Raw genomic sequence first — 71850 nt, forward strand, 5'->3', positions numbered from 1 at the left:
AGGGTGGGATGGACTCCTCCTCTTATACTGTTTGGTGAAACCAGGAAATTCTGCAGTTTAAACCCAGGCTTCAAATTTGCTTTAGGGAGAGGAAAGAAATAACTAAGTGGGGCATGTAAGTTGAAGCTTTCTCTCCCCTGTATTCCAGGACTTGATCTTATTTCAAAGACTTCAGAAGGAATGAAATCAGCATGTAGAAGTTGAAGTAATCTAACTGGAGTACTTCAGTAGGTAGGAGAAAACTATGTGATCACATTTATTTGCACTGGTAGAGATGGGAGTTTAAGTTAAAAGAAGAAAGATTGTGTTCCTTCTGTTAGTATATACCAACACAAAAGGGAAAATGTTCCCAGTCAGGTGTGCAGAGAGAATCCTGCATGCAAGATGCTTATAAATCCTATGTGAAAAGAGATGTTGCTTCAAGATATCCATGCTTTTGACAGGGTGCTTAAGAAACATATTTTCATTTGAGAGTGCATTTGGCTCTGGCAGCAAAAATCTACAGAAATCCTTTTTTACCTGCCTAAAACATTGAATCAGCTGAAGATAAGACTGGGACATTAGTTGGTTAAAAAAGAAAAACAAAATATATGGGCAAGCAATCTTTGTGAAGCATTTAAAGGATTCAGGAGTACTGTTGATATTTTTCTTCCTTTGAGATTTATATACATATATGTGTATATCTGGGAACAAATATGTAAAAATGCTGGCAGTTTTTTGTTTGTTTTTTTAAATTGTATTTTATTTATATAATACAATAAAATGTGTATTTTAAAATGTGTAAATTTTAAAATACACATTTTAAAGCTCAAACACAGATTTGAGCTGTTTTCTAAGGACTTTCAATAATTTTCAACTTTTATCTCCTAATACAGAATTAAAGTGGAAAGATGTCTTAGATTTTGGAGAACTGCTGCCTTAGCACCTTGCATAATTATGCTTATATATATATTTATATAAGCAACTACAGATATACAAATATAAGTACCTTATGCTAAGGCCTTGTATATACTATTTTACATTCAAATAAATTTTAGAATGAAGATATTGCCAGTGTAATGCGCTGTAGCACTGCATGTTTCTGAGAGAGTTTATTTAGGGTTTGATCCATAGTATCTATGAGCTGTATGATTTGAATTTTCCATTAAATTACTTCTCATTTTACATTAGTAAGTAATAAAGAATACACATAGAAGGCCTAAAACACCTCTGTCTGTGCAGCTTGCACTGCATGATTGGAATTTTGTACGTGAAGATAAAGCAAAATAAATAGTACAAGTAGGAAAATCAGTCTGCACATGTTTCTAAATTGCAGTGCTTCTGTGTATTTAAAGAAGCTGCCTGATGTCAGTAGGGACTAATTAAGGGAAAACCAAAGCAAGTGGTAAATAGGTTCCCATTTGCATGCACTGTTAGGAAGTGTGGGAGAGATTTTTCAGTTCTTGGGTATCTGACCTGAAGAACTGGGAACATTCTAAAGGAACATTCTTGAGTCATGGGGCTGGAAGAAGCTAAAGGAGGCAGAGACCACTTATCTGCCCTTAAATATGTACATGTCTAGTTGGGTCTGTAGATCTGTGTGCAATTTATTCAAACAAGACAGTTTAAGGTGTTAACGCTGCTCTGGCATAATAACTGTGCTATCAAAGCAGGAACTGTGTAACACCGTAATGCAAATTAGAAATCCTAATTATTTTTTGGGGCTACCATTAAAATATTTAGTTGTCTCTCAGCATAAACTTTTAGCTTATTAACATCTAAAAAATAGGCTCATATAATTAGGTGTAGTAGTGAAAATAGATAACAGGATTAAATCTCTGTCAAAGTGATCAAGGGGAACTCTTAAGAGATTCATTAACTCTCAGGAATATATGCAGAAAAATTAATTAAATCCAAGATCAAATTTAATTATGGACACAGAATGCAAAATGGTTACCAAACAGTTTCCTTTATGTTAGTAATGCTTATGGAAGAAAATCGTGGTGTGCAGAGGCATGAAGGAGGTTTTCTCAATGCACCAACCCCAGCATTGCTGTCTGTTCTTGTTGAGGATTACATAATACCTAGAACCTCTTTGGTTGCATAGGGACCTCAGTTGCAGCAGGAATTTCTGTGTTACTGCAGTTGTAATAAAAGTGAAAAGTGCCAGTATCTGATAAATGTCTTGAGATAGAGGAAATGTGGTGCTTTTTCCCCTAAGGGTTGCAAAGAACTCTTCAAGAACTTCAGCGCAGCTTGGTGTGGCAATACTTGGAAATGAAGTTTTGCTCTTGCCTGAGGTTAGAATATAGATTGAATCAGATAATTTCTATTCATTGCCTTTTGTTATTTTCAAGACCCAGGGTAATATTACATGCTGTTACCCTAAGAACCTGGTCTGAGCCCTGCGCTGTAATGTTAGACCAGCTGAAATCTTTCTACTAAGTTGTCTTTGCAGATCTAAGACACAGAATAAACAGTGCAATGAGTTGTTAAAGGCAGAATCAAGTGTGCTTGTGTCCTAGAATAGAAAGTTATACAAAACTGTTTTGTTCTCATTTGTTTAGTGTGCTTAAGCTCAACATGCTTTAATTTTGTATTTTCTGAGAGATTTTCATTCCCATTATCCACAGCATTGAGTTTTGGCTTTTGGGAGATTTTTATACTGTATTTCCATTTTTCTATGACAACTGTCTTTATTAGTGGCCCACTGATGTATTTAAATTGTAAATGAGTACTTGTTCTTATCTATGTGTATCATATATAGATAACACCACCAAGCTTTCCTTTAAATTGATGTGGGGGTGGGAAATTTCAAGGCTAGAAGGTAATTTTAAAGGCATAACTCCCATTACTCTTACACTGTGAATAGCTTGCTTTTAGTTGAATTTTAGATCATTGTAACTATAGCTGTGTGAATCAGAACAAAACGATTGTGAGAGCAAAGCATTGAAGAGTTCCTTTTGGTTATATGCTGTACATCAGTGTCAAACTCCTACAGCTCTCTGTTCAAAGCCTATATGTTAAAAACTAAGGGGAAAAATTACGAATTTAAAGTGCTGCTTTAAATTGCATACAGCTAGAAAGCCTGCAAGGTGTTAATAAAATGCACTTATTCCATTCCTCCACAATTCCAAGTCTCTGTTTTAGGGAATTATGCTCTGTATTTCTTATATCTTTTGCTTTGATTTTTTTTTCCTTAGGAAGATTTTCAAAATGGATGCCTGGAAACCACTTCTTCTTCTCTACATTTTCACCTTCTCTACAGAGGCAGAGGAGTCTGGTAATACACTAAAGAAATGACTCTTCAAGTTGATAGCAATATTGCTTTTTTACATTTGCACCCAATGTCAGAGGGAGATGAAGAATTGAAGAACATTCTAGCTATTAATTATAATTAGGGATAATGTGGTCAGTTTTTATGAAACTTATAACTACAATAGGATAGTTTTCCTAAAAAATGCAAAAATTAATGGAACAGCTTATTACATTTTGTTTGTTCATGCATGCTTAAGTTTCATATTTGCAAAAGTAACATAAAGCTCTTACCATTGTAAGACTGCCAAAAGCAAGGTAAGTCACAGTATTTAGCAGTTCCATTTTGGTAGTCAGGTGTTCTGGAAGACCTGTTTGAGAAGAGTTCTGCCCAGCTGCAGGATATTTTCTGCATGACTGTCGATTTGAGGAAATAATTACTGTTCCATTCATGCTCTGCTAGTGTTATATGCTTCTGGAATTTGTGGAAACGCATGAGTTTCACATCTACTACAAAGAAATGTGCTTAGTACTCCTTAAGTTAGTGTGAACTTATTTTTTTTTCCCTCAGAAAATAAATATTGATTAGTAATGTATGCATGCAGAGTGGAGCTCAAAGTGCATGACTAACTTTTCCTTTGCACTCTTGAGAGCAGGCCAACATTCCAATGGTTGTGTTTGACATACAGAAGTGTTTAATATGCATTAACTGCAGATAAGTTCTGAGCAGACTGTGAATGAAAATCATGTTGTGGATTTGAGCATCTCTCCTTTTCCCATGAATGGTGTTGCAGAAGGATGTAGCTTCTGACCCTCTGTATGATAATCAGGGGAAAAGAAGGAACAAATGGGTGACAGCAATTTAACAGAATAGATGGAAGTCTGCAAAAGGCCAATAGGTCTTGGATTCTGAAAAGCAATTAGGATTCAAAATTACTTTTCTATTAGATTACACAACCTTTAAGGAAAGAGGAAATTTACAATATATTTCTTCAGTCAGCAGAAAAGCTTCCATGACAGACATAATTTTCTCGGTAGATGGATTCTGCAGTATAGGGACAAAGAACTTCATGATTATGCACACTTATCAATGGGAGGACAAAATCTGTGTTCGTGTGATTCAGCACAATGATGTGACATCCACTGAATGCTTGTTGGACACTTCTTAAAACAAAAATGATTCCTTATGAAGATACAAAAATTACATTACAAAGAAGGAGGCACCAAAACAGGGCAGAGCCTCCAGTGCTAGAGAATCACTTCATAGCAAGTGCTGGTAGCCAAAAAGAGGCTTGTCCCAAGCCTTTTTCAGTGAGTACTCTGCTGATAGGGTAGAGGATGCAGCAAGGCTTTAAGGAGCAATGGGATCTATGTCTTTGAAGCTAACATAAGGATGATAAAATCCCCCTTGAGAACTGTTTTTAATAGCTGATGATGCAGGGATAATTCACAGTGGAAAATCTTGATGCACTGAAAACCATCATAAATAATGTCAATCAGGTCTGTTAATGCAAACATCTCCCTGGTCAGGGTAAGGAACAAACCTTTTGTTGGGTGTATAATGACAAATATCCACACAGCTTTCTGCAGTCCCTGATAAAAGTACCTGAGCTAACTGCACAGCAGTGCAACTGTTTTACCAAAGAGTACTGCCCATATTTAAAATTCACAGTTAGTACTTTGCTTCAGTCAAGAGCCACTGCACTCCTTGCTATGGTAAATAACTTCTGAAGTAAGACAGTGCTTCACATTAAGCCCTCATAGTTCTTCAGTGTCTGAAAGGAGCCAGAGCAGATACCTCCAGCAGGTATCTTAATAAACAAGAGGGAAATAGGCAATTCAGTGATACTTTAAAAAGAACTTCCTAGAAACTTTGTTTTGCCATCTCCAGCTGACCATACTGCTTCAGTGGGACTGTCAGCAGCCACTGTCTGTCAACAAAACTGAAGTCTCACAGAGCCACTGTGCAGCGAGTGTGTCAGAAAATCCATCCATGGATTTGTAGGAGGTATTGGCAAGATGTGAATAACAAATCCATGGTAATAGTAAGGTGCTACCCAAAAGTTTTTCCTAGATGAGAAACAGAAAGTGGTATCTCTTATTACATCTTTTAGATGGCAAGAGTGGATTGGATGCCACACAGCCTGAGAGGCTGCCAACCCCAGAGAAAATAAAGGTTCAGTGATGCCTTAGTTAACATAGCAACTTTTATCAAATATCACATGCTGGTTTTGGGTCTGAGTTTATTCTAACTTGGTGCTGCATTGCCAGTTGCCTTATCATGTGGGAAGACTGAAGTACAGAACAAACACAGTTGCTCTTTAACATTACATATTCATGCCAGCTATGTAGTTTGATAATACTGTAGATGTGTTTGTTAAGTTGCAAAAAAGAAAAATGGAGTGCATGACAAATCAAAAAGCTGATCTCTTCTGACTGGAATAAGTGCATGACATTGGTTGGGTATGGCAAGAAGAGACAGTTCTGGAGCATTTCTTCTCTCTTTGCTCATCCTTATAAGGACTGTGACTGTCCTTTAAAGCTCCTTGTTGTGTTGTGTTCGCATAGATGTGATATTTTACACGTGTTGGATGCATGCTCTTTGTTCTCCTTGTTATGCCATAAAATTGATCCAACGCAGTTCTCCAGGTTTTGTTCCCTTTGTGATCAGAAACTTACTAAGAAAGGAACACTGGGATTACCACACTGCTTGTCCAAGGTGTTTTGTAACAACAGCTGAACATCCTAGGCTAGTGAGATCTTGAACACCCCAAAACTCACTAGTGTTTGCCAGGGTGTTGGGGGCCAAAATGAAGAGCTGAGCTTTTCTTCCTAAAGGCAGAAGAAACTTCGTGTGAATTATATCTGCTCAGGTGGTTTGCAGAGAGAACAGCTGGGTCCGATTGAGTATGAGCTCTGTACTTCCACCCACTCTTTATCCCATCAAGAGCTGAGCAGACTCCCAGATGAAAAAGCATTCCATGGCTCCTGCAAGCCGAGAGAGAGGGCTGCTGTGGAAGGGGAAAGTGCTTCCATGGAGCAGTATGACCATAGCTGAGGCAGTAGCACCTCCTGGTGTTTCATGGCAGGGAACAGGGAGATTTAATGGGAGATACAGCAGTAAACTTTGTATATATATATATACACACACAGTTACACACTTGTTTAGAGAGAGAGAAGTTAAGGAAAGAATATTGGGTTCCATCTCAGTGATGCACATATTTATTGCTAAGATCTGCATACATTTGTCTCATAAAATGAAGATCAGCTTTCTGTGAAGCCTGTTTTATCTTGTCCTGTTATCTGCTTTAATATATTCACTGACCTTCTTTCCTGTAATAAATCTATTAATTCCCTTATCTCCAGTCACCTTCTCTTAAACTGACAGATTTTTCAATTTAAAGATTTTCATTTCAGGGACAGCATGTTGGCAGCAGAAAAAAGATATCTTTGCAGCAGTAAGATAGAACAGTTTAACAATGTGGATGTATGTAGGAGAGCAGGTGGTGAGAAAAAGAGTTTGGCAGCACAGAGGTGTTTATTCCTGAAAATAAATAGAGATTATCAACAAGGTATAGGATACCTACCAGTAGATGTTTTACACATCCCCATGCACAACATAGTAACACAAAAAGTTACTGCTGTTCTGTTGCTCTTGCTGGTACAATGAGGACTTGACAGAGAACATTTAAAGAACTGACCAGTGTGGATGACCAACTGTAAGTGCAAAATTGCTGAGTTCATGCTTACCCTTCACACTACCTCCAAACTGTATGGCTAAAAAGACTCAGGTCTTAGAAGAATCTCACTGTGAATGCATACTCTGTGTCCTGTACAAGAACACATACTGGAAGAAATATCCATTAGATTTTGTGTTCACATGTATGTGTAGGCATGTATACATGTAGGCATGTATACATAGATATATTTAACTGATTGTTTTGTTGTGAGCTAAAAAGATAAGAGGCATAGAGTTTTGATGTTGCTCTGAGGTCTTTTTAGCCATAAAATCTTGTTCAATGGGACCTTTTACATTCAAAGATTTTCACACTGCTTTCTGGCAGATCATACCCTCTAGGGGGCAGTTTGTACCACAAGTGAAAATATTGAAACATAATGATGATCCCTCTGAGATTAAATTATTTCTAGAAGTATTTGGTTAAAGAACTGAAGACATTTATCTCTTCCATGAGAGAGGGAAAACTCAGAAAAATTATGTGGAATAATAGGAACAAGCCCAAACTAGCAAACACAGAAAGCAATCTTCTGATTGCTAAGTGTTTCAGAGTCAATGAGTGAAAAGAGAATAAAATTAGGTAGAGTGCTGTTATAAAGCTAAAATTGCATGCCTCTGACTTCCTTGCAGAGGTACAACAATGAATAATAATGCATCTAGGATCACAGAATAAAATTCAACATGAGAAATTAGTAATCAAGGTAGAGAAGAAAAAAACGTGGTTTAGCTGAGGTTTTAATGAAGGCAAGATGATTGGGACAGGAGGAGGAATTAACCACATCACACTATTAATTGTTATTACAAGGAACAATGCAAGCAATTCCATAACTGAGGTAGCCATCACCTTACAGCAGCTGTTTTTCACAATGGTTATGACATTTCATGTAGGCAATGCTGCCTCTCTCTCTCATGTTTGTTTCTTTGGCCTATTTTATGTTTGCATGTATCACCTGGTCTTGTGACAAAGCACAGTAAGTCATTAAGGTTCCCTTCACAATTGGAATTTGTGTTGTACATTCTCAGTTGGTAGCAAAGCTCATGGAGACATTTTCAAGATTAGTCCCTTTGAGGACACTGGGCAGCTGGAGAACAGACATGTTTTGCAGTTTAGGAATGTGCAGGTGTTGAGTAATTTAGTATTTGCAAGTTCATATGGCCACCTGTGGGTTGATGACGTTTTATGTATATGGAAAATCTATCTCACTGATTCTCACTTCTGGCTGTAAACCTACTGTGTTGAATTTTGTTCCATGATTCTGACAGAAAACTAGATCACAAAGCATGTATGTTTATAGTTCCTCGTTTCCTGTATTTTTTTTTCAGAATGCAGTATAGATCTTTCTATAGCAATTGATATTTCAAGGAGTGTGCAGCCAGCAGCCACAATGCTCCTGAAACAGAGATTGCAAGCATTCCTCCCCAGACTTCTACTCCAGATGGAGTCACTGCCAAATACCAGCTGTGATGCTCCAGTCGAAATTGGGTTCAAGTTCCAAGTATTGGCACAGAGCAAACAATTAATCTTTGACTCTGGTTTTGAAGACTATAATGAAGAGATCATCCAGAAGTTCTTAGGTGCACAGGCCACTGTGGACTCCTACATGAATGCAGACTTTTTGCAGGCACTTGAGGAGAACTTCTTTAATGTGACTTCTGCTAAAGTTAAGGTAACTTAATGGTATGAATGTATATCTTGGAAAAGTTAGGCAGTGTAATAGTTACAGACTCTGATGCTGAGTACTCCAGGAAGACAAAAAGAAGTTTAGGAATAGATGACGCTAATAAACAGAATCACAGAATGGTAGAGATTAGAAGGAATCCCTGTAAGTCCCCTTCTTCAATCCCTCTGCTCAAGTAGGATCAACTAAAGCAGGCTGTCCAGGGCCATGTCCTGATGGCTTTTGTGTATGTCCAAGAATGGAGACTCCTCAATGTCTCCAGACAGCCAGTGCCAGTGCTCAGTCACCCTTGTCTTTTCTTAAGTTTATACAGAACCTCCAGCTATTTTGTTGACCTGATATAATCTGATATATCAATTCCAGTTCCCTAGGCACTCCTATAGTGAGATGGTACCCAGAACTTTTGGCTTAATACATGTGATTAGTATTCCTACAGATAACGTTCTCATATCTACCATGGAATGACTGTACTTTGGGCAGTGGAAAGTAGTTTTCTTTCAGGAACTCTTATTCCTAAAAGGAAACTATTTTCTTATTCCTGATTCAATATCTTTGTCCAGAATAGTGACAGCTCGAAACAGAAGTCACAGAAAAAGGTCATCTGAGAAATTTGTTTACAGAAGTTTATTCATGTCATTAACTTGTCAAATAATTTCAAAAACAAAGGTGGGTTCTACTTACAGATAACTGATGATCAGGAAATTCTGCCTAGATGCTGCAGTTAATTTATCCATCTTGAAGTGAAGGGAGAAGCACAAAGTTTCATCTAATCTCTCCTGAAATGAATGGTGATTCTTTCAACTTGAGTTCAAGAAATTCAAATCTCATTAGATTGTTTCAGGGTCAATGCCTTGACAGTTTATTCTTGATAAGGCACTGACTCTGTAAAGCACTGAGTATGTCCTGTAGTAGCTGTTTGAATATTAGCACTTACTAAGGTCTCCATGCAGGGAGACCTTCCTACTAAGGAAGGACTGGTTAGTTCTTGCTACATACATAAGGGGTTTCCTCCTCCAACTTTATTTTCGCTTTTATGAAACACCAATTTTAATCTGGCATGGAGTGAGGAAGCCATAGTACAAATTCCTCTGCTTTCCAGATGCAAGCTGGCATTCCATTTTTTACAGCATTTGCATAGATGTGTTTGATTTACCAACTTGGGTTGCACCAATTTGGTGCACATTTAATGAGGTTTTTTTCCAAAGATTTCTTAAAATGTCTGAACAGGGAACATGACCACATGAGATTTTGCTGTTTTGAGTCTCAAAGAAAGAACTTGTTTGACATGAAAGTAAAAGCAGTGCTTTTTTCCTCCTAATTGCCAGTTCTGGAGATCAGTGTTAAGCAAGCCTTCTTTCTACTTAGACATTATTATTATAAATAAATATGCTGCGTATTTCAGCACTTTACCAGTGGATTAATATTCTTCTCTGACACTGTTTATGTACAAATTGAAAGTGCAAGACTTTAGAATGCACATGAAATCACAATTTAATCTTTCTAGGATCCTGAGCAATAACATGCTTGTTCTGTACAGATTATTATTTATAAAACTCATCAGGGACCATGATTATCTGCTGGTTGATTTTCTTCTTTTCTTTGTTATAAGTTTGCTTAGCATCAAAAAAGTTGGACCTAATTCCAGCATTTTCCACAATGGATATGTTTCAACAAGAGCTTGATATAAACAAATGCTTTGTAAACATAATAATATATCTTTACATACATTTACATATAATGCCTGCAGTAACACCCCACATTCCCTGTTCCCCATGTTTTTAAAATGGAAAGATCATAGAAAAAACAAACAAACCCAGGCCTACAGTGTTGTCTCTAACAATCTGTGATGAGTTTACCCATCCACGGTCCAGCTCTCCTCTGTATCACACAGTGCTTGAGCAAGCATAGAATTTGTACCAATGCCTCCATATTGTATGTTTGGTAACTTAACAGTTAGCTCCAGCTTGATTTCTTGTCCCCTAACTGCTTTAGTACAGAAGTAGGATGTTTGATGTGGCAATCACTTCATTTGCTTTTGTCACCTGTGGAAAAATTTACCTTAACAGAAGTAACAGGTTTTGCATTGATCAAAGCTCTGCCTTGCATAGGGAATGTAAAATATGAAGAGTGGGAGGGAAGAAGCTCTAGCTGTCCTTGTGCACTTGCTTGTCAGAGAGTTTAGGAGGAGTTTAAGTCATTGTCACTGGGGATAGGACAAAATTTATTTGTGCAGCTTCTTTCCGGGCAAACTAATCCACTCTGTGAGTGGGACCTGAGAAGTCTTGTGTTGGTTTGAAGAGGGAATTGGAGATGAGAAATGGGAAGAGACTGGTAGCTTGAAGGGGAACTAAGAAATTGTGCTTTTCCTTCATCCTGGAAGAGCCTTAACTATAACTCTTTGGCCTGAAAAGATGGAAATGTATCCAATACAAATTATTAGCATCCTGAGGTAATCTAAACATTATGTCTTAAGAAGGAAACATAGGGCAGAGAATGGAGAAGGGTGATGACCTTCTATGTGGAAGGACAAAAGTCATAAATATCTGCATGGGGGGAAGATTAGACCCAGAGAGGATGCACTTCCTGGTGTGGCAGCCAATGGGATCTGCTCTTGCAGAAATGGGAGAATTTGCTCTTAATTCTTCTCCACATTCACATACAAGAGAACTCTTCAGACATCAGAAAGTTTTTCAGTGGGTAAGTTAAAAAAGAACTTGTCTCCTACCTCACATGCTAGGATGACAGATATAATATAATAGCTATGCTATATTCAGCAAGAAAAATCCCTCAAATGTAATGCTATCAGTGAAGAGAGGCTTTTGTGTTCTGTTCTCATTGTTCCTCACTACCATTTTCCAGCACATATTTCAGGTCTACCACAGTGTAGTGCAATTTGACCATCTCATAGCCATTTCTCTATGTGAGCTGTAATTCTTACAAAGACTGAACTTTCCATTTCTTTGCAATTGACTTGTCATTACACCCTTTCCTGCCAGGTTCTGTTAGTATTTTCAGATGGGCTGGATGATTCACTGGAAGACCTGAAGAAAGCAGCAGACTCACTTCGCTTTAAAGGTATTACAGTACCACTTTGATGCTCCTGCCTCCTAGTATCACAGGCCTGAGGTACAGCTCTGCCATTGCAACTTTTCCACTTAACACTGCCTTTCCATGCTCATGTGGAATTGCCCAGGAGTCCCTGGGAGAATATTTGCTTCTCCATGTGAAGCAGTGTACATGTTGGCTTGTCACTATATGGCAGATGATGCCAGACATGCCTAGAGGTGGAGAGGTTCTAGTTTCTGGAGTCCAGCTCCAACAGCTGGAGCAATTCAGGATGGACCCTTCTCACTGATGAGAATAGCACCAGATGTTAGATACAACTCTGACTTCTCTAGGAAAAAGCAGGTATGAACTTGTGTTTGGGCACTGAGTAACTTTCTGGTCTGACAGCTGGGGAGAAAAGTCAGTTGGAAAATTACTGCTCTGGATTTTTCTCTTACACATTTTTCTCAATAGCTTGATTTCTTTTAACATATTGTATTGAAGACATAAAATGTAAGTCTTTCAGGGGATTGCTGCTATTCAAGTTTATTTTGTTGGTTAAATTGTATGTTCCAGATATTCACTAATTTAAATTTGTTCTTATGTTGAAGGTCTTGATGCACTTCTGTTAGTTGGCCTGGACAATACACAGAACTTGACTGAATTTTGGGAAATAGAGTTTGGCAGAGGGTTTGGATACAATGAACCTCTGAGCGTTGGGTTTGCAGATATTGCAAATATTTTGCAGAGAAATCTTGTAAGTCCTTCTGTGATATAAATAAAAGGCAGGGGAAATCAGTCTTTGTTTATGATTAGTATATGTAAATTAAATGTTTCTTGTAATTTTTCAGGATACTGTTGCAGAGAGAAAATGCTGTAAGGTTATTTGTAAGTGTCTTGGAGAAAATGGTGATCATGGTGTCCGGGGAAATCCTGGAAGGAAGGTAGGAGGTCTAAGATAGACATTGCATAAGAACTTCTGCATTTTTCAAAGTGTTTCTGGCTTTTTGTAGTATTTCAGAGCATGCATGTGGGTCTCCATAACATTTAATGTTAGGACAGATGAAGGAGAAACATTAAATGTGATACTTTCTCTGCTGCATTCTTCTGTGCAAAATATTTTTATAATGAAAATGATCAGTACATATAAAAATCATTAAGCACTGTACTGCACCAATTCAGCAGAAAATGGAGAGGGATTTAAAAAAATAAGTCTGATTAATCAAGAGGCTTATTATCTATTGGGAATGAGAAACTTCCAACTGACAAGCTGAGAGTAGAAAATAATCCTTTTTCACTCGGTATGTGCCTTACCCTTTTGTGACTGGTTATTCCAAATGTCCTCTTCTATAAGTCTGTTTTGATCCAAAAGGATTACTTCTTTTAAGATTTAAAATTGGATTTCTTAAGCCTTTTTGAATATTACAGATACCACTACTTCTACAGCATATTAGCAGAATTAATTATTAAAGTTTTTAATATATGTAGTCTCCATTTGACTACTATTCATTCCGTTAATTCTACTTATTCCAGCAGCATGTGAGATAAATGATATCTGCAGTTCACACTCTTCAGTTATATGGTTGCAGTTAAATGAAATTTTGGTTATCTCTTAAGAAAAGTATAGTCTTCTAAGACTTCATAAACCCATTTATTGTTTGTTTCCATTGCTCTTGTTGCTTTTCTTATACCTTTCTGTTTTACTAAAAGACTAGATTAAGGTGCTTAGACAGTTTAGAATGTAAACATAGTTGTTTTGCAACTAGAAATTCCCTGTCTTCCAGTTTCTCTCTGCTCAAATTTTGCCTTAAGAGTAATGATATTTGCATGACTTCCAATATAAAGTTGAAACATTCATATGTGTTTGGAAGGCATTGCAATAACTTTGTCCTAACAAGTTTCCAACTCCATATATTTTTCATTTCACCTTAGAATTTCATTACTGTAATGCTTTCTTTTCCAAATCACTAGAAAGATGTTTAATTTGACCAGGTATCACAATGAGCTTTGTTAAGCCATCAGAGAGTTTCCTGAAATAACAGCTGAAACTGTATATTAACCATTTTTCTTTTCTTGGGTTTATATTTGGGGTTTTTTTCCCAGCCATGTCAAATACACAGGACTGTACAGAGTGTCTGTGTAAATGCAGAGAGCTGCCCTCCTTAGCATAACCAGATCTAATTTTCAGGGAATGTTTTCTATCTCTATGTGCAGAATAATCTGATAGAGATTAACCCAGTGCACTTGGAGAAGAGTGTTACTTTTAAATTTTCCTTTTTCAGGGAAGTACAGGTTACAGAGGATCTCCTGGCCATCCTGGTGAGGAAGGTGGAATTGTAAGTAAACATTTGTCTTCCTGCTATGATGATGTTAGATGGTGCCTGAACCTGTCTGCATTTATTCACTGAATGTTAACCCAAAATGTGTTAGAGGAACAGGTAAATAGACAGATCTGTTTCTCTGTGCCTCTGCACCTCACCATAGGTAGTTATGCAGTTAAAAAAACAAAGTGAGTTAAGAAAAAACAACCCACCTTGAAGTACAGACAATTGAGTTAGAGATTGGTAATGCAGTATAAACATGGCATGATAGTGAGAGCAAAGAACCAGATGCAACTCAGATTAGTAATTGATGTTCTCTTATGGCCTGAATTAAATTTTCCAGGAGACTTGCATGGGGCAGTGAATGGTGATACAGTTCTGTCTTGCTTTAGTCTTGTGTGATAAATTAACCAGTAATCATCATTGTATAGATGAGATTGAACATTTTCCTTTGTTTCCTAGGGGGAGAGAGGCCCAGCTGGTTTCAGTGGGACTCAAGGAGACAGGGGATGCCCTGGCGTCAGAGGCCATAAGGCAAGTGTGTAACTTTGAAACATTTCCTAATTTGTTTCCCATAAACCTGTTTTCTGTACTGGGAACAAATCCCTGTGCTGTCTCTCTGAAGCATGGATGAGCATCAAGATCCAGCTGTAGGAATGGCAGACAGTGTTTGCTGTCTAATTTTGAGAAGTATTTTTATGTAACCTGAGCATGGTTGAATGGCTCAGGATTTTGCTGACTAAACAACTTGATGATGACTTTTTCACCATCAGCTCCAGACTGACCTTAGTTAAAGCTATAAAGCTTTATGGAGTGGGAATGAAAATTAAGCCTGTACTGTCTTCCCAGAGGAAAGGAAATCCCATATGTGACAGTAGAAGGTTTTACAGTAGGGACTACCAATACTGAGCTCAGCATACCTCTGCACAACAAGCTATTGTGCCCTGCTTTTCAAGCTCAATAAAAACACTTTAACCAAATTTCATCTATATTTATTTTCCATTTCAGGGGGCCAGAGGCTATAGAGGAAGTCAGGTATGTGTTTTCATGTGTGATCCATTTTCTTTGAGAACACATTTCGGCTCCCTTTCACGTTACCCTGTAAATTAATCAACAAAGAAGGCAAATAGTGTAAAAATTTAATGTAAAAATAGTGTAAAAACTTAGTGTGAAAATAGTGTGAAAACAGCATTCAATTTACTTTTGCTATGGTTCTGTAAGGATGGATTTAAGATACCTATCACATTAATCAAAATCAGCAGTCATAATTGTATTTTTATATGATTGCAGTCTATTAGTCTAACTGACAGGAAAAGGATTTATTGACTGACTAGTCTGATAATCTGTTAAGGTGGTAATTTTGGTTATCTGAATCTCACTCTAATTGTGAGGAGGAGCAGAGAGAAAAAAAGGTTGTAACTAATACTTATTGGGGATTTGGACATCATTTTCCCTAGATCATTATTGACATGTTTTCAATATCCAAACTTCTTTTCAAGCTGTGTTTGTCATCTCATCTGTTGATATTTCAAGTCTGCTTGTTTAACCTTTCAAACATGAAGAAGATATGGTCACTAATTCGATAATAAAAAGTGAAGCCTGGAAGACAATGATCTATAACAGTAATAGCTTCCAAGCTACAGTGATTAAAATGAAATTAACTTGTATTGAATGCTTTGATACAAAACCACTTCTAAAAATGAGTTATGAGCCTCAAAGATTCAGATGTTTGCCTCCATAACTGAGCAGCTTGGAGAAAGTTCAGAGAGTGTTTCTGAAACCTCAGCTCTATTTAAAGTACTGCTCTGTAGTAACTTTTTAATCTTCTCATGTGTTTCTCTTTTCTTTTCCTTTTTTCCTCCATTCTCTGAAGTAATTTGTCCTTCTTACAATGTTCAAAATGTCTGATTATAGAGGAGGGAGAGTACTTGCTGATGATTTCAATTTGTCAAAGTTAAATAGTGCAGTAGGTCTTACCAGTTGCACGCACCCTACTGAAATTCAGTGAATACGTGAATATCTTCATTATGTTGTGTCATTATATCCACAGGGTTTTTTTAATAAAAATATGAAACTTTCAGGACATAAAAAAGGAATTCAATAGTGCCAACTTAGTAAGGTTGAAGCAGTTTATTGAGGTTACTGAAGTCTGGAAGGCATTTTATTGTAGCTATTTGAATAAAAGGAAATGCTGAATGTTTAATAGTATGAAGTTTGGCTCAGGTTTTCTGAGGTAGGAAATGACTGATAGAAAAAACAGCACCTCAGTAAAAGTCATGATTACTTACTTAGTGCTCAAAATTTTTCTGGAATGCTTATTCAAGAAATTCTTCTTTGTGACGTATTAATCTAATCAAAATGTACAGCCAGCTGTTTTTTTCTTGTAGTAGGTACAGAACTGTTTTAAATGAAAGAAGTTCTTCCTCAGGAATTTTAACTAGGAGGTTTTGCAAACTCAATTTAGCATCAAAACCTACAAAGCAATTATATCTGTAGTCTCTATCAGAGTGAGACTGCTGATGGTTTTAACTTGTTCTTGTGCCAATTTCAGTGTTTGTTGAATATCGTTTCAGCTTTCTGGTTAGTTGTCTCTGCTAAATTAATTTCTCACTACAAATTAAGCCAACACAGTTAATTCCTTCATTTTTATCCTAGTAAAGAAAGATGGAAGAAGTTTCAAATATCCTGTAAAAACTGATTTTGTTATTTGGCTGAGTCTGAAACATCGTGGAGCATACTTAAATGAAATAAGAGTCTCACAGTCATAACTTTATTTAGATGCCTCACACAAGTTAACACTGCAAACTCCTTAAGTCTGGGATGAGTATTTTGTAGGGAAATGACTTCCATAAGTGTTTGATACACCCCATAAATGGGGTGTATAATTTTTGCAGGCAAAGGGAAGAGAAAAACAATGTGAATTTGAAAGTGAAGGTGACTGATATTCATGTAGCCCTGGTATTTATGTACTCTTGCTGAAAGAGTTATGAAGTTTCTTAAAAAATCCTAAAGTCTAAGATCAGTGTTCTGTAATTACTTTTTAATCATGGCTATTCTTTCTGGTTTTTCAATCCACTGTTCATGTTATAAAATGATGTAAAAAAGCAAAAAAGCACAGTACAAACACATACGATGGCTGAAATCAAAATGACAAGGTTATCAGCATGATAGATCAAATACTAGTAATTTATTGTGGAATATATTTGGATTTTGAAGGTGCTGCAGCTGGGAAAAGATTTGAAAGCTAAAACAAGGAAAAGCGGAATTTAAATCCTGATGGAAATCTAAAATTTAAATATCTGGGTTTTTATTTAGCGTCCTTAACAGTTACTTGTTTTAGACAGTGTTATAGTAATTAAAATTTATTATTCTTGCTAACCATTAAAACCATAGGTCTTATTCAAGTTCTCAAATGCAGGGTGAACACTTTCTTTGCTCAAACAGACAAGTGGACTAATGCTAACTGGCTTCTTTTTTTCCTTATTGCTACAGGGTGAACATGGTGAGAGTGGATTTGATGGCACTGATGGAGAGCAGGTAAACAATACTTTAAATGTGCAGTGCTACTAAAGACAACAACCTCAGGGTTCAAAGGTGCAGATTTTGTGCTTTGAATGGGCTTTAATGCTGAACAGTAGTTCTGTTGTTGGGAGTCTAGAATTGTATATCTGATTGAAGTTGGATTCTGCCAGAAAAATTTGAGAACCTGATTTAGCAGAAAGAGCAAATATTAATTTTTATTCTTTTTCTCCCCTTTCTGAGTCTAGGGAGAACGTGGATTTCCTGGACCTTCTGGAGAGAAAGGCAGCAGAGGGAAACGGGTGATGTACCCCTTAAAGTTTAGATTTTATGGAAACATCTTTCCAAAGTGTAATGCTGTCTGCAATGACTGTGAGTTGTTTTTAATAGCTGCCTGTTCTCTAATATGCTGTCACTCCTGCTCTAATCATTGTAGCTCCACTGACTTCAACAGATCTGGCCCTCTGCTGCCACAGATACTATTTATACTGGTACCTGAATTGTTTGTGCTCTTTTTATGAATTTAGGGCAGAAAAGGCCCCAGAGGAGAACCAGGTGAACGAGGAGAATCTGGTCTAAGAGGAGATCATGTAAGTGCATTCCTTTATTTTTACTGTATTTCATTGATTTGCTCCTTGATTTTGTGATGGAGAGGTCTAAAATATTTGAGGATTTGAAGAGTTTTTCCCAGTCCTAGAAAATGCAGTACTCTGCAAGAAGAATAGCATATTCTAGGAGTCCTGAACTCTTTAGATGTAGATGGACTGATATGTTTTGATGTGTTGCTTGGAAGCAGATGTTTAAGCCTCAGGACTCCTGCTTGTTTATGATTTTTTTTGTTTGTTTGTTTGTTTTCAGTGTAGGCAACATAACTCCTTTTGGAGCTGCTTATCATAGAATTTTAGAATGGCTTGGACTGAAAGGGACTTTAAAGATCAACTAGTTAGTTAGTTAGTTCCACCCCCCCTGCCATGGGCAGGGACAGCTCACACTAGACCAGACAGTCTGATGGAAAGACCAGGACTAGGTCAGTCTTCCCTGTTTGTTCCCACCCTACAGAGGAATTCTGGATCACTTGAAAGCCCTATGCACTGACTCTTGGTTAGCAATGTATAATGGTGCAAAGGCAGGTTACTTCTTTATATTCATATTTTTTCTTTGCATGTTCCGGAGATGTACATAAATGCATTCCCTGGACTAAAATTCCAGTGCAGATACCACAATTCTTGTACTGAAAAGACACAACTTTGTCTTTTCACATATATTTCAAATACTTTGTTCCAGTCATATATTGTGCTGACTCCTGTCTTTAAAGCTTATATTGAAAAAAAAAAAAAGAGTTCAAGTGACATGGTAATTTGCCTCTTTGAGAGATCAGGATTTCACCTGATCTAGCATTAAGTGGCTAAATGGAACTCCATTCTAGTGTAAGCCCCAAATGAAAGTCATGAGTTATGATCGTAACTCAATTAACTATACCAAATCAACCAGAACAATTTCACATTTGCAGTTTAATTTGTTGTCCTTTAGAAATTTTGCTTTTAATCCCTGTGGAAAAGAACTTGGTGGACTTTGCAGAACTTCCTATATTGAGATCTTACAAGCATCATCATTTAAAATAGCCTTTTTATTCCTTGCTCTCTGCAATTACAAATCTAATTAATTCTATTTCTGTATCCTTCTGCTGTAGTCAAAGTAATAAAGGTATGGTAACAGAAAATGCTGAGCTTTCTATTGATCTTTTCCAGGGAGATCCTGGGGCTAACAATAATGTTACTGGCCCTAAGGGTGAAAAAGGAAACCTAGCATCACAGGTGAGCAAGCTGTTTTATTTTGTGGAGAGAGGATTTGCAAAATGGTTAATTTCTACTGGCTGTCCAGTGAACAAGGAGGTTTTTGTTTGTTTGCAACACAGAAAGCTTTAGGAACTCCTTGATACAAGAAAAATGAAAAAAAAAGAATGTTTACAAAGACTATGGAAATATTCTCACAATGTAGAACTAATGGAAAACACGGATTTAGTATAAATATGTTATTCTTCCACAAATTGACGTCAGTAGCCTGAAAGGCTTCAAGTAATGGGCTGTAAGGATACTGTTAAAAACTGTGCTGGGAAAAATGCATGGGGTATCAACAGGCTATACTCATTTTGTTATGGAACTGCTATTGCCTCAGGGTGTAAAAACTCAAATATCAAAATGGGTATTTTGATCTGTAAATAAAATATAAGAGCTGGGATATATGGTGATATTTGAGTTTTTAACAGGTGTTTTAGCAAGACTGTGAGGGAAGAAGCATAACAGAAAAGCATGGCTTGCATTACCATTAAAATTTGTTTGGAAAGAGTAAACAAAGCTAATAAGTAGTTGGAAAGTAGCAAAAAAATTATGGTGAATGAAAGCTTAAGAGGATGGCAAACATGTGGGAAAAATCCACTGCTTCAGAAGTCTGTTTCTCTCTGAACAAGTAGGATTTTATGCATACATGTATGTCTATGCAGAATGTGTTGAAAGCAGTAGAAAAATTCAGAGGGTTACTTTTGGAAGAATAATTGGGATTGATGACGCTTTGGAAGCAAATCTCAAGTAGTCCAGTTGAAAGGCTGAAGTCAACAGAAGTGATTTCACAGAAGCCTTTACTTAGTATTGGCTGTTAGTAACTGGAAATCCAAAACAGACATGATCTGTCTGGTTTATCATTTTTGAGTATAAATGGTTTCTAAAAAGCAAGAATTTACATTAGTATGACGCAACTGATTGCAATGAAAATTCTTAGCAGAAGAAACAAAAAAGAAATGTATAAAGAAGAATGTGCATGTACAAGAAAAAGGAGAGTGTTTAAAGAGCGTGGTCATTACTTTGTTTTGCAGGGAGACCCAGGCCCACAAGGACCCCAAGGAGAGCAGGGTGATGCTGGCCTAGATGTAAGAATAGCAATCAATAGGGGGTGGAAATAACTAATAAAACACACAGTGGGGTTCCCACCAAGAAAACCCATTTTTGTCTTCTTCCTTTTAAACCACCCTTCAAACTCCTGCAAGGAGAGAGAAGAAAAATCTTCTAAAGTTTCCAAGGAGAAACACATTTGGCTTCAAATCTGGTAGTTTATATATATTGCAATGTGTTTTCTTTTCTTTAAAATCAGGAATTTGCATTCCTGTTAATTCCAGGTCTGATTCATGTGAAGTAACAAACCTTAAACTCAGTTTCTTTTTCAATGAGCCTTAAATGCTTCAAGATTCCACCCTAGATTAATCAATCTCTTCTTTCTGCCCTTGGCTACAAGTTTTCTATGTCTGTTCAAGCATATAGATAAACTCACTGGCAGCTGAGCTCCTCTTTTTTAGTTCACTGGAGATTGGAAATTGTGAAGGACCCTCTTCTAGTCTGTCAGCATTGTGCCTAATGCCAAAGTCTGGCATGATCACTTCTCAATCAGGCTGCAAAAACATCCTAAAGGTTTAGCAGTAACATTCACAAGAGCTGCTGAGCAGTGTGCAGCAGTAAGTGGTGCAAACCTCTGGGCTCATAGGGGGAGAAAAGGGCTTTTGTTCTCTTTATTTTAGCCAAAGGGTAAGCTGGTAAGATGTTTTCCAGAATTTTGTTGAAATGTCTTCTCTCTGCACTCATTAAGGATCTAAAATCTTTTTTCTTTTTGGAAAGACTTACTTGTGTAAGAATTTCTGTCCCAAATCTACCTTTTTCTCATTTTTTTAACCTTAAATCTTTCTGTGGAAATAATCTCTGCTTTCTTTAAGCTGTATTTGGTTTTATTGGATGTATAATGTGTTTTATGATAAGCTGCAGTTTCCCACATTGCTCAGTATTCTGGATGTAATCTCTCATGCCACTCCTTCCTAGGGTGCAGCAGGTCGAAGAGGCCCTCCAGGTATAAAGGTGAGTGGCTGACACTGCTGCTACCCATTTAAATGCAGCTACATGTCCAGCCTGAGTGTTTGCTCCTCTTAAGGGAAAAATTTCATTGTGAGCCAAGACACAAGTGTTTAACAATCAAAAGTTTATTTCAAGCCAAGGCAGCTTCTCAGGTGGGTGTAGTAGAGACCCTCCTGACTTGAAGGATTTAGAATTGGAAGGGATAAAAGGACAGTCAAAATAAAAGAACAGTTACTTTTACTATTAGGGCAAGTATGGGAATGTAGCTAGAGAAAAGACTGTCACTAAAGATGACAGGAATGAGAAGTCAGGCTGCAAATCTGACAGTTTATTCCTCCTTTGCTGCATGCACAGAGATTTGTATGATACACATGTGGAGCACAGATAAAATTAGGGCAAGTCCTACACAATGCTTTGCTCAAAATAAAGAGTGTTAACTGCAGCTCTGACAATGGATTCAAACATATAACATAATCAAGAGTTTGGAAATAATTTCCCAAGTCAATATCTAGAAGAATGTACAGAATAGGTAAAACCCACTGCATGCTGTCTGATCATTCCAGGAAGATCCTCTGGTAGAAAAATCTCTCGTGTAATTGAGAGATGACAAAATCTCTCTCATTGTTAGGTGGTAGTCCTGGCTTTCCTAGCCTTATACCCCACAGAGTCACAATGAAAGAAAACTTTCCTGAGATGTACCTAGTGAAGACATCACTGCAATTCTCTTAAATGATGATCCAGATAATGTTCTTGGAAAAGAAAACTTGTTTTCTTTGTTTTCTTTCACCCAGGGTATGGATTACAAAATACAGTTATCAAAGTAGATCTAAAAGCAGCTATATTCAAGGGTGGGTTAGTGCAAGTAAAAATTAAATTCTAGGTATTCTCAAGTATAGGTTACATGATAGTTCTAGAAAATCTTGCTTTAGCACAAGTGGTTTACATTTGACCCAATCTCTTTGCCAAGTTGCTAACCCTGATAAGAAAGATGGTATATGGTATATGCCATGATACAGTATTTCCCTCTTTGTCTTAGTGCATATAAATCCAAGGAAACATTGCAATTTTGTGTACAACATTGTCAGTACCAACTGGGTGGAATATATCTTGAAGTTCCGCTGTGTGTTGGAGTCTGGGGAATGGGTAGAGTTGCAGCTTCTGAATGAAAGTGTCAACCAGCATTTTGAGTAGGTCAGGTGTAAAATGTTAATAAATAATAGCAAGAATAACCCTAGTGATGCAATATAGAACAAAAATTTCAGTGAAGGAAAAGGACTGTCTTTTATGACAATAATATTTCTTCAGCAGCACAGTGTTTGATTTGTCTCTGATTTCTGGTCTTCCTGTCCCTCTCCTGTTGAGAGGTTTTGCTATACCTTTATTACTTTTTTCCTCTGTGTGACAGCCCAGTAACACAGTTTTTTTACATTTAGAATGATTTAAATTGATATTTCACTGGGAAATGTCAATCAGAAGGGAGAGTCCTGCAAGTTCCCTAAACTACAGTCTGGTCATTTCCCAGGTTTTTGCAATACACATGTATGCTATGTGCCAAAACCCTTTTCCCCACCTGGTTTCTGAAAGCCCCAATTTGGATTTCACTTTGAGAATCCAAAATTTTCACTGAGGCATTGTAGATAGGAATAGACTGGAAGATTTTGATACTATCTGCCAGCAGGGAGAAAGCACCATGCTTTGGCTATTGCCAGGATCAGCATAAGTTGAAAGAATATGAGCATTTTGCAGTTGTCTCCTATTTCTATCTCAGAAATTCTTTATAGGGTTTATGAAGACATTTTAGATTAAAATATTGAAGAATATTCATCAAGTCTGCCTCTTAATTATCCCAGTCATTGCTTGATCACTCAGAAATCAATTTCTTGGGTAATTAGGAAACTTGGTGCGTTTTTTTTCTTTTCCCTCTTGGATTGCAGCTGATATCTCACGAATGTTTGCATTATTCTGTCACCTACCAACAAAAATAAATAGTCCCACTAAGATATGGTTGGTAACAGGACCAAAACTGAAGTCAGTAGAAATGGATCTTTACTGTATCTTGTCTGTACTAACAAGCAGAAGAACCTTATGTGGTTAGAAAATAAGAATGTTCAACTTGTTTAGTAAATTCACAGAGTACAGAGTTAATTGAACCTTTTCAACTCATTGAATCTTAGTTCAGACAACTCTCTTCATGTCCATGGAAGCCCCCTCAGCCAGTGATGCAGCCACACTTTTGTAAAATGACAGGGAACAAGAGAAATGACTGAAACTCACAGCAACAGAGAACTTTCAAACTGTTTTTATTCAAGTACTTGATGATCAGCTTTTGTGACAGTGGTCACAGGGGTCTTTGGATGAGGGAAGAGACGAGGATTTGACTCTATATTCAGAAGGCTTGATTTATTATTTTATGATATATATATTACATTATAGCTATAGTAAAAAGAATAGAAGGAAGAGTTTCATCTCAGCAGGCTAGCTAAGCTAAGAATAGAATAGAAAGGAATGATAACAAAGGCAGCTGGCTCGGACAGAGAGAGAGAGCCAGCTCTGCCGTGACTGGTCACTAAATCCAAACATCCACATGAGACCAATCACGGATCCACCTGCTCCATTCCACAGCAGCAGGTAACCATTGTTTACATTTTGTTCTTGGAGCTTTTCAGCTTCTCAAGAAGAAAAAATCCTAAGAAAGGATTTTCATAAAAAGATGTCTGCGACAAGCTTTGACTTCTAAAAGCATGTAAAAAATATTTGTCTGGGTCAGTTGAGCATTGAAAGGTAGGCACCAATCAATGATCAAATGCAGGTAATGTAGGTATCACTGAAAAGCTGCAAAAAGTAAATGGAAAAGAGAATTGCACACTTCTATCTTCCACATCCCTGGAGAAGCAAGATGGAACAGTAAACCCTGCAATACAACAGTGGCATCCATCCTTGGGTAAGATTGTGGGTGTTGTGTCCATCCACTGAGATCTCTTTCATGGCAGGATGTTACAAAGCTGCCACAGGGCATAGCTCTATCAGCAGAAGTTAGAGAGCTTCCCTGTGAAGCTCTCCTGGTGTCCCTGGTCCAGGAGGCAGATCTATTTAGTCTTGACATTTGTGGGGTCTTCAAGGGCCCTTCTGTGGAGCACAGTATCCTGCTTTGTAGGGAAATTAGATATGGCCAGTCCCTCTAGAGGAGGAAGGTTTTGTGCTGAAATGGGATAAAGAAGAATTCCTCTTTCAGGTAGATAAGAGGGATATTGGTGGTGATGTACTCAGAGACGAATAATCAAGTTAGAGACAGTGAGCCAGAATTCACCCACCTAACACAAAAGGACTTGGTTTAGCTTCAGCTGTTAATAAAAGGTGAAATAACACCCTCTTTAACAAAGTAATTTACTTCTCTTGCAGTCAGCATGAACACACTTCTGTTCACCATATCCTAAAAAGGACTCCTCCCAGGACTTGCAGTTCCAATTGACTGTGCCTTTCTGTGATAAAAGGAGGCTAATTTTTTCAAATAGTTAAAATAACATAAAGAGGCATAGCTAGCCATTCTTAACAGTCAGAAGTAGTCAGCAGGCAGAAGGAATAGAAGGTGTGATGTGGTATCAGAGAGGTGTTTGTCACAGACAAGAACAGCACTGCAATATATGTGATGGAAATAAAGCAAAATAGTGAGGAGAAAAAGGAGATTAACTTATAGAAAAGCAAGAGAGAGAGGAAAAGGCAGGGGAGAAAAAAGGACAGCAATTTTTCTAGGTTTTGATTCAAAGTAAATTTAAGTAGCCGAAAACTTTAAATTGGTTTTGAATTTTAGTAGATATGTATCCATTTTTATTATAGTCAAAATTATTTTTGTGGAAATCTATTTCAATTTTATTTTTTACATCTGTCAATATCATATACTTGCTGATGTTCTATTTTACAATGTTCTTACTCTGGATATAAATTAACATTCTTTTTTGCTTTCGGCTTTTTTTTTCTGTTGTTATCTTTTGTTTCATTCATATGGCGCAGCATGAAATTTCAGCCTTTAAAATTCATTTTTCCTCAGAAGATTCTTTCCAGAACCATCTGTTTCCCAAGAATCTTCAGGCATATGTTTATGATTTCTCCAGTGAAAGGGGATCTACAAGGCCTGTAATATCTTGATGCTAATTGTCACCATTTTACTCAATCCAGAAGTCAGTGAGTATTTCTTATGGACATCAGCTAAACTGACTCATCCTCAGATGGCAACTTTATGGAGATGGGAGCAGGAATTTTTTTTCCATCATCAAGGCAGATTTTATTTGCCTCACTGAATAACCAGAGTGAAAGATGGGGAGTAAAAAGAGGTCTAATTCTAGTGTGATTGTGAAGTCATGATTCCCCCCCAAAAGCCATTTCCCATGGATAAGGGGAAAGAGGATCTGGCCTTGTGGCCTGGCTTTATGACTTCTGGTCTCCACAGTGGACAAAGGTAATGCACAAATATTGCTGAGACATGGTGTAAATGTATTCAGCAAAATAAAACTGATCTCTTCTGCTGCAGCTTTTATATTCATCACACCCTCCAAAAAACCAAAGAAAAGCTACTCCTCTGCTTTTTATTTGAGTTTTCTTCAATAGGAATTTGAAGCTGTTTGAAAATTGTTTGAGAGCATTGAAAAGCATTCTATCAACTGTTACTCTGTACAGATACTAGATTATTACCTTTTGATGTACAAATGAGAGATACTAATTTGTCTGTGTGCACTGTTATTTTCTTGGGTTTTGTTCTGGCAGGGTGAGCAAGGAGATCTGGGAGAAACAGGTTACTCAGGAGAAACTGGTCTTCCAGGCCCCCAGGTAACTAATAGAACTTCTGAGTTGTTTTTATGTTAGTTATGGAGAAAATAAATGTTCTGTCTTGATGTTTTGTTTGTATTTTGGAAAGCTTTGCTAACTTCAACTAATGAATATTACAAGTAAGACTCCTTCTTGGCAAATCTTTTCTGTAAGCCTAAGGAATTAAATGTGACAAGTTACATGGCTGCAACTTCTAGTGAAATTAAAAGAGGAGCATAGGTAGCAAAAAAAAGTAATTTAGCCAACACATCTCCAACTTACATGATATTATCAAGCAGAAACTGTCAAAATGAATTCATTAGAAATTGCCAACAATAAATACATAAAACCTATTGCATTGACAAAACCAGTGAGAAAAGCCTTGTGTTTAAAAAATTTGCTAGGTGGAGTAATTTTGAACAGAATTATTGTGATAGACTTCTTATAGTAGCTTTGAGTTTAAAGATGCTCTTAGATGCTTCTAACTTTTAAAGATGTTTAAGTTTAAAGATGCTTTTAACTTGCATTTTAGGATGGAGAAAGCATGACTGGTTGATAGGAGGCTGCTTATGGCTCCATTGGTATCCTTAGACACTGCAGTGGGTCTCTGAATCAGACTGTCAGGCCATCTCAGGTGCTTCAAACAGGCAAATCCTTACAACAAAACAGCAAGAAGTTTCACCTGTAAAATAAAGCTTGTGAAACAGGCACTGGGATTCTGGTCATTGCAGCAATATGATAGTCATTGAAGGGCTGTTAGCATTGATCTGACTTTGTGTTTCAATGTCTTCTTTACATCAGGGCCCAAGAGGACCACAAGGGATCAGAGGACCTCCTGGACCACAAGGCATGCCAGGCCCTCTGGTTAGTTTTAAATAATATATTCCACCTGTACCCTTTTTTTCATTATCAGTGATGGGTTGTTCTTCTAAAGAGTTTTCAAAAAGCTTATAAAAAGTAGAAACAGGGATTTTTGGTGTAATACTTGAGGAAACTGATTTGCAGTCTCATATGGTAAAATAACAGCCTTGAAAATAAATTTAAGTGTGTGAATAGCAAGTGCTAGGGTGTGATGAGTTTGTAACTATTGAGCTGCTGAACTGTCTGCTGAACTTCTCACTTTTGTGATGCTGTTGATTTTGGGGATTCTTGTTCTGAAATTGCACCATTGTAACCCAGGAATGAATATACTATGCTGTCAGCCTTGATCATCTGTTTCAGTCAACTAATGATTCTCATGCTTACATAACCAATTATATATGTACATTAATATTTTTTACACATATGTGTGTATTTACTAGCTGTCTATGTAGATGGAAAATAACATTTATGTCATAATTGATAAAATTTTGAAAATTTTATAGCAGTTGTACAGATGACAGGAAATAAGTAGAATGATAGTTTGACCGGTAACTCTTACTTGTAGTCCTCAAAAGCCCAATATTTATACTGATTCTATAGTAATTTGAAGTGACAATGAATCCTTGAGTGCAGTGAGCCCTTGATTTTTTCATTGTGCACCTTTTAACTGATGCTTCTTATTACAGGGTAGTCTGGGGATGCCTGGTTCACCTGGCTCTGTTGGAAAGTTGGGTGTAAGGGGAGCAAAGGTAAAGATTTTCAAAGTATCTTATTACGGCAATCTAATGGTGTCATTCATTCAAGACTGACCAAAGAAGCATGGACTAACAAAGAGTTCAGTGCTGTGAGACATGTGTGGAATGTTACATTTTTAAGATATTTTTCACTCGCGTGGCAAGACAAGTGATGTACTTAGGGTAATCTTACACATATCAGAAGTACACTAAGAAGTTTTTAGTGTTGCCATGATCACTGTCATAAATTGCTCTTGTGGTAATGGTTCTGAATGGGACCTGCCTTCTCACAAAATGGAGCAGAAATCTGGCAGGGCTGACCCTTGTGGTTTTTTTATGATTCCTAGAGTCTGTCCAAAGCATTGAAAATACTCAACAGTGAATCATAGAATATCTCATCTTGGAAGGGATCCATGAGGATCAAGTCCAACTCCTTGTTTCTTGCAGGACTACCTAAAACTAAACCATAAATAGGATCATTCAGATGCTGCTTGAAGTCTGACAGGCTTTGTGCCATGACCACTTTTCTGGGGAGCCTGTTCCAGTGACAAACACTGGATCGGTGACTTCACCCTTAGGTGAAGAACTTTTTCCTAATGTCCAACTGACCTTCTCAGTTCAAAGAACCATAGCTGCTTATTTTAACTTTGTTTTTCTAAAGATTCCAAACCAGTCCAAGGAACTTTTGCTGTTATGGTGTCTATTTTGAAGGAATGCACATATTGAGAAGAACTGACTAAACATAAAGGCAAACAAAAAGGCTTATACTAACAGGTTGTTGACACTGGAGTTCCCTTACTTATAATAAATGTTATCCTTACTTACCTTTCCTTTATGTTTGTTGATGTGTGAGATTTTATTTAATCAAAATAACTAAATTTAAGTGTTGTTGTATATTTGAATCTAAAAATCATAAATAATACCAGCCAGCTAAGCCTTTCCATCTCTTTCAAGGGTTGTAACCTTTAGCGACAGAGAGGTATCAGAAGGTCAAAGTGCTGCCATGAAAAGAATCACTGTGTGAAAACATAATTAAAACAGTGACTAACATTGGGAAGATATATGGGAATTTCCATCATACATACCACTTTTTCAGTCTGGTTTTGTGCTGTTTAATATTAGGGCCTTTGTTAGAAAAATGTTCAGTTAGAAAGTGAGAACTAAAGTGGAACTGAAGAAAAGAAACCCTGCAAGAGGGCTAAGAGCACAATGCAGACAGCCTGCCTGTGAAATATCATTTGCTATCAATAGGTGTTTCAGACTGGTAGAATTCCAGAATATGTCCTGTTACCATTAATATAATTTTTTCCAAATCCTACTTTTTTTTTTTTTTTAATTTGTAATTCTTTATTACAATGGGAGTTTTATTGAACTTTGGGGTTAGCTGCATGAATGCTCAGCATATTCTGATTTGCCAAGTCCTTTCCAGTTCTACCACCAGGAACAGTCCATGAAACTTGGTCTGTAATGGAATGCTTTTGCCCAGCATCAAGTAGTCTATAAAATGTATAGGCACACTTCAATTTAACAGGCAGGTTTGCATTTCAGAGAGAAGAATTCTCTTGAATGAGGCAAACTAATGGCTTTTGTGTTTCAATTATAACAGGGTGAACCTGGTGACCCTGGAGAGAAGGGCTTAGCTGGACCCCCTGGACAGAGAGGCATTCCTGTGAGTTTTCTTTCTAATTCAGGACCCCTGTATTTTAATACCTATCCATCTGAGTCAGGAATGTCCATTCCCTTCTATTTTCTCCATTTGATACAATTAAAATTATTTCACATTTGGTTCTCAGTTTCCTTATAGACACCAGATTTCTTGTGGGCTAGAGAAATATCTTTCCTCTCAAATTCTTTAGAAGAGAGAAAGTATGTAAAAGGAAGGGCATTCAGTGGAAAGGAATTATGACCTCTATCTTTGTTTTTCCTCTACAGTTTTTGCCACTGTTTGCTAGTGTTTTGATAGCTTGTCCAACATCATCAGTCTTAGTAACTTGGGCAGGTCATTGTAATGGGACAATCTTAATTCCAAAATGAAATTGGATCTAAACCTAATCCTCAATTAAAAGCTAATTCATAGCATATTTAACTTACACAGGGCATGGATGGCAGAGATGTCTATGGTCCTGAAGGAAGCAAAGGAGCAAAGGTATGTGGTTTAAGTCAGAGAGTCTCTCAGTCTCCATTCTACTGTGTTACCAAACATGATCATTCATATTTGATTGAAAAGAAATGTAGGACATGCAAAGTGCATTTCTAAGGTTCAGTGAGAGGCTCAGGATTACCACAGTCCTTGTGAGACATTCTTCCATAGGATATTCTTTTGAGGACTACTCACTCTTACTCTTTCCCTGATATATATATATATATGTGTGTGTATATATATATATGGAGGATTGTACTTGCAGTGCACAGTGCTTTCTTCCCACTTCAGCCTGCCTGACTGAACGTTGCTATTGGCAAGTGTTGGTGGGCTGGACACTATGGGCTCTTTTAATTTTTCTTGTTTCAGAGGAAGGATTCCCTAACTACCAAGGTGGGGGTGGTACTCTCCAAACATTGTCACTGTTTTCATGTGAATTTTTTTCCTTGTGTTCCTACTGTCAGCAGTCAAATCTGAGGATTAACCACTGGATTGTTAAGAAATTCTTATAATTCCCTTCACAGTGCTGAAAAAAAAAGTAATGAAATGCCTTCATCTCTAAAATTGTACAAGAATTCGGCTAAAATAAAAAGTATACAGAAAGTATGAGGTCAAAATCATGGTACCGGTGGATCAGTCTATGAGCAAAGTGGTCAGGATATTGGAAACAGCTGCAGTTCTCCTTTCAAAGAGTTTGTGCAATATTGCAACACTAGTCCTTTCTTGTTGCTTGTGAAACAGAAAGGGTCCAGTGAATCTCACTGGTAGGCCCATCTGTTTCATTCTCCCTTTCTGTGAGAGAATCAGAGTGCAGCAGAAAGCTGCAGAAAAGATATGAAAGGCTTTCTAGGAGCCTCTCCAATAGATGAACTCCTTTTTTTTTAAATGGCTTTTTGGGAAAGTGGCTCTTGATACTTCTTATTTTCCAATCTCTTTTCTTACCTTCGTAGCTCTAATAATTTTCTTTGATAGCAGAATTTCACAGGTTACACATATGTTATATGCAAGAGGACAAGGAAATATATAAGTAGTGTGAATTCCAATGTTTAGAAAAGATACACTTCACTTCTGATTGGCTTTTGTAAGAGTTTCCCTATTTCTCATGGGGGAACAAAGAACACACTAGAAACTGAAATAACTGAAAACACTTGATGAATTGACTTCTGATAAGCCAAGGAAATATTATGGTATCATTGTTTAATCTGGGTGGTATAAAATTTTGAAACTACATTCAAACACTGGGTTCTGAATCTGAATTCACATGCTACATGGGAATTCCTCTGCATGTTATTAGGAGACATGAATAAGTTTTGATAAAACACTTACTGAGAAATGGAATATTCTTGAAAATTTATAAACTGATGGAAATTCTTAAAATGCCCTTCCCTTAGATGAACAAGGTATTAATCTAAAATTACATAATTCGAGACCAGAGTAGCAGCCACTATTGCTCGGACGAGTTGTAAAGCTGAGAATAATTTTGAAATTATTTTTGGTTTAAAGGCATCAAACACTAACCAGATCACAAAGTTCTAGATTCTTATGAAGTCTTTGTCCTTTCTTTTCATAGGGAGAATCTGGATTCATAGGATATCCTGGTCCAGAGGTATGACTAAATGGGCACATTTCATTTATTTTTGTCTTGTTTTACATTATTCTTCTTTGTAAAAGGTTGCCTGTGTTTCTGTCTGTCTTCTCCTTTCCAATAAATTCTGGATTTAATTTATTTTCAGGGAGAAGAAGGAGATCAGGGCATTCCAGGAGCTGAAGGACCCAAAGGAATTAGGGGTAGAAGAGTAAGAATGATAAATCTGCTAACTCTGTGAGAGTTCTAAAAGTAAAACCCTCACACCAAAAGTGGTTTTTATCTAAAGTTTTTTAATTTGTTACCCCTCTGATCTTTTATTGCCATATTTTGGGCAAGAAGTCTTGAGAAAGTGCAGGTCGAAATCTTCAAAAGTGTTAGTTGCTGATAATTGTTAGGAGTGGTAGACTATCTTTATGAAAATGCAGGATCCAACTCAAAGTATCATTACAGAGATTTTTTTCCCCTTATGAAGTTTGGTACCTGTGCATGCAATTATAAAGAATAATATATTGTATTTCTATTTTTAGGGTAATTCTGGCGCACCAGGTTCCCTGGGAGATCCAGGTGACCAAGGGCCATCAGGACCTATGGTAATTTTTGTTTTTAATAAAATTTTTAGTTTTAAGAAAATCACCCTTAAATTACTCTTAAAATTACTATTAGATTAATAGTGTTTCACATGGTAAACTATGTTTAGTCAGCCTGGCAGTTGCACAGAGTTATGTCTTGCCTGTGGATGTGTGTGCACAGAAGCACCAGCTGCTGGAAATGAAACTGCAACAAAACAATGCTGGCCAGAATTTCTTCCACAGTATTTGGTATTTTCTTCAGGCTGTGTGCATATCTAATTAAAAGAACAGAAAATACTGAAATATAGAACTGAATAGGTCTGCTAAATGCCAATAGTTTTTTAAAATTTAAAAAGAAAAGCAAGGTAAAATGAAACTTGCAGTTACAGGCACTTAAAGTTTAAATTGACTGTAACCTGTTAATCCATAATTCAAGCAGATGTCTTGAGGTATTTTCCAGTGTCTGTGCTCTGCATTTTATACAACAAAATGTTTTATTCTTTATCTAAGCAGGTGAAAGGATTAGGGATTTCAATAGGATTTAGGACTAACCCTTTAAGTAGTTAGGAAAATCCCTGTATGTGTCTATCTTTATCCTGCAGCAATTCTGAAAATTAGCTCCCTAGTGACCAGAAACAATCCCTACTGTTAATGATTTTCTTGTTAAACTTTCTTTAGCTTACTCTTTAAATTGAAATGTGGAACACTGTTGGTAATACTGTCTTTACCTGAATAACATGGATCACAGGATGTATGTAACTTAGTAAACATTTTTTTCCCTTCTCATTACACTGTATTGGTTAATGAATGTACCTGTCCCAATTTATTCTATGATGCTGGGCACAAGAATGGTTAAGAGTGCCAGCTGGAGCACATTTCCCTCTCTGCTGCTTGGCCACTCACAAAATTTACAGATAGATCTTGTGAGTTGATGAGCCACAGCTGTGGGCCTTGCCAGTCCACAGTCCAAGAAATCTTCAGAGATATTTCAAGTTCAAGATCTCCTCTTCAGGTGAGAATAGAGCTTGGGATGTATGGGCTTGGTGGGGTTATTGCTGTAGCAGTACATCAGTGAAATGAAAAAGTAGGAACCCTGTAAGAAGTGGAAGAGGTAGGAATGCAGGAAGAGGCACAGGTAGTTGACAGGGCCAGCCAAAACAGGCTTGTTTCACCCATCCTTGGTGGTTTGATTATCCATATGTGTCAGGTCTGCACAGCTCAGTCACCACCACTGACTTGCTATCAGTAGCATTCTTTAGGACCCAGTCAATTCACAGTAAACTCTTGCTGAACAGTACCAAAGGACATGGATCTGCTGGGAAACAGAAGAAAAAAAGCATGGAAAGGCAGTGATGGTACTAGCAGCAAGACAGCAGAGGAGGTGAGGAAGGTGGCTCAGGCAGATGGAGGAATAGAAGGTTAACTGAAAGGGGAAAGAACAAATCTGGGGACAGGGCTGTAATTTGGAGATGTAAGGAAGTATACAATTTTGGCAAAATGTAGTGTTATGGTAGAAAGTGGGTGAGGAAAAGAAGTGGGATGGGGAGTTCAAATTTTCCTGCTGTATCTCACTGCTGCTCCGTGGGAGTAAGGGAAATTTTTCAGTAGTCTTATGCATCTGAAATGCACATATGATGAGTACTCAAGCTCCTTTGAAAATTAGTTATTTTACCTATATTTCATTCCTGTTGTGAAGATTAAACAACACTTTTATTTTGAAAAAAAAAATGCTTGGAGTGCTGTTGTTTTTCCACAGCTCCCAAGGAGAAAGTTGCAGAGTAGGCGAAGGTGTCATGATGTGTATATGGTCTGCAGGATCTTTCAAGGTAGAACTGTGGGGATTGTAATGTGCAAGAGGAGAGGGAAAGCTTGTCACACACCAGATGTTGGAAAATATGTGAAGTGCAGGTAACAGAACCATAGCGCAGAAACTGCTGTTTATAAGGGAACCCAATTACTGCTCCCCAAGAGCAGCAAGTATTGAACATTTAAAAACCATTAAGAAAAATGGACTGAGAAATAAATCTGACAAGTAGTCTGCAGCTCTGAGCATATATATACTGGGAACTGCCGTCTCCTCTCAAATTCATAAATGATTGCTGGGAAACACTGTTTTGCCTGCATTTTCTTTGGGCTACAGAGTAACACATGGGAATACATTAGCAGGGTCTGGTTTTATGGATCTATCTTTAATTTTTTTCAGGGTGCCAAGGGACCAGTGGGCACCATTTTAATGGAAGTAAGTAATCACCTTACAGCTAACTATACTGCACGGAATTATCTGGTTTAGTTTCCATTGATAATCCCTGACAGCAATGAGTACACTTAGCTGTTATAAAATAGTATCTTTTCCATGTGCTTGTCAGAGTGTGCAGTGGGTTCTTCCATTCTGTAAGCAACCAAGGAATGAGAAACATTTATGCATGTGGATTAACATCATGTCCAAACTTTTACAAATGATTGGACAATTAATATTCATTTATCTGTTTTTTCACTCATATCAGTTTACACAATAGCTCACGCTAGGGTTACTATTTCCCTTTTTGTAAAGGAAGGCATTTCTTCAGCAACAGTTATTTTCACTGGGAATTACAGTGCAGGATTTCTTCAGAATCCTAATCCCATGTAAAAGGAACACTTCTGAGTAAAGGCTTCATTAATCCTTGCATGCATGACTACCTGTAGGCAGTACTATTGCAGGTGTGTTCTGTCCAGAGGACATCTCTCCTCCTTCATGGGCTTCTCACTTCCTTTGTGAGTCACTATTGGAATGCCCATTGTTTATGGAAGTGCCATTGACTGATGACATCTTAGATCAATTTATTATACAAAATAAAGAATGGATGGCACTCATTCATAAAGAATTTAATGATTGTTTTAATGCTTCAGAACATCATTAAATGCCAACAGAGCACATCTTAAAAAATGTGCCTAGTTTCTGCAGCAAGGGGGGAGAGTTCCTGTACTATCTGTTATAAAAAGGGACTCGACTCTGTGATTCTGTATTTATTGTAATGAAAGTTATTTTAGGAGCTGGGATACAACCTTCAGCTCAAACCAACAGTAAGATTCCCAGTCTGGGGTGGTCTGGGATTTGCCATTAATTCCTTTTTTATTAATTTTGAACCTGCAGCCTTGTGAACTTGTGAATTTTACCCGAAAAAACTGCCGTAAGTGGGGAAATCTTCTTTTACCTCTGATTTCATGTAGTCACTCTTCCTGAATGGAACAGCCTTCATTGGAAACCCTATAAACTGGTAGTTTTTATCTGGGTTCAGTTTGACTGGTAGTTGTTAATTGTAAGGGCTTTCAGCAGGTGTATGCAGCAAACTTATGCTTTTTGGTAATTTTTCCTATCTGTTAATTACAAAAATTATAGCAAATATTTCTTCCTCATTAAAGATTAAACAAATCTTCGGTATTGTGCCAACACCCTTTGGAGAGTTCTCTGAGAAAAGACAATATTTTTATATCAGCTCTCACCCAGATTAGGTGTGTTCATTCTCAGATATGTGTGCTCAGCAGAACCCAGGATAATTTAAAAAATTGTTATCCAGTAAAATGGCATTATTTTGACTATTTGATTGTAAAAGAGGAATGTGACCTTGCACTGACAGACTCTGTCAGTTGTCTGAACTTTGGCCAGGTTCTTCATTGAAAGCCAGTGAATAAGTCACTATTTTAATGCATATGAGTCCAAAATAATTAATTGCTCTCCCTCTCTTCCTTCCAGCATGCTCATCAGGTAAGCCCATCTGGTCTCTGAATATCCATTATTTTATAGATTTGAAGAAGAAACGAACAATGTTTGAGTTGTGAAAAGGTTCTCACATAACTTTTGTGCTTTGATATACAGACACATGCCCAGCTTATCCAACTGAAGTGGTTTTTGCCTTGGATATGTCTGATGATGTTACACCAGCTGCATTTGAAAGAATGAGGAACATTGTTATGTTATTGCTGAAGACCATTAAGATCAGTGAAAGCAATTGCCCAACAGGCGCTCGTGTCTCTGTTGTTTCTTTCAATACCAACATTCACTACCTCATCCGTTTCTCTGAATTCCAAAAGAACAACTTGCTGCTACAAGCTATCCAGAGAATCCCACTAGAGAGATCCAGTGGAAAACGAAATATTGGGGCAGCCATGAGATTTGTTGCGAGAAATGTCTTCAAACGTGTTCGTCAGGGCATCCTCACAAGAAAAGTTGCCCTGTTTTTTGCCAATGGTCCATCGCAGGATGATGTTGCCATCAGCACAGCTGTGCTTGAGTTGAGTGCCTTGGACATCACTCCAGTGGTTATTGCCTTCAGTGAGGTGCCAAATGTCAGACGTACCTTCTCTGTAAGTAGAGCCTGTTGAAAACTGAGTCAGTCACCCACTTGCTGAGTATCTGCTAGGATTTGAGTGAATCCTGTTCTCCAGCCTAAGTCCTACAGGAACTGTCCAATCCCTTACTAGAAAGGGGTACAATTTTAACAAAGCAGCAGTGATTCACTTGACCATAGTGATCACCATCTGACCTTTTTCTGAACATAAATTATTAATGTCTTGTGCTTTTAGGGAAAATCAGAGAATTTCCATAATGTTCTGTTAATTTCACTTATTTACCTATGCCTTTATATTTCTGAAGTTGTAACAAGTAATAAAAATTTAATTAAGAAACTCTGGCCCTAGTTTCTAGAAAAGTTAGTAGAAGGCTTCGAGCATGCCTTCTGTTTTTTCAAAAGAAAATTAAATTAGCAAAGCCCCTCTTGATGTCTTTATTGCCATTTGTACATGAGAAAATTATGAAATTTTGTTTTAAAATATGACTTAATCTAAAAGACAGTAAAAAAATTAACAGTCCATTTTAAAAGGTACAAAAGGAAAGCAATTCTATATTTATTTAAGGTTTCATAATATAGATTGCATGTTCTCTGTCCTTTGAATTTGTTTTAATATCATCTGTGCTCAGTTTTAACTTTTGCAAAGTAAAATTCATTCCAGCTGCTGTTTCCTCAAAATTGTCATTTTAAAAAGAAATATGTTTACTTGTGCATGATTAAAAGTGCAAAACTTGGAGTTTAAGTTCTGATCTAGCAACATCTAAGTCAGTCCTTTATTATTTATGCTATATTTATTCTCATGCAGCCTCATATTTATTAGTTGATTCATGTATTTTTCTGACTAAATTATAATTTACCAGAATGAAAAATTTCTGCTGACACATGAGAAGGAAACTTATGGTTTATTGCCTGGGTTGTTCCACAGGATAAACAGGAGCAAGAATCAGTATTTTCTTTACTTAGTATAAGCAGATTACAACTCTGAATGCATGTGATGACATCTGGTGACTTTACATAAATCTGTCTTCAGAGTAGAAGAGTTTAAAAGAGCTGCTTAGCAGGGGAAAGGCAAAAAATTCACTACCCAGCACTCCTTTAAGTTTACAGTGATGGCAAGGCAAACAACCTCACCACCACCCCCACGTAAATACAACTTCCCTTTTCCTTTCAGATGGACTTCTGCCCTTGGAATTGAGAGGTGGTGTAATCTCTATGATCCTACAAGTCTGTAGCCACAGATACTTACTGGCTTTACTTTGCTTCAGGAACTTCAGTTTATTGACCACATGCAGCCATTGCCAATTCTAATTCCCTTGAAGAGTTCTATCTGTAATATTCTTTACAGATGTTTATCAGAAATTAATTGTGTGGTGTATAACACACAAAGCCAAAGTTTAATGCAAAGAAGTAATTATTTCTTTGCTTACCATTATAGCTTATTCATATATGTTCATTTCCTGTAATACTGTGATATTTTAAAGCCATTTTTATCTTAGTCTACAAGGAAATGCTTTTCCATTGGATCACATCTGGATGGGGTTGGGTGGTGGTCAGTGAAATTGTAGAATGTTGGAGCATCTTCAGAGTTCCTCAAGCATTTCTGTGGTCAAATCTTCCACTGTGAAAGATTGTCTTTCTTCAGGTGATCCCAGGAAACACATAGGTTGCTCTCATAATACAACTTTCTAATGCTAGAATTTTCCCTCCAAGAAATCATCTTCACCCTTTGTCCCAGAAAAAGAGATATCCTGAGATATCCTGCCCTTTTCTCTCTAGAAAAATAGCACCCTATTAAGAAAATAAAAAAGTGATAATCCTTCCCTGGCAGAAAAAAAGGAAAAAAGACAGTCTTCATATATTTTGCCTTTCTTCTTAATGTTGCTTTTGTGTTTGCTCTAAAACACAGATTGATGACACAAGAAGATTTCAGTTATTTGTTTGGGAAAGACAACAGGACGAAAATTTGGAGGGCATCACATATTGTGCACTGTGCTTTGGTAAGACATTTTGCAAATTGCATCTGTTGGTCTATTTACCATTTCAATAACAAATTCTATAGCTTTTTTTTTTTTTGCAGTGTGGTGGGGAATTTTTCTGGTACACCTTAAACACATCTGTGCTTAAATATAAAAGAAAAATATTAATGAACTTGTCAGAATCCTACTGCCATGAATTGTTCTACAAGGAGTTTGCAGAGATGTATTAAGAACTGTGTGGTTGGTTGCATGGAGCAACTCAGCCCAGCTCTGCAGCCAGTAGGGATGTCTGAGTGTTCCCATTCCAGGATGGCTAGAAGACAGTGCTATGGCTGTTTCTTATAATTTCCAAGAGAAACTTCACTCCTTTACAGAGGAAACTTTACTCCTTTTTCTGTCTCTGACATTCCAGCCAGCTGAACCCTTCTGCAACTGGGCCTTCTTGCCTTCTGTGACAGATAATTTTGTGGTTACAGAATACCACTGCTGAGGAGTTACAATTTTAACTTCCTCTTCAGTGGATGGTAAGAAATAGAATCTCAAAATCACAAAAGCTGTTTAATTTCCATCTCAGCCATGTGAAATGAATTATTGTGTTTAGCATTTCCTTGTTAACAGAAATGCACTTAAAATAGCAAAAAGATTTTGGGAAGGCAGGCTCATTTGCTGTAAGTTCTATGCTGTGAGAGGGGGAGAAGCTACTAAATGATAATATGTCAAAATGTTGAACAATGATCTGAGATGAAAAAACAGAGTTTGATTCTGTGTCCTTTACAATGTTCAGAGAAGATTTCAAGAGAAGAAAATTTCTCCAGGGAACTGTTATCTATGAAATTTTTCCTTATGAATGTTTTTCTGCTCTCATGCATGAATAATTTCCCCTAGTACCTCAAAACCTTCTTCAGCAAGACTCGTCCTGTTGTTCCTTACTAGAACAAAAATATTTCAAGCTCCTGTTACTAATGGAAGTAGGGGTTTAGAAAATTTCTTGCCTTTTGCCCAGGCCTCTGGCAGCAGGCAATAGCTTTATTGAGGCAGCCAGAACCCCAAAACCCACTCTCATTCACAAGTTCTTTAATAATGGCTGATTTGGTCTATTATAGAATGAATCATTTAATTAATAGGCAGAAAACTAAGAGACATAAGACTTAAACCAAACTAATACTACACAGGAATAAGGATAAAAAGAGAAACTACTAGTAGATATATACAGCATGAAGTTAAAGGTACCTATTAATGTTACAGCTAATGAAGAAATAATATAACTTCAATGGGTTCAATGTATCTTACCATCCAATTGCTGGTGGGGCACATACACATCGAGATCCTTTCCCTCAATCCCCAGGGAAGTAACCACAGAACCTGCATCCAGGCTCTGGGGAGAGGTCTCCCACAGTTTCAGGGTGTGTGTGTAGAAGGCTTCTGCCTCTGTGATAACTCTGTGTCTTTTATAGTTTGTTAAACAGTGTCTTTCAGTCAAGAATATTTCCTTTATCCCTTCCCACATCTGTTCTCCCGACTAAGTTGTTGATTCCTAGCTGAGTCCTGAGCCCTTTTGGAACCAGGGAAAACCCCTTGCTGGGCCTTTCAGCCTCTAGATTATCTCTTTATGGACCAATTCCCTGTGGTAAAGAGGAGGGGGTATAGAAGTACAGCTACAGCTCCCAAATTGATTAGAGGTTTTTTGTTTGTTTTGTTTGTTTGTTTTTTGGTTGGGGTTTTTTTGTTTGTTTGTTTGTTTTGATTTTTTTAGATCAAAGTTTAGGAAAAAAGAAAAAAAGCTTTTGTAGTGGGTTGACCCTGTCTGGATGCCAGACAATCCCTCCACGGCTGGGCAGGGGATAAGGAGATAAGGACAGAGAGATCACTCATCAAATGCTGCCATGGGCAGAACAAAGTTGAATTACAAATATTAATTGAATTTATTACTAACAAAACAAGAACAGACCAACAAAAAGTAAAATTAGACCTTAAAACCACCTTCCCCCCACTCCCGCCTTCTCAGGTCTACCGTCTCCCTACCAGCAGCACACAGAGATGGAGAATGGGAGTTATGGTCAGTTCATCAAACATTGTTTCTGCCAGTGCTCAGGGAGAGCATGGGGTGCCTTCCATGGAAGATAGTTCTTCATGAACTTCTTCAACAGAAGTCCATCCCATCTTCAAAAACTGGTGCAATGTGAGTTCATTGCCCCATGCGCAATAGTCCTCTCCAAACTGCTGCAGCATGGGTCACTCTTCCATGGGGTGCAGTCTTTCAGGCACAGGGTCACAAGTCTTGCCAGAAAACCTGCTCCAGCCTGGGCTCCTCTCTCCATGGGTCTGCAGGTCCCTGCCAGGAGCCAACTCCAGCATGGGCCTCCCACAGTTTCACAGCCTCCTCTCAGGCATCCACCTGCTCTCACATGGGGTTCATCCACAAGCTGTAATTAGATCTCTGCATCCCCTGGATCTCCATGGGCTGCAGGGGAACAGCTGCCTCAGCATAGTCTTCACTAGGGGCTGCAAGGGAATCTCTGCTCCAGTACTTGGAGTACCTCCTCCCCTCCTTCTCCACTAACCTTAGTGTTTTCAGAGTTGTCTCTCTCACATATTTTCACTCTGCTTTTCTATGGCCACAATTAAATCTGCATAATAGCATTTTTTGTCTTCTTCTTAAATATGTTATCACAGAGGCATGTCCACCATTTCTAATTGGCTTAACCAGTAGCATGTCTCTCTTGGAGCTAGTGGCATTGGCTCTGCTGGACATGGAGAAAGCTTCCATCAGCTTTTTACAGAAGCCACCCCTGTAGTGCCCCCCACTACCAAAACTTGGCCATACAAACCTAATACGGATCTACAGGACTTTGTGTGAAATTTTTATGAATCATTGCTTTTGTTGTATTGTTAAATAGTTCACTGGCTATTGGGTCTTCCTCTTTAGATAAATGCAATCCAAGAACCAACTGTGAGGTGCCTTTTTCTCCCCTGGTTCAGATGGATATGGATATAACTTACATCATGGACAGCTCTCGCAGCATTAGCAGTGAAGAGTTTCAGAGAGCCAAAGACTTTGTGAGCAACATGGTGGATCAGTTTGTCGTTTCCTCACAGCCAAACGAATCATACAGAGGCATCAGAGTGGCACTGGTGCAACAGGCTCCCAGGGGCTTCCTGCCTGACAGAAACCAGACACCTGTGGCCTTGGAGTTTGACCTAGTCACATACAGCAATAAAGATTTGATGAAGAAACACATCCAAGAGTCTGTTCACCAGCTGGAAGGGCCATCAGCCATTTCTTCTGCTCTACAGTGGACAGTTGAAAATGTATTCTTTAAAGCCCCCAGACAAAGAAAACACAGGGTCATATTTACAATAGTTGGAAGCAAAACAAGCACATGGGACAGAGAAAGGCTGAGAGAGATTTCACTCGGAGCCAAGTGCCAAGGGTTCACCTTATTCACTCTTGCACTTGGCAGTGATGTGAGTGACAATCAGCTGATGGAGCTGTCAAGCTCCCCCACAGATCAGCACTCACTGACACTGGGCAGGTTTTCCACCCCAGAGATGGCATATGCTCAGAGGTTTAGCAGGGCATTCCTAAATCTTCTACAACGTAAGTATCACACAGCAGCATTTGCTTCACTTTGGAAAAAAAGACAAATGTTGTGTAGAAAAAGGTAGTCAGTGTATATGTGCTATCATTCATTTCCTGGTCATAACTTTGCTGCTAATCATCCATGATTAGTTTACCTCAGATGCTGGACATTAATAAAAGTGCCAGTAATGACAGAACAGCATTCTATTCTAAAGTAGTCTTTTTCCCTTAAGTTTTTATTTAATGTGTGGCTTTGTGTACTCCACTTTCACTAAAGACAGACCATTCTTCAGCTAAGAAAATTGTCATGTTCCTGATTTAGGCCCACATTTCTCCTCAAACTATTGACAAGTCCAGATCAACTGAGCTGTTTATGCCTATTTAGGCTTTGGGACAGGTACAAGATAAATATTTTGCACATTTGACTTCAACCTCTCTACAGAGCAGACACAGGACTTACTTTTCAGGACACATTCATGAAGATGCTTAGTCTTAAATGCTTTGACATGGAAACAAGAGAATAGCAAAAAGGAAATTGCCACTTATTTAAAATCCTCATCACAAGCATATGCTTGGAGATGTCAAAGTTTCTATAGAAAGATAAATAGTGCATTAAAAAGTAAGACAAAATATAAAAGATTGGTTCAGTAGTCATTCTCATCTATCTGATCTCTATAATATTTTTCATTTTTCTGGGCATAGTGTCAGTCACTCTGGATATAGTGTGTTACTTATTGAAAGACGCAAACTCCAGTTCACAAAAACAGCCATGTAGTGGTTTTTATTAATCCTACTTTTGAGGACTTTAAAACTCACCCCTGCCACCTGTGCTTTCTCACAGAAGAAATGAACAGTTATCCTTCACCTGAACTTCAAGAAGAATGTGAAAACTTAGATCGGGGAGACATACAACAGGAAGCATCCATGACTGAAAGGTTGGAAATTGCCTATTGAACTTTTTGAGAACATACCTCTGAATGTAAGATTAATCCCTTTGGGTTAGTTTTTACATTCAAAGTAGTTATAACATAAATGGGATTGGGGTCAAAAGTTTTTTTCATGTTTTTCAGAAGGAATGAACCAGATGCATTTTCTAAGGTCATATTGGTGCTTAATTTTTTTTTCCCCCTCTCCTTGGAAGGATACCTTTTCCTGGAATGGCTGAAAGTGATTCCAGTCAAGTTTTAGAAGACATGGAAAAAAATGAAAGTAGAGTCATGAAGAGTATGAAAGAGAACACCAAGGAACCTGTATACACAGTGCCAGAAATGAGAGATGATTATGAGGAGAATGAATATTTCACAGAGGAAAATGCTAAAAGGGAAAAGCCTCAAGAGTGTGGAAAAGCTCAGGAGAAGAACAAGAAAAACTTAGAGACAACAGCAGAAACTAGAAGTGGCTGTAATGATTATGGTATGATTCTAGAATATGAAAATCTTTTTTAATTCAGTAAAAAGACTAAACTGTAAAGGACTCAACTGAATATTTTTACAAGATGAGGAATTTCCAGCTACATTTTTCCAAAGGTTTTAGTCATCATATGTTAGTATTTAGTCCAAACCTATATAGTAGTTAAAGATTGAACTACAGGTGTCATTATAACTTCAGTTTTGATTCATAACTTTTTGTAATAATATCATGCAAAGTTCTAATCCCCCTTACTAAAATAGTCAATAATTTTAAAATCCCCAAGTTGCTCTGTAATTAGTAGTTAATCCTGTTGCTAATTTAGCTCAACATGGAGGAACTAATTATATTTCTGCTACAGTCTGTTCCGGTAGGAAGAACAGGATCCATCAGCAGAGGTATCAAAAGATGTATTCTTCATGGTTTTAACTGTACTTCCTAATGATACATTTTTCATTGCAGATTTGCCATTAGACATAGGCATGGGAAGCTGACTGTGAGATTATTTGGCACCAATGTTTTTGTAACACTATTGAGTGAATTTTATGTTTAAAGTATAATTAGAGAGAAGTTATGTGAAAATAAATGAAAAGGTGTCTGCATAGATTTGGGTGTGGTAGTTCATTTCTACAGATGTTATCCCTTTGTTTTTCATCTCTCTCCACTCAAGAATGGTTCTGGAATTGTAGCCTCATTCAGGATGAGAGAGGATCAGTAACAGGAAGATATGTTACTGTTTATACTTTACTAATAAAATATTTCCTTTGATGAAGTAGTCATGGTCACTGCACTTAAGTAAGAAACTACCTAAGCCACTTATGAGAGCTGTATGAACTGCCTTCCCCAATCCTGTATTGTAATTAGTGACCCAACATTTTACTTCTAAAAACATGTAGCCCAGTTCCAGAACTTGCCTTTTGAGAGATGTACTTTGTGCTCATCTCTTGCTTGAGATTTTTGCTTTTCAGTTGATTAGGAGAAGGTTATGTAATTTTAAATCTTTAAGTTGTATCATTATATTTCTTTATTTCTCAGTTCTTCCTCTTTAATATTGTACTGACACCAAAGTCTAGAGCTGCCTTTCTGTCTTCTTTTGAGTAACTCTGAATTTACATTGGTGAAAGATCATTAGAACTGTTCTCACTGAATACCAGATTGCTACTAAGTATGCTCCTCTCACCTACTTTGCTAATTTATGCAATTTAAATCTGTAATACTCTTGGATTTGGCTAAGAGACTACCATGGATAGTTTAACAACCTATGTATACTAATTTATGAAATTTTATTGATGGATACCAGTATAAGAAGTTGCAATAAAGAAGAGGGGAATTATTAAAAAGCTTATTCTCCTAGTTTCTATGGACCAGGTATAGTTATTTTACAATCATTAAAAAACCCTCTTTTTGTTAGAAAACTAAACACCTTTTAGCAGTCCTATTTATGGCAATGAAAAATCTAGTTTCAGACATTCTTTCTGGGAAAAACAATCATAAAAAGAGGGTTTTCACACTGTCACTATGGAGTTCTAGATGAACACTTAGTGAATCTGTGTAAGACCTTGAACACTGCCTACTCCTTTTGTCTGACAGTTTGCACTGAATGTTATTTTTCCCTGAATTTACAATGCTGAGAAGGGTGGATTTTTCTTTCATTAAATCTGTCTCTTATTTCCCTTTTCCAGATGCATGTGACCTTGTTCAAGATAGTGGAGAATGTCAGAATTACATTTTGAAGTGGTACTACGACAAAGAGCAGAAAATGTGTGGTCAGTTCTGGTATGGGGGCTGTGGAGGCAATAAAAATAGATTTGAAACACAAGAAGAATGTGGATTCTTGTGTATAGAATCCTCCTAGTGCAGAGACACTTAAGTTAACTCTTCAGTTAAACACTATCAGATTGATGTGGAAAAGGCATTCAAAGAGGAAGCTTTACATACCCACTCAGCTCCCATGTTTCAGTTGAAAGAAATACTTGATTATAAAATTATTATCTGGTGATGTAATTGTGAAAATAAAACTTAGGCTATTTCTCCATTGATCTAACGTGTTGAGTATTGAGAAACTCTAATTAGCCAAGGGTACGCTGTTTAAAAGGCATAAAAATATTGAAACCTGACTTTTTTCCATAAGTACCAAAATGTGCACTTTCTGAATATACTGCATAAAACAAAGCAGTGCCTCAGAGATTTACATTAAATAATATCAGATGCAAGACACTGACATCAAAATGTTTTGAGGTGTTTGCTCACATTTATCCTGCTTGTAGAAAATATCAGAAAGCATTTAGATTTCAAATGACAGAATTCGTAGAACTTAATTCTCTTAAACGATTTAAAAGATTTATTACCATAGCATCATTCTTGGCTTCTTTTCTTTTTTGCTTCTTTTTTTTTATGAATAATCCAACATGTGAATAAAATCGATCATTCTCAAATTATTTACTTCTGCTGTTAGTTCTTAAAGCAGGTGTAAGTGTATTCTCATGATGTGGCTTCCTATTAGTAAATAAGCATTGGTCCCCTGTCCTTGTTACCAGATGTTAGACAAGTGCTTTTATTTTAGAGCATTAGATTTTCATGGCTGCTCTCAAGTGAAAGAAAAAATTCCTGAAGACATCTGATTGAGGATAGTAAATGCAGTGCCCTGCAGAAGGGTAGGACTTATCTGAGCTTTCATACTCTGATGACTTACTGAAATTCTGTTGTTGCCCATTTTATTGCTGTAGAAGTCATGGTGCATTTAATTTTGTCACCACAGGCCATTCTGCAGAGGTGGCTGTACTTACCTGGCATTTTGTTCTTCTGTGGATTCACTTACAAGATACAAGAATTGATCTAGCAGCATCTTTCTATATGCTCCCTTGAAAAAAAAAGAAAAAATATTAAACTGGAAGAAAAGCTGTAAAAATTATGCAGAATTTTTTTCTTACTGAAGAAAAAAAGGGAAATAATGACATATATTCTATATATGAAGATAGATGCCACTGGATATAAACAATATGTGCCAGCTTTCCTTAAATAAAATTTAAAATTTCCCTTTGAAAATATAGGCTTTGCTGATTCAGAGGAATCACATACACAGCAGTGAGCAAAATGGAAGGGCTGGTTATAATACTGACTCTATGGAAAGAAGGTCTTGTCCACTTGTAGAAGGAATCAGCAGGGAATTTTATGAATGAAGTCATTCTGGTGCCACTGCTCAGTGCCACTGGACCAGACATCTGAACTTCCATACGAACTGCAGTCAAAGGCAGCCAAGTGCTGTGCCACAGTTGCCACTGCCAATGCCTTTTCCTCAGCCCTTTGGTGGCAGAGTGTGGGGCACATTTTGCTTCCACTTGGAGGGATCATTGCACACCTGAAATCAACTGCCCCAGGGGTGGGAACAAAGCCCTGCTGCCATGGACTGATCCAGACTGCACTGGAACAGGGTGAAGATACAGAACACCTGCAGTACCTCAATGATACCATTGTATAGGGCAATACAGCAAAGAAAGTTTTTGAGAAAGGGAAGAAAATACTCAAAATCCTTTTGAGAGCCAGTTTTGCAATAAAACAAAATAGAGTGAAGGGACCTGCACAGGAGATTCAAATTTTTAGGTGCTTCTCCTGGCATCCTGATTACCCATGTTGGATTGGATGTTCCTCTGCACGTCACGCAACTAATCCTACGTAGAGTAAGTGGGTCACACCGATCACATAATGAGTTCAAATAAGAAACCTCAGTCATTCAGGAATCTTGGGAGTGATCATGAGCTGGCCAGGAGAAAAAGATTTTGGAATGTCACCTGAGGAGGAGGTAGCACATGTTGATAATACCCCACTAAATAATAAATCAGCAGAATGTGAGAAGCAATATGCCTTGTTTACTGCTGGATCTTGCCATCATGTGGGAAGGCATCAGATAAGGAAAGCCACTGTTTGGAGTCCCTTTCTACAAGCCACAGAAACTACTGAAGGAGAAGGTGAATTGAGTCAATTTGCAGAGGCCAAAGCCATACAGTTGGCTTTAGTTGAGTACTACTGTTGAGTAGGAAAAGTAGTCAACACTTTATAATGATTTCTGGATGGTAGCAAGTGCCCTGTGGTCCTGGCTGCAGCAATGGAAGCAGGATAACTGGCAGCATAGGGCTAAGCCCATCAGGGCTGCCACATTGTGGTAAAATATTGCTGCCTCTGTGGAGAATCTGATTGTGCAGGTATGTCATGTAGATGCTCATGTTACACAAGAGTCAGGCCACTGAAGTACGTGAGAATAACCAGCAGCTGCCAAGACAGAAGTGGCACAGGTGGATTTGGATTGACAATATAAGCATGAGTTATTACTATCTCAGTGGGGCCATGACACCTTGGGCCACCAAGGAAGAGATGCAGCATATAGGTGGGCTCATGACTGAGGAGTGGACTTAGACAGAGACATTATCCATGGATGTGAAAAATGCACTGCAATTAAGCAAGCCAGGCTGTTGAAACCTCTTTGGTACAGATGACAGTGACTTAAATGTAAGTATGAGGACACGTGGTAGATTGACTATATCACGCTCCTGCAAACCTGTGATGGCAAGAGCCACATGCTTAAAATGGTGGCAGCAACCACCAGATGGCTGGAAACATACCCTGTGCTCCATGCCACTGCCCATCCTGGGCCTTGAAAAGCAGTTCTTATGGGATAGAGTACTCCAGAAAGAAATGAATCATTGGAACTCATTTCCTAAACAATCTCGTAGACACTTGGGCCAAAGAACATGGCATTTGAGTGGGTGTATCCCATTCCTGATCATGCCTCTGGAAAAACCAAACAGTGTAATGGACTGTTAAAGACGACACTGAGAGCAGTGGGTGGTGGGATCTTCAAGTACCCTAATGAACACTAGGGAATGTGCCTATCAGACTGGCCTTGACCAGTCAATAATTTTAATACTGTGGAAGAGGATAGAATTCCTGTAGTGCAAATAAAAATGTGCTGAGGAAAACTGTCTGGGTTATTCCTGCCTCAGGCAAAGACAAACCCATTGTACACTAGTCCCAGCAGCTAGAAAGGATTGCTGTGGTTTAACCCCAGCCAGCAACTAAGCCCCATGCAGCCAAGGATGAGAATTGTGAATGTACAAGGGAGAGAACTCAGAGGTTGGGACAAAGGAAATTTAATAGTTAAAGCAAAAATCATGCATGCAAGGAAAGCGAAACAAGGAATTCATTCACCACTTTCCATGGGCAGGCAGTTCAGCAGTCCTTAGGGAAGCAGAGCTGTCTTATGTGTAATGGCTATTTGGAAGATATATGGCATCACTCTGGACCTTCCATTTTGATCTTCTCCAGCTTTAGATGCTGAGCATGTTGCCATGTGGTATAGAACATCCCTTGGATCAGTGGGGGTCAGCTGTTCCAGCTGTGTCCCCTCCCAGTTTGTTGTGCCCCTTCAGCTTTTGTGATAGCACAGCAGGGTGAGGCCTTGACTCTGTGCAAGCACTGCTCTGCAATAACCAGAACATCCCTGAATTATCAACACTGTTTTCATCACAAACACAAAGCAGACCTCCATACCAGCTATTGTGAAGAAAATCATCTTTACCCCAGCCAACAAACACCAGAACATTCTCCACCCCTACAGGTCATGAGCTGACCATGTCTGGACACCAGGTGACCACAAAGCCACTCCTCATACTCTTTCCCTGCTCTGATGTGAGGTCCCCTCCCAAACAGTGCAGTCCTTTGGGGAAGAGGCTGCTCCACACTACAGAGTCACCAGTCCTGCCAGAAAATCTGCTCCAGTATGCTCTTCTCTCCAAGGGACCAACTTTCTTATGTTCTGTCGCAGACATCTTTTATGCAAAATCCTTTCCTTAGGATTTTTCCTCCTGAGAAGCTGAGAGGCCTCAGGAACAAAATGTAAACATTGATTATCTGCTGCTGTGGAATTCCACAGGTGGATCTTTGATTGGCCCATCTTGGATGTTTATAATTAATGGCCAATCACAGCCCAGCTGGCTTGGACACAGAACCTGAGCCACATACCTTTGTTATCATTTCTTTCTATTCTATTCTTAGCTAGCCTTCTGATGAAACCTTTTCTTCTATTCTTTTAGTATAGTTTTAATCTAATATATATAATAAAATAATATCAAGCCTTCTGAAATATGGAGTCAGATCCTCATCTCTTCCCTCATCCAAGAACCCCTGTGAATACCGTCACAATGTTCAAGTTTTTTGGTCTATTTATAGACCAAATAGATTCTCTGTGCCCTTTTAAAAGCCCTACATAAAGCTGCAGTTCTGTAGATGGATTATGTTATAGTTGTCATCAGCCATTCTTACCCGTCTCACCTCTTTCCCTCAACTAGGACAAATATTTGAGCAAATCTTGAGTTACTGTGGAAATCTGGTTGCAGTCTTTGATAGAGTTTTGTAAAGGCTGATAATTTCATGCCTGGATAGCCATAGTCCAGATCTCTTTCAGGCCTGTCAGGTGAAGGAACTGTCCAAGTGCCTGAAGCTGTTTTTCATGTTGTATCAGGCTGTCCATCAATGACAAATCCAAGAGTTTTCAGGAGCCGAGAAACTGGTTTGACAGAGTAGCACCACTCTGGGGTCCTTGGTCAAAGGAGGTTTCTCTGCAGATGCAAGTTCTTCTAGGTGACACCTTCTGCTCATTGGTATCACCTTTGCTTTGCCAAGGTCAATGTTCCCTGACTGTTTTACCTTCAGAGAGTGCTCTATGTGCTCTTTCCTGCATGGTATATCATCTGCTCTTGGGACCTGACCTTGCTCAGGAGATGAAAGAAGAAGAAAGTTTCCAAACAGTCTCTGAACCTCTGGGGCAAGTCTTTGGCAGCCTCATGGCAGTGCTGCTCTCCAGCAATTGTGCAGGACAGCCTGTTAGCAGGTGTACATCACTGTATCTCTCACAGCAAGCAAAACAAGAGATCCCAACGACTTCAGAGACAGCAGGCATAGTCCAACTCACATCAAACCTGGATGCACCTTCTGGACAACAGACACCTTTGCCACGTACATCCTCTGTTTCCCGAGTCAAGTAGTGTAGTGAAGCATTTTGTATGACCCTTTCCCTTTTCTGCCAAGATTGCTTTCTTTCTGGGTGAGTGCATGTTTCATGTTCTAGGAATGTCCGTCAGCATTTTTTAAGATCTTAGGGAAAATCTTTTTACTTCCAAATCCCATTCTTGCTTTCTGAAAAAAAAAAAAGTAAATAAATAAGAAAAAAGAAAAGCCTTACCTTTTCAATGTGTCTAATGGAAGATCATACAAGTTTCATCTGAGAAATATGGTATTTGATTGTGAAAACCAGACACGGCTTGATGTCTTCTTCAAATTAAAACACTTTGAAGAAGGCTGTGTATTACACCTTTCCAGACATTTATTGCTAACCTTTAGAAATAGCTGACAACACAGGAAAAACCAATTAACGGCAATCTACAGCAAGGGAGGTCAAGGGTTTACTGTAATAGAGACATGAAGGACAATGTTCTCTAGCTGGATCCAAGGGGAGAATACCATATAATTCCTGTTCTTTAATTAGTTTTCTCATCTAATTTAATCCACAGCTTTAAGTTCTTAGATTCTCTTATCTTTTCGCTTTCTTTGGCAAGAAATCTCTGAGGTGCCACAGAATTCCCAAGGCAAGGCAGTGCTAGCAGCCACAGCCCCAAGAAAGGGCACGTCTGAAGTGCCATCAAGAGCCAACTCTATAACTACAAAAATTGAAGTTGAAAGTCAGAACTGCCAGCACTTGCAAAAAAGATGTTCTCTTAGTTGAAGACCATGTTGCAATTATCTTATCCCTGTTCTTGTTCTGCCTCCCTATCTCAGCTGTGCCTAGATTGCCCCCAGTATCTGTAATGAAGTGGTGGAGACTCATCCAGAGTCCTTAGATCAGCAGGGCCTGAGCTCATGAGGAAGTTAGGTGCTTGGCTGTAGTCTTGCTGAGGTTTTAAAAGAGCTTTATGTCCAGAAATATTGCATTGCAGTAGTTGGCACTGCCAATTGTTTCCAAATGACTTGAATACACATATACGTGTTTTTATACACACATCTTTACTAATAATCTTGCAAAATAAATGTTTTCTTCAAGTGTTCTGTCATCAGTGAACTCATAGGAATGGATTCTTCTCAACTAAAATAGGTTCACATAAATCAAATATTAGAGCACAGACTTGCTCCCACTAAAATTAGTGGAACTGAAGTGACCACTCAATATTCTGTAAAAAGATTTTCATCACATATTACTTTAAAAAGAAGATGAAAACCTTTTTTGGAAAATAGTGGTATAGCAATATAAGATACCCAGCCTTCCTGAAATCACAAACATGCCCATTTATTAAGGGCATTTATTAATAACTTCAAAACACATTTTAAAAAATAGTTACTGTTTGATTAATAGGTGGCTAGTTAAGTGTTTTCCACTTTCCTTCAAACTGGAGAAAAAATCATGGTGCACCTAGACTTTGATAGAGCTGGCTCTTCCTGTTACACATGCATGGTTAAACCAGATTCTTCAGCTTTCTGACTGTAGCCATTCTTTTCATCCCCCTCAGAGAGGATCCTCAGAGAAAACCACCAGGACTAAAAGGAAGACAAGGTAACAGGGGATATCCAGGTAAAAGAGGTCTAAAAATTAAACAAAAATTCTGAAAATCCTGTGTAATTGTGATTTAGAATAATTCTTCAATGTTTTTATTACATGTTTTTCCATCTTTTGCCATCATTTTTCTTTTAATGGATGCAGGGATTTGTTGGAAAAAGGGTACAGTATTACTCTAGACAATCTTAATCTGTGAATGCAATATTCTTTAGGGTTCTCTCTTGCAATAATTGAAGATTTTGAGAGTTTTGCAGAGATGTCAGTGAGTATTACGTTAATGTTACTTTTTTTGAAAAGTAACATTAACGTAATACTCTTTTTTTGAAGCTGTGTGCTTTTTTTGAAGCTTTTTTTGAAGCTGTGTGCAGATATCTATTGCAGTGCCCAGTTTGTGGTTTTGCCTAGGAAACACATGGGAAATCTGGAAATCTATCTGCAAGCATTAATTCCTGTATTCCTGTGTTTAGGGGTTTTTTTTCTTCCTTTTTTTTTTTTTTCTGGTTGGTTGGTTGGTTGGTTGTTTATGTAAAAAATTCATGCACATGTTTATTTCAGGAACAATGGCAAAGATGGGGGTGATGGAATTAGAGGAGAAGAAATACATTATTTCCTTTCTATTGCCTTCTTGACCTCAAAGTTGCTGAGTGGTAAAAATGAAATAATATACCATATTTTGTCTCTAAGAGATCTCTTGGGGTTCCTGGAAAGAAAGGAGAAAAGGGTGACTTTGGATATCAGTAACACTTAGTCATCTTTTATTGGTCAGGGTTTGGGTTTAAGGACAATAGTATGGCTATTTCATGAAACTGTCCCTGTGAGAAATGTCTTTAATAAACTCTCAAGCACAAGGCACAACTTTGTACCAAAAAGTTATTTGCACTTCTTTTTGTTAGAATTTCTGTCAGAAGAGATATTATAGGACATAAAATACTTTTTGCTCTTCAGAAAAAGAGCAAACTACTGATGAATAGCCAGTGGGTAGTTTTGAAAATGGGGTATGCATTCAGTAGAAGAGGCCAGTGTAGGACAGGGGAAAAAACAGATAAGATTGTTGTAGTAGTCTTTATCAGGAGGTGGTTTGTAACACATGTGCAATGCTCTAAACGAACTGCTTGGTACCTCACTTCCAGATAAAACTTTCTTACCCTTTCTGTCCTTATAGAAGTGCTGAAGGATACACAGAGCTATATATGTTCCAAATATTGCACAGATAAAACTGCAAGTTTTAGGTATTTATAGCTTGCATGTAATTATTGTTAGATATATAAAATTTCTTTTTTCATTTATTTGTGTCAGCTTCCACCACCAGGCCTAGTGCTTAGCAAGTCTTTTCTGGTGACTACAGTATGAAATGATTTTTTAATGTCCATACACAAGATTTTATTTCAAGAGTATTACCACTGTATAATTTCAGGATTACTGACTTTGAATTGTTTTTGCTGTGTGGATTGCTAGTTCTTTCTGTGTCTGCAGTGTTCAATGCTTAAATCAGACTGAATAGATAGATCCTCTGGAATCTTCATTGACATCTGTAAATGCAAGGAAGTATGTTACACATAGGAGAAAAATGTAAAGAAAAAGTTAAACCTTTTTGATACAATGGATCCTGACATACTATCTGTCATTATCTGACATATCCTGTCTGTTAGGTCACACAAAAAAGCCTTAACAAGAAAAAGATTTGTTGTCATTTAGCAACAGAACAATTGCGAACAGCCTGGTTACAGTGGCTTGCAATGAAAAAAGGGATACAAAGGATCTTTAATATTCACAAGTGGAAAAAACCCCTCAGATTAATGATTTGTGTGTGTTAACTGAACTTTTTTGTACATGTTGATTTTTACAGTCAAAAAGGACAGAAAAACCAGGAACTAAGAGTCTTCCAGTAATGAATATACTGAAAGCATGCTATGTTAATTATAAGGTACTGGATGTGTAACCAGCTGAGGATTGAAGTCTGAATGTTTTTCATAACAATATTTTTTCTTACAGTAAGCTAAGACGGAAAACAAGATGAAAGGTCACAGATTTGGTCATACAGAAACTATCAAGTATGAATTGATGCTATTAATCTAATAATTATAATAATTTTTGTTCCTAGGAATTCCAGTTATTTCATTAGTGAAATGAAATACCTTTGCTCCTTGGTCTCCTTTCTGGTTGTGTCTCTTGCTCCAAGTGCCGTGGCACAGGGGCTTTTGTAAGGACTTGCTTTCAAGAGCTGTTGGAATTTTCATAGGTGTGTATTTATCTTTTTGTTGTTCATGCTCACACTTCCTGCAGCCTTCATGGCATTCTCAATTATTCTGTATAATTGTGGTTTAGTATTTAATTTAAAACCAGAGTAAGTAAACTGATTTTCACTACCTCATGGAATAATTTAGCCAGACAAAAGACTGAAATTTTTTTCAGGCTGAATGTGAAGTATGAAACCCCAATCAATTCTCAAAACAATGAAAATTGCATAAATAGGACTGATCTATGTAATTGGTACTACACTTTAGGCTTCAAACAATAAGAATTCTTAACATCTGTACTCTCTGTGGATGCAGAGCTGTCACCACAGAAAAAGCTGGTTCGCTCTTCTGAACACCATGCTTTGGTGACACTGTGGGCAGATCTCTGACCCAAAGCTTTCTGGTAACTTGTCATTTTTATATGGGATAAACAAGATTAAGAAGTACTTCATGTTTCCACAGTTTTCTGACTGATAGGCATTCCCCCATGGATACAGAAAATCTGCCAGATGCTTGTTCTTGTTGATATCACTGGACATTTTCAATGTTCTGTGCACAGAAATTGCCTGTTATTATCTTCTCCAAGATTTGTGCTTACACAGCAATTAGGGAGCAATTAGAAGTTTTGTTAAATAAATTGAACTGACAGCTCTTCACTGTTCTCATGGGAAATCAGTGTGTGCTTCAGTAAACAAGTAGATAAATCACACTTTGGCAAAAGCCCACTTCTGCCACAGACAGTATTACTTGGAGAAAACACACCAGTCAACAGGATAGTTGTGGCAGATTAAAAGGAGGAGTACTTTCAGTTCTGTGAAACAAGATGTTGCAAGTCTTTTGTTATCTTATGATGCTGCAGTAAAGTAACAGCTGCATCTCATTTTCCTTTTCTCCAGTAAAAAATTATTGACTAGTCACTGTGCAAAATTGGTTTGAGTTTTTTACACAAATCTATGACTAATTTTTTATTCCATATCCTTGTGTTTCAGGGGGAAAATGCTGTCATAATTTCTTGAGAAGCTGTTTTTTTTTATTAGAAGAACTTCTTGTCAGATTTTAATTGCATTTTTTCCAGCTAACTAGGGTAAAGCTGGGGACAAGGGACTTGCAGGAGAACTAAACTTTTTCAGACTAAAAATATATAGAGGCAGAATGACAAGTACATAATCATTGATACTCTTTAATTTTTTTAATAGATTCCTTCTTTACATGTGCTGATTTCACACTTGCATTGATTTTTAAATGTTATGTCTCTCATTTGCAAAAGCTGTTAATACTCTGTCTTTGTGTAAGTCACACTAAACAGAAGCAATGACCATCTCTGAATATCCTACTATATGTGCTCCAATTCATCTTCCTTTCTTGCCTTTTAGGTAAAAAACTGCTGTAGAAGAAATAAGCTGGTTTAAGAGCAGTGAGATGATCACTTTTATTTCCCCTTAAGTTCTTTGTCCTGGTTTTTTGTGGCTTCTTTCTCCCTTTTCTTCACAAGCTTTTGCATGGCTGAATAGTAATTTCAGATGTTCTCTGCAATGACAGGGACTGACAAGGGCTGGCTGCTCCCTGCTGAAGCATGTGCTAATTTTATTTTAAGGACTGTATTTTTAAATGGACTTTGAACATATTGGATGAATAACTCAGTTAACAAAAATGAGCTGAACTACTAGAAGAAAATTGGTGCTTTGATGTTATCCATTCAGGTTGTCTTATAAGTGAAAATGGTGTCAGACCTTAAGTTCTTCCTTCTTATTTCTCATTTACCATTAATTCAGCATGTTGAAAATAAGACAAGAAGGAAAGAAATCTGTTAATTTCCAATAGAAAATAAAAAATTTATATTGCCTCTATATGTTGTTTGAATAGCACATATGTACAGTGCTACTATTCATAGAACTCTTCCAGGACCTGCTGGTCTGGAAGGCAGTTGAAGTGACAGGGGATCTCCAGGATGCAGGGTAAGACCTAGACTCCAAATGTTTTGCCATTACTGGAAACTATATTTGTTCTTTTTCATTTTTAAGGGAAAATAAGCAGTGAAACAGAACATTTTCTTCCTGTTGTGGTGGTCTGGAGTAGTTATTTGTGCAGTGTTCTGATGACTTCCAATGATGTATTGCCCATATATTGTAAATTGCATGACTGTATTACCTTGTGAACTTCAATATTTTATTAAATAAAGGAGACAGGGAATCCATCTGTATGCAAGCACAAATCAGGTACTTCTGAATGCAGGTGGCTAATTGTATACTTATAAATGTAACTTTCAGAGGTCACCATCTAAATGCATGATTTGTGCACGTTTCAAAAGTGTACCTGACTCATGCTTTGAGCCTCTCCTTTTAAGTAACACAAAAGAGAATGATTACTGTAATTTTTGCTTGTCAGTAGCACCATAAATTTTGCAATTATGTGTTTCTAACAAACTCTTTACAAGTGCTATTGTGGGACTTCAACAGTATGTATCTTTAGTCTCAAATGAAGGAGGCTCATTTTAGAAATATTTATTTCCTCTTTGACTTTCAGCTTTGCAAGTTCAACACGGTATAAATGACAGATTGGGTTCGTTTTCCACTCACTAATTGTTACCATTGCTAAGAAGTCTGCAGCTCTTGCTAAGGTGGTATTTTCCCTGTACTTCTTTGTAGAGATGATATATTGTGAATTTCTTACACCTTCAAAATAGGATTAAAGGTGAAATGAATTGCAACAGTCATGTTCAAAAATTCTTCTAACTACTAGAGGTTGGTCCTTGCAAACAAAGAAACAGAGGTTTTCTCAACCTAAATGGAAAAAACATTATATATCTATATGTATATGCACATATATGTGTATATGTGTGTATATATACTTATATATAAAAATATTTAATTAAAATAACAGATAACAGGTAGTAAAACCTTCAGGTCTATTGTGGAATTTCAGTATCCCAAATCATAGTAGACATGAAATAAAACATATAAAAATGTGTAATGCAAATAACTGTTGGCTTTGATTGGTTTTTTCCCCCATGATTAGTAAAATATCTGAGCAATTAACTGAGATGAAGACAACATAACTTGTAATTTTTTCTATTTTTTTTTAGGGGAGTAAATGACTGAATGGACAAGCCTGATTTTCTGTACATATCTCAAGCAAAGTCCATGTTACAAACACACACAATACACCACCTCACCAAGTACTCCTGTGCTCATATATGGCTTTTTGTTCTTGTCCATGTGAACTCATTACCTACATCTACAAAGACAGTTCATTACCTACATCTACAAAGACAGCTATAAACATTCAATTGTGTTTTGATATTGTAAAGCTGAGTAATCCCTTTCTTCCCTGATTTACTAATATCACATTGGTTCTGTGTTCAGCACTCCTGTGAATGTATGATCTTAGCAGGCAGGTGCTTGAAAAATGATGTTAGGGCTGAGAATGCAAAAGTATTTTTTTGCTTGTTTAGATTACTTTATTTTACTGAAGTTACTGTAGCATAATTTATTAGAAATGTTAAGTGTCTTGGTATCCAGTGGGTCCAGTTACCATGAGGTAAGTTGGCACTCTTTTTCCTGGTCTATCTATCCTATTTCCTTAGGAGGTGGCTGTGCCAAATAGTGTGAGTTTCTACAACAAGAAGTATGCTTACATTTGTAAAATCTGAGAGAAACCTCTGAATGAAAATGTTTGGTGTGGAGCAGGCCCAGGTCCTGCTTGTTCTCCATTCTCCAATAAAACCAAAAGGGGTTTAGCAAGCACACATAGCAGTGGAAGGCATCAATGCATCTTAAATCACTGAAAGATTTAAAATCTGTAGAACTATGGAAAATAAATTCAGTGTGTGTTCCAACAGTGATTTCAGCTTTTGTTTCAAAAACTTTTTAGATGCAATGTTTTTCAACTAAACTTTCTTCTTCTCTTTCTTTACCTTTCTGGGATGGTCAGTACATCTTACTCCTATGTTACTGATACTAATGGTACTGTTTATTTGTCAAATTGTCCTAGCAGAGATCTGATAAGCTGTGAACTACTTTGCCTATGTAATGGTAGGGACCATTCAACCAAACACTCTGAGCTGTGTGTTTCCTTAACAGGGGTTACATTCTTCATAGAGCCAGGTGTTTACTGATCTGCAGCTTCAGCTTGCTCATCCATTTGTAAGCAAGAGAAAATGAACTGAAAACCAGCATTTAAAACTAGATGTAGTTTCTTCAAATCTTTTTATATCACAAATTTCTATTTACAATAATGGTCATGGGTCTTCTTAGGGTCTTGAATCCTTTTGTTTCAGTGATATTTTATTTAACACCATTATAAGGGTATTGCTGGCAATAATGAAGTAGTATGAGTTCCTCCTTTGTCATTTCCCCATATTCTCTATGTTTCTGTGCTTATTATTATTTCTTTCTACTTTTCCCTGAGACATACAGTTTGCATTATCCTTCTCTGACCTTTCATAATTCTAATTGTCTTGCAGCTTCAGCCCTGCAAATTTTCTTCCTTGTCCCTTCTCTGACCTTCTTTTCTCTTTAAATTCACACCCAACAGTTCCTCCACTGCTTCACACTGAGCTGACAATTTTATCACAGCCATTATTTAAAACTGTGTCCTCTTTATTTGTTCTGATTTCAATACTGCTCTCCTTTGTTTTACTTTGTGTGGTTTTTTTCCCTAACGATACTCTGTACTTGGCGTGTTCCATGCCCAGATGTGTCCATACCAGTTATGTACAGGAAATGATAATGGAACCCCTGTCCTACACTGAATTTGGCTGGAATGGTGAGTCAGTAATCTCCTCCCCTCACTAGTGCTAGATAAATTATCTTATTGTTACTGTAGTTATGTTGCTTGCTATAGCCTGTGATTTTTTCAAATTACATTTTTCTTCATGATGCAGCAGATTATTTTCATCAGCACAATTTCTGCTTTTAGATGTAATATAATGGCTGGAGTAATTACAAGATGAAACATGTTTCACAACAGAAATGTCACATTCATTATAAAACCTGAACAATTCTCTCAGTAATAATGCAGTAATAATACCATCAAATGAGTATCTGAACCTCACTGCAGAACTTGAATTATTGTAGGCCCACACTGTGCCACAGAGGAGCTTTAAAAGGGAATATTGTGTGCTGAAATTGCAGGGTCCAGCTAAACACCCCAAGGCAGACTGTTGCAGGCTCACTCTGAGGTCAGTAGTGCAGGTCCTTCCTCTGCAGGCACACTCAGCAAGAGGGCTCAGGCTGCAGCAGATTTACCAGAGGTTCAGAGTGCAGGTGAATCTGAGCCTGCAAGAACTTGGACAAAACCCAAGATTATTTCTACCCCTGTTGTTTAGGTAGTGCTGGAAAAGCAACTTCTTTTCTCTTCTGCAGCTTATCCAGCTTTAAATAGTGCTAATAGAATTTACCTCTATTTTTCAAATATCTTAGTAAAACCTTTTCACAAAACCAAACAGTTTTTATTCTTCTGTGCTTCACTTCAGTATACATTGGACAGGTTTTTGTCTATCTCCCTATTTTTCTTTGAGCTTCTATCAAGTGTGGAATGTAGTTTATCATTGTGTTACATAGCTTTTATGTGTATTACTCTCTGTGCCTGAGATGCAAGAGAACAAAATAATTTGGGGGTCTTTTTTGTTTCCCGCAACTCTGTTACCACCACCTCATCTACGTCTCAGAGTTTCACAACAAGAGTATGTTACTCAAAGCACTAAAAATATTTCTCACCAGAGATCCTCCAGTGAACAGGACACTGGATGTTTGATGAGATTTGTTGCCATGAATGTTTTCAGGAGAACTACAAGGTGCTAAAGTGAAAAAAATAGCTGTGATTTACAGTCATGGACCATCTTCTTCTGTGAAACAAGCTGTTATGGAGAGCTGTTGAGATGAGTGCAGTAAAAGTCATTCCAGTAGTTATTATGAAGTTTCTTGTTTTGAGGGACTGCATGAATGGGTGTGGAGCTTCTGTTTCATGAGAAAAACTGCAAAATGCCTCTACTTGTCTGTTCTGGTGCAGAGCCATCTTCTCACATGTAGATGTGTCTGACCTACTTTTGCCTATGAGTGAATGCAGATTCACTTTACAAAATGAGTTCTCAGAAATTAGTTGCATTCTTCCACCTGATGTGCTTTCCTCTTGTGATCTTATTTCTCATTCTCTGCCATTTATTTTAAAGAAAATGGATGAAAGGCTGATAAATGGGCTTCTTCCATCTTGCTTTAGGAGCAGAGTTCACTGGGAAAAAGCAGAAGCTACACTGGGAAAAAGCACCCTTGTGAGGCAGTGAGACTGACACAGTTCATGCCCTGTTTTCACAAAAGAGAAACTATGAAAGAGCATGAGCATAGGAAGTCTTTGGAACTGGGACACATGGACCAGCTGAGCAGCCTGGCTACTTAGTTGGATGTTGTTATCCACATTGCAATCTCTCCTATCCATTGTTGCAAAAACTCCATTAGTTATGTTGTTGAGGTAGATGTTCCTTGTCACTGATGACTTCAAAATCCTCAAGCCAGTGAACTGGTTCTCTTGTAAATTTTGAGGTGAAATTAGTAGTGCCCATAGTGCAGCTAATAAGAACACAAAACCTCTTTTGAGGTGTTTTCTACTTTTTTTCCCTTATATTTTAAGAAATAAAGCTCAAAATGATTAGTAATCATGTTGTTCTTAACAGGGCATTTTGTAGAATTACTATAGGTACGCTCTTCTTCTAATATAAATTACTGCATGCTGTAAATTCACTTAAGTATGGATTATTTTTTATTATTTTGCTGTTTAGTTTCTGAAAGGATTTTATACTCTTGTCACATGCTGTAAAAAAAAAAAAAAGTTAGGAGTTCATTACTGTAGTGATTAATTTAATACTGCCCTGTGGCCCTACGGGGAAGGGTGATCTGTCTATGATAAATGTTCTAGGAAATAATGTAACTTCATACTAGATGAAAAAGACCAAATATAATAACATATACTTGGAATTAAAGAACATGTTGTGGAATGAGGGTGTATTTTTCTGAAAAAATATAAAAAATAGTGTAGAATAACTATAAATTTTGTGTTGAGAGTAAGTTATTATTCTGTCAGATTAGGAATGAGCAAAAGCATATGTGAAAAACTAATTGTAAGAAGGACACAGAAGATTTTTACATTAAGAAAACTGAGCTATTGATTTAGATTCTGTTAATGTTCACCAAAAATACTATGTGATGTTGCAGAAATTATAATAATACTGCTATGTAGGAAGGATTTTATGAATTTTAGGGATTTTTGCTCTATATTATAAAGAAAAACTCTTTATTAAAAATGTATTAGGTGGTGTTTCTCTAGCATGCAGTTGAAACTCATGGAGAAATGTCCAAGATTATTTTAAGCTATTAGGTTTTCATTCTGACTGGCATAATTAAATAATCTTAACTGGGAAAAAGAAGCACATTTCCATGTGCTTCCAGGTGACACACAGTCTATGAAAAGACTATATTAGGTACCATGTAACTCATGTGAAAAAGCCCAAAGGGGAACTGTGTTTCTCATTAAGACTGAATTATTTAGTCCCATTCTGGAGGTTTCTATTGCAGATGAGTTATTTGAAATGGAAACCTCTTCCTTTTCCTCAAGTATCATGCTCAGCTTAGAGGTTAACAGATGAGAGACTGAGGCTTACTGAAAATCTCTGTTCTTGTTCATATGCCTCAGGCCTCCTCATGGGAGTGAGTGCAGGAGGACCTGACCTGCCACTTCTTTCACATTCACTGGATTTAACTTATTTCCTAAAGCACTTTTTGTCTTCATCCAAAAAGGTGTGACTTTTTTTTTAAACCAATGAATTAAAAAAAAAAAAAGTGCCTAAAAATGCCACAATAAAAGATTATAAAAGATTATGTAATTTGGTAAAGTTTAGTGTACTCTGGCATCCAGCACAATTTCAAACTTTGTTCACCTTGTAAAATCTCAGTGATCACTGCTGCTGCTTCCTCTGTGTCACGTGCTGGGCAGAGAGGGAGTTTACTGTCTTTCTTGTAAAAATGTGAGGAAGTTCATTTCAAGCTGTATCTGTTAGAGCAGAGTCAGTGGTGTGGGGGCAGACACAGACAGGGCACTGCAGAACTAGTTTTGCTGTTTCAGGTCTTTCCATAAGGATGAACAGTTGTCTGGAGACAAAGTTCATAAACAAGAATGTAAGTGATCCAAAAAGCTGCCACCAAATGACCTGGAAGCCTCACTGGGTTTCTGTCCCAGACAGGTGATATTCTGGTCATTAGATCCCTGTATATATGCCAGTGAAATAAAAAATACTGCCTTTGTTTATTCTGAAGAGTTGTTGGGGTAACTCCTATTGTATTTACGGGGTGCCCCGTGGCAGGAAAAAATTATGAATCTGACTCCATGTTCTTAGAATGCTAATTTATTCTTTTATGATACTATATTATACTAAAGAATACTAAACTAAACTATACTAAAGAATACAGAAAGGATACTTACAGAAGGCTAGAAAGATAATAATGAAAACTCGTGACTCCTTCCAGAACCCCAACACAGCTTGACCTTGATTGGCCAATAAGTCAGAACAATTCACATTAAACCAATAAACAACCACCTGTTGGTAAACAATGTCCAAACACATTCCAAAGGATCAAAACACAGGAGAAGTAAATCAGATAATTATTGTTTTCCTTTTCTCTGAGGCTTCTCAACTTCCCAGGAGAAGAATCCTGGACAAAGGGATTTTTCCAGAAAATATGACTGTGACAACCTCCTGAAAGTTGTTCAGTCAGATATTGGGGATCATATATTGTAGATTCATCATATAGTTAGAGTGGAAATTCAGCCATCATCAGGGTTGTTCAAAAACAGAGAATGCAAATGGGACTGTGTTCAGAATTAATTCTAGCACCTAATTTTCTTGCTACTGTAAAGATATAAACTCTGCCTGTCAAATAAGAGTGAGAACAGTTTAGTGATTGTCTGTATCCTTTACTAAGTGTGTTAAATTGTGTATAGACCATATAAAAAGTGTTCTGACTTGTCACTATATTAACTGACAAGTCAGAACACCTTACTAAGGAAATAAATAAGGTATAAATATAATCCTCAGAATCATCAAAATTTAAGTTTATTTAGGTCCTTCATTTTTTTCTTTCAAATTTTCCTATTGATAAGTGCAGAATCAGACCACCACAGCATTCCTATACATATGTAGCATTTGCTGTAAGTGTATAAAATCAATGAAGTCACTTAATTTACAGCTATTCTTGGATAAAGGGAAAACTTTGCCAAAATCTTCTGAATCCCATAAAACTAATGCATTTTATTACTGTTTTCTGAACAGGAGAGGACAACTACACATCAGAAGAGCCCAAGGAAAAGTGCCATAGACTCCACTTTCAGAATAAAAGAGCTGTGTAAGTCCATTAAATAATTATTTGGACATTAGGGGTTAATAGTGGATAAGATTTGCTTTGAGAGCACTGTCCTTCATGGGTATTTTCAAAAAGTTTTTTGTTTGATTGGTAAAAGTCTGCTTGATTTGCAAAGAGAAACAGTGGAACTGGACTATAAAATCACATTAGAAATTTACATCATACTATGTTCGAAAAAGTCTAAAATTGTTATGCACAATTAATGGCATCCCTTGTGTTATTTCTGTGTTTTAAATACACCTTTACAGTCTCATGAAAATAGTCATTGGGCCCCTAAAATTTCCAATGCTGCAACATATTAATATTAAAATGCTACTTTTGTTGTTGTTACACGAAGGCATAAACACAATGAAAAAAGAGAAGTCAAAACTGAGGAAAACAGTCACTGGTGACAACCAGTTTTGTGATTTCTCCTGCCAAAGACATTGGTTGGTTCTGAGACTGAATCAAAGGGCTCACTTGCAATGCAGAGATTCACTAGAGAACTGCCCACTAGGACACACACTGGAAAGTGCTGCAAAAGGACTGCAGAGCCAAAGTTCTGATCAGCAAAAAAAGGATGAAGACATTATGAAACATGAAGTTCCCAAGCCATTGTCTTCAGGCTTATTTCCCTGAAGCACAACAAAGAACTGTGTGAAAATTCCTAACATTTTCCTGGTTGCCATTACTACTGTACAGAAGGATCTCTGTTATGTAGGCAGGCACTTTGTCTTCTTACAGCTACTTGTTAAGGCAGCTTTAGCATGAACCTGGAAAAGAATTTGAATTCTTGCATTAGAAAAAATGGTGATTATAATGAGCAAAACCAAAGATTTTGAAAGCCTGCTCTTGGAGGAAAGTAGCTAGAACAGCTGGTTGAGAGTTCTTGTTTCCATTTTCTTATGTTTAGAATCACCATCTCTTATTTGCTGTTACCTGTTTTGAGTTTTCTCTAGCAGCAGTTCACATTACAATGGATCATGGCTGATAATAGCACTATTATTGACTTGTAACAGTCAACTTTGGTTTTGCCCCTGCTTCAAGCTGTTCTTTTCATTGCTTTTCTCCTTCTCTATTTGCAAGTGAATTATTCACATAAGCCTCCATCCATTTTCTGAGTGAATCCTCCCTAAGGGGGACAAAAAGCCTGATGCTTTTCCACTCACCTGCTGAGACCTAGCCTTTTAAAGTACAAGGTTGTGTTTTGGCTTCTCTCAGCTCCATGCTGTTTCCAAGATTTAGGTGAATAAAAACTGAACTGCAGAGAAGGTATCAGAATAGTCAATAGCTGCTTAGCTAAAAGGAATGTGTCTTCTTCAAGACAAAGTCCTACAAATCATTCTTAGCTTTTCCTTGAATTGCATTTCCTGAGAATGGGTTTTGGGTTTTGCAATCAAATGTTAAAACATGCTGTGTAACTTTTATTCTGAATTCTTTCTAGCTTTCATGCCTTTCTCAAGGTGTGAATTTCAACCTCAGATACTATGTTATAAGAAGAAAATTGTCAGCACCATAAAGAGATGAAATGTTTTTTCCTTGCAATTTTCTGCTATTTGTTATCCCTTCCCAATGCATCAGCAATGCTTGCTGAAGTCATGATCTGATGAAGGCTCTTTTAAAAACTTGCAGACAAGAAATCATTTTCATCAGTTTTCTATGAAAAAGAGGGCCAGAAGGCAGGGATTTCAGGTCCATTGGGCAGAGATTTAGAATATATCAAATTAATTGCAGGTGGAGTACATGGATTCTCCAGTTTCTATATCTTCATGTCTTTTTCCATATCTTCAGCTTTTCATTTTTTCTTTTCTCATGCAACCTTCAGAGGAAAAAGAGAGTTATGTTTTGCTGTTAGGGACTACAGAGCTCCACAGTGATGAGAGATGTTTTATTTCCATCTATTTCCATCACAGGCTCCTAGAGGAGCACTCTTTAAATCTACAGGCTCATTCAAGCACGTGAGTTGGGAAGAGATTCCCTCAGCAAAATAGTTGGTATCTTGAAAACAAAGAGGACGCTGAAGATGGGGAGAAATGACCAAAGAAATAAATTTCTGTTTTCATAGGCAGATGTTTGTGTTTGCTTTGTCAGATGTCTGGGAAAGGGAGAAGGAATGTGCTTAAAAGGCACACAGTAACCTGAAGACAGGCAGAAGCTGTTCATGATTTTACTCTGGAAGTACACTGCATTCCAGAGAGATGTCTGTTTCTCTTCAGTGTTTCCAAGAGTTACAGAGTCCAAGCTCCCTAGAAAGATACTTTAAGTACAGTACAGTTTTGAAATTAGAGTACCTGTTCCTCATGCCTCAGAGAAATAAAATATCTCCATTGCTTTCAGAAACCTGAAAATATACTTGAGCTCTGATGTTAATATGCAGCCTCTGTACTGCACAGGCGAGACTACTGAGAAGCTTCATCCTACCACAGTGTTTATCCTGTGTTTATTCTTTACTGGTGATAATTGATTTGCAAGGTGCAGTGAAGTTTGCTTTTTACTTTTGCTGTTAAAAAACTACATTGCTGTTAAAAAACTACATTGCAGGATTTCCATTTATCCTGATGGCTCTGCTCTAAAATGTATATCCTTCCTTATTAAAATCTTCCACAGAAAAATCATCCATAGGACAATTTCTTTCAGATGAAAGAGAATTGTGAAGTAAAAATTAAATTTGGCATATTTGTGAGATAGCATGTATGTATCCCTTTTGCTATTTACAGCCTCATCGATATCTCACAGTACGGAACTGTCCCCCACAGGTATAGGAATCAAGGAAATGTGAGGATAGAGTGCAAGGAAAAAAGAGTTTTCTTTATCTTCCAGGAAACCTTGTGAAGAGCTGGGCTGTAATGGGATTCTGATACAGAAAAACAGAAGAAATTTGTAGGGACACAACACTGTAGTGTCATTTGAGTTATGTAATTTCAAGTCATAAAACTGGAAAACATGTTGACTGCTCAAAGGTTGCACTTTTCATGAAGCTTCAGATGACTATTTTAATAAATTAACAGCAAGAAATGAGCATGTGCTCTCTCTTGTGCACTCTTTTGAGCCTATTAATTTTAATACATTCGACACAGAATATCAGCTTCTTTTTATAGATGAGCCAATTCTGATATTATTAAGATTACCAACCACTTCACATATTAAACTCTTTAATGTGGAATTTTGCTGTACCCAATATGACATGAAGAATTGTACTACAAAACAAAAAAATATTATAACTATCAGAATTGCCAGTAAAATTACTTTAGATATGTCATATATACTGGGTTTCTTGCTGATCTAAACTTCTCTTAAATATAAGCTACTAAACCTCTTTTACAGAAGGAGACTAACTTTAACTTTATAGAAGAGATTAATTTTTGTATAATTGCTGTCAAAGAAGAATTGGATCTGGATATTCATAAAAGACTGGCTACTGTTTCCTTCATTAAGCTATAGGTGACTATGGGGGAATAAGGAAACTGCACATTCTCCATTCTACAGTTCAAGAAGTCTTTTCTAAAGTATTTGTTACTTCTTCATTCAAATGGGGGGAAAAAAATTAATACTCTTCTTGCAAAAGTTGTGTCCTTGGCCATGCTGGGCAAGAAAGGAGGAAAAGAATTGAAAGTGGGTCTCTCCCACTCAGATCTCTGTCATGACCCCAACTGTCCTGATTCTGCTTATAATGATATTGTCAGCATCATTTCCTCTTCTTTCCTCCTTTCTCCTTGCTCTTTCACAGCACAGTTAAACACTGAAATCCATTCAGTTCTGCCAGTTCTTGTTCTTTCAAACCCTCCTCTTTTCTTTTCCAGTCAAAATATTTCAAAAAAGAGATCATTTGTAGAAAGAAATTTACATCTATTTTAACCATTCCACAAAACCTAAAACCAAACAAAAAATCATCTCACTACTTGGAGACATCTTAATTCTGTGACACAACTGAAGTTGTTTGATCCATCTGCCCCTTTCTTTGTGAAGTTTACCTTTGATTCTTACTTCACGTGTCTTAGCATGTCTAGCACAGAAGTACTTGGGCTTTCTTGGTAATGATTGCACTGTAAAACAAAAGGAAGCTCTAAAATGACATGGATGCATAGAATTATCCATTGCCATGGCTGGGTATATGTGATGTGTCTCCTAGAGAGCAGGAACTCACACCTCTCCTGGACAGTATCTGAGCTCACACCCTGCTTTTCCTCTTAATAGACCATTGAATTTGTCCCTAACTTCTGTACTGCTGTCATCTTTCTAAACTCTGCAGGAACTTCAGAACTTTGGGATCATTACCTTTCCATCACATTTAGTTGAAATTGGCCCACATGTTCAAAATTCCACTGTGGCAAGAATAAAGAGACAGATGCTGTAACAATATCAACCTCATTTTCATTGGAAGGAAGGCTAGAAAAGAACTGTAGAAAAACAGGACTGGTACACTTCACCCTTCCTTCTCAAAATAGCCAGATTTTCATTGTACAAGTGCAAAACTTGTTTTTGAACACTTTCTTTTAAAATTAGCCCTGGTTATGAGATTGTGAAGAATTTTATAGGACGATGCCATATTTTTAAACTGAAAATGAAACAAGAAGTAGATTTCCAGCTAATCTTCTCTGACAAACTGTCAAATAAAAGCTGTCCCAGAAATTTATTTCATAATTTGTGCCATACATGATTAAACCTGTGGTTCTGGATCCTGAGTCCTTTGAGCTTGCTGTGAAGGTAACCACAGTACTCCTTGTGACTGTATAATTTCCAGTGGCTGCTTTGTACTGACTAACTCACTCTGGCTTTTTGATTCTCTTTTTTTCCTCTTTTGATCCTTTTTTTTCTTTTTTTGTATTATATTCACAAAATATAATACAGCATAAAATGCTCATTTTCTCCAAGCAAAACAGAAAAACCAATAGGTTTTTCTATGTTCCAGCATAGCCTGTCTTGTATTATGATACACTGACAGGCATGGACTTCTGAAGCACGTGCTACTCTTCAGTATGAGGCTTGTGTATGATGGAAAAGCATCATTGAATGCCAGGGGCTTTTTCTTTCACTCAGCCTTTTTATGGCCTAGGACATAATGGCCTTTTCCTGCCTCAGTCTGAGATTAAAATTTTGGCTTGTGCTGGTTAATACAGAGCTATACATTTAGCTGTGTTACATTTTTATTGCAAGATGAGGATTTATGAATTTTAAAAGTCAAGTGTTCTGTCTCCCTTGGCAATATCTTTTTCATTCTTCCCTGCATAGTTAACTCAGCTGGCATTTAGAAATAGATTCTTTTCAAAATTTGCTTTGCATCCAGGAGAATTTCCTGACTTTACACATTATTTCTGTTTTCACTTTTGCTACTCTTTTTTTTTTCAGATGCTAAAGCAGTCTTGCAATTTTTGTTTGAAAAGTCATTCTTTTAAAACCACACACAAGCGAGATATCAAAAAGAAGGATTTAAAAATGTAATTTTAAATAGATGCCTTTACTCATGCACCCCAAAATTGCAAGAAGTAGTAATAACAATGGGAATGTCCAAACCTGGTTAGTAGTATACTCAGGGGATGAAGCACAGAAGAATAAACTACATTCTGGTTTCTGGTGGCTGCTGCTGGCAGATGGTTATGGTTTGACTTTCATTTCCAACCTTTTCCTAAGCATTCTGCCTTTGGCTCAAGCACAGATTCCACTGAGATAATGTAAACTGTGCCAGAAGTGGACCCTCTAAACTGCATCTCACAGGCAGATGTGGTATTTACACAGAACTGCCAGGGTAAATCTCATCTTGAGGAGATTAGTGGGAAGCTCAAGCTCCTATTTTTTAATGGAAGTTTTGACATTCTGAAAACAATAGAAGATGATTTTGTCCTTGCCATTACCACTTCTGAATATTTACTGTAACTCATGTTGATTCATGTATTTATTAATTAATTTCAGATTCAGTGGTGATTATTTTAATGAGATAAATAACAAAAAGGTTTTTTCTTCTTGCAATGTCACCTTTTCGTACTGTGTGTACATGGATGAAGTCAATTTCATTTGCAGATTAGCCCATCTGACCCAGTTACCTTCAAAGATGTAATATTCTCCTTCTGATCATTTGCAACAGTAACATCAACCATCCTTGATTTGGGATTTGAGAGCAAGTTGTTTCTGTTACTCTGCTCGCTTGCATAATTCTCAGGTCTTTGTCTCCCCTGTGATTTTTAGACATACTCTTCTTGTCCTTGCTTTCCATAAATCCTTGAGAGACCACTTTCTTTGGCAGTGCCTTTCTTTTCTGTGGATCTAAGAATATTAACTTCTCTCTTCTTAATTATGCTAGCCAGGTCTCTTGTGATATGGTCTCTTCCCAAGAGACTGTACTTGGTATCTCTTATCAAATCCCTTCTATGTAATGCCAATGTAATGTATTGTAATACTATTCTATTTCACTTTATTCTAGCCCCTGATTCACTTGTTCAAAACCCAGTTTTTACAGATGTATGTAGGTGATGATTTAATGTGTAATTATCTCTTTTGAAGCTGACACTTTGAAGAAATCAATGAGCTATGGAAATAATAAGGTGAGAAAATGGGCTTCATTTCAGTCATTATCCCTACACTGCATTCCTGAGGAAGGCTGCCAAAGTGGTGTCAGCTGGAATAGAAGAGTCTTGGAGGCTCCAACCAGCACAGCACAAACCCATTACAGTGCAGGATGAAAAGCAGTGATTTTTAACACTTTGCTTTTCCCTCTCTTAGTTGGAGAAGAAAATCTGGACTGTTATCTTCACAGGTAAAAATAGAACTTTTCCTTCTACTTTCAGAGCTGTTGCCAGCTTTCCTTTACTGGTAATGCTAATGGTTTTCTGCCTCCCAGAATCCATGGCACCTTTGTGCTTATGCCAGCTGGTCTAATTTTGACTACAAGTAAATTATCTGAGCAAAACTGAGTCTCTGCTTTTTATGTAGTCAGGATATACTACCCCATGAGTGTTTAAAGTTGGAAGGAAATGGGATTTGTGATTCTGGCTGGATTTTTAAAATTGCAGGATAGTCAGGTAATTCATAACAGTCTTGCTAACATCAAACCATCTCTGTTTTCATGGCAACTGAATTCCATTCAGGAAGTTATTTTAATAAAAATACATTTTTCTCTCCCATTTTACAGAAAACTGTGTGCACACAAATAAAAATTTATTATTTTTTCACAGACCACTCCTGTAAAAATTCAGTCTGGAATTGTTGCAAATCCACAACATTAATTTTCAATATGGCTTTTTTGTATATATCAGTTTTGTTATCAGTAGCCCTTAATGGATTCTTTTTGGCTCTAAATGTACTTAAGTATTATTTGAACACAGGCAAACATTGGTGTTCACAACAGCCCAAAACAATGAGTTTCATCACTTAATGACATGCTTTATGGAACAGTACCTTCTTTTGTACATGTTTATCTCATCTTTTAGGTGATACTCTCTAGTTCTTGCATTAAATGCATGAGCAAACAGTTATTGCCTATTCAGTGTTTCCTGCCATTGCTTATTTACAGATCTGTTATCTCTTTCTTCAGGCTTCTGTTTTCCAGATGCTGACTCTGAGCCTGGTTCATGGTTCTTTATGTGGAAACCATTTTTTACCCACAATAAGCCTCCCACAGTTGTATTATATATATTTTCATTATTAAGGGGAAATACTACACACATTATTCACAGTAAGAGGGCACCATGGATTTGTTCACTGGTGTATTATCCTATTCTTTCCCTTGTAATATCTAACATTTAACTTCTGGATCAATATTCAGTACTGAGTTAATCTTTTTATAGGACTGTCTGTTATAATTCCAACATTTTTCCCTGAATAGGACTGTGTATCCAGGACTCGTTCAGGACTCTTCATTATAAACACAAAGTTAAGGGTGGGCTGTGTTTACCATGTACACCATTTGTACCTACAAGTAATTTAATTTTACATGGGATCATTCAGCCATCCACCACAATGAAATCCTGATGTAAAATTTCTGCAGTCACTTTTTTGTTCCTGCTGCCCCAAGTAACTTACTGTTTTCAGCCACTTTGGGCATATTGCTGCTCCTTTCTCTTTTCTAAGTCATTGATAAACATTATGCAAACAGAGGTCATCTCTCTCTACTGATGGCTTTACTCCACTGTGAAAACTGATCTATTTGTGGTATCACATATTGTGTCTTAACTAGAATTAAATAGTATTTAACAAGTGTATTTAACAGTGTTAATCCTGGGAATAT

General features: G+C 37.4%; 1 protein-coding gene across 1 annotated transcript; it reads left to right on the forward strand.

Moving 5' to 3' along the window:
* Positions 1–8406: 8406 nt before the first annotated feature.
* COL6A6 (collagen type VI alpha 6 chain) lies at positions 8407–46013 on the forward strand. The gene is made up of 29 exons (XM_071429911.1): positions 8407–8637; positions 11646–11724; positions 12306–12451; positions 12546–12638; positions 13977–14030; positions 14478–14549; positions 15024–15050; positions 17508–17552; positions 17783–17836; positions 18062–18124; positions 19283–19348; positions 20404–20457; positions 21395–21430; positions 26186–26248; positions 27029–27091; positions 27775–27837; positions 29429–29491; positions 29918–29968; positions 31533–31568; positions 31696–31758; positions 32078–32140; positions 34323–34358; positions 35253–35289; positions 35976–36463; positions 38354–38444; positions 41350–42021; positions 42845–42938; positions 43145–43416; positions 45093–46013. Exons 1-29 carry the CDS (start codon positions 8407–8409, stop codon positions 45263–45265), a joined length of 3348 nt encoding a protein of 1115 aa, XP_071286012.1. The 3' UTR covers positions 45266–46013.
* Positions 46014–71850: the final 25837 nt, after the last annotated feature.

This window comes from Agelaius tricolor, unplaced genomic scaffold, assembly GCF_023055355.1.
Source record: "Agelaius tricolor isolate 1412-34295 unplaced genomic scaffold, bAgeTri1.0.p SCAF_6, whole genome shotgun sequence".
Taxonomy (NCBI): domain Eukaryota; kingdom Metazoa; phylum Chordata; class Aves; order Passeriformes; family Icteridae; genus Agelaius; species Agelaius tricolor.

Coding starts and splice junctions, on each gene's coding strand:
- COL6A6 (XM_071429911.1), top strand. CDS start 8,407: ATGGAGTCACTGCCAAATACCAGCTGTGATGCTCCAGTCGAAATTGGG. Junction 15,051..17,507: donor GAGGCTATAGAGGAAGTCAG/GTATGTGTTTTC, acceptor TTATTGCTACAG/GGTGAACATGGTGAGAGTGG. Junction 27,092..27,774: donor AAGGCATGCCAGGCCCTCTG/GTTAGTTTTAAA, acceptor TTCTTATTACAG/GGTAGTCTGGGGATGCCTGG.